Consider the following 72089-nt stretch of genomic DNA (forward strand, 5'->3'; position numbering starts at 1 on the left):
CCTAGCCAGGCAGGACTTCCCATGAGGGAAGGTGATGCCAAGGCACCTACAAAACTTTTAACACAAAATTTACCCTGCCTAAAATATATGCAGGGATAAAAATGGTACAGAGACCAAATATGGTTATCCAATGACTTCCCTGGCCTATTATCTACCCAATTCAAGAGAGCTAACCTATGACACTATTAATGATACTTTGCTATGCTTGCAGGCAGGAGGCTAGCATAACTGTCCTCTGAGAGGCTCCACACAGCAGTGGATCAAAGCAGATACTGACAACATCAACTAAACATTATATGAGCTCAAGGGGTCTTATGAAAGGGTGGGAGGAAGAAAAATGGTCCTAGAAAGGACAAGAACTCTTCAAGAAGACAGACATATCCAACTAATCTAGGTCCATAGGGACTTACAGAGGCTGAAACATCAACCAAATAGCGTGGATGGACTAGACGTGTAGGTAACTGATGAGCATCTTGGTCTTCATGTGGGTCCACTAGCAAGTGGAGAACGGTTTGTCTTGGACATAGTCTGTGTCCATAGATTGAGTCACTTTCCCCTAACTGTACTGCCTTGTCTGGCCACAGTAGAAGAGAATGAGCTTAGTGATGAGGCAACTTCATCTGCTGGGATCAGATTGTACAGAGATGGGAGCTCCTCTTTTCTAAAGAGAAGCAGAGGATGTAAAGATGAAGAGGGTGGGAGGGTAGGAGAGCATGAAGAAAAAGGTGGAGGACATCAGAATGTAAAAGTAATAAATTAATTAATTTAATTTTAAAAAGATTCATCTTTAATACTTATGGTGCGCTTGACCACTCTTGGTAAGAACGTTTGTATTAATCAGGATTATTTAGAGCAACAAAACTTATTATAAGTAAATAAATAAATATAATATATAATTATGGAACATATGTGATGCATATATTATATTTACATAATTTTACATACAGAACATATATTTTATACTTTAATGGATTTAATGAATAGCATGGGTTATTATCAGGCTAAAACTGAAATGTGCTAAAATAGGAATGTAATAAGTTTCAAGAATAATGATGTTTTTATTAATTATAAATTATTTATTTACTTCCCCTAAAACATAGCTTTCTTTTCCTCCTACCTTCCCAATCTCACCATTTCATCTCAAACCTTCCCACCACCCTCCTTTTTCCCTCAGAGGAGTCTTCCCATGGATGGCAGCTCAACTTGGCACATTAATATTCAGCAGCACTTGAGGCATCTTCTCATATTGAGGATGGACAAGGCAGCCTAGTTAAAGAAAAGGAAGCCAAATTCAGCCAGTAGCATTAGAGACAGTTCTTGCTCCTAGTGTTAGGGGTCACAAATAAAGACCAAGCTGCACATCCCTTTCATCTGGGTGGGGAGACTGGATCTGTTCAATGCATACTGTGTTGTTTGTGATTCAGTCTCTATGAACCTCTATGTGCCCAGGTTAGCTGATTCTGGTGTTCTGACTGCTGTGGTTCCTTCCATCCTTAATTACCATCTGCCACAGGATTCCCCATCTCTGCCTAATATTTTGTTGTGCCTCTGTACGCTTAGATTTTTCAAAATCTACCTTATTTGGGGTCCTTAAACACTTCAACCTCTCATCTAACCCACCAACCAGAGGAAGGGGAGAAAGAATTTTAAGAAGAAAAAGGGGTTGTCAGTTTTACTCACCAAAGCACTTCTGTAAAACAAGTAGAATTGCACATCTTTACATTACTTTAAAATCTAACTCTCAAATTCTAAACTTATATTTTGACACACAATAGCTGTACTGGCAGTGCAACATCTAAATCTGTATGGATTATTTAATCAGGAACCTCTATACATAATTTACTACAATTAAATCTTCAGAAACTGCAGAAGCAGAAAAATCTAGTTTATATTGATTGGTCAGATAAAGTCACATCCTAATCTTCCAGGACTTTTGTCTGAGAAAAGTACAAAGGAAGATTCCCTTTCATTCCTTGATTATTTCTTAGAAACAGCATCCTAAAGGAAGCACAGGAATCTCAGGAATGCATTAGCAAAATGCTTCAGCACAGAAATAACATTGCTCAGTAACTGAACCACAGGCTTGCTTGATAGTTAAGAACTGTCCGACATTTGAGTTGAATAATATCAACCCCCACCATCTCATACTATAAGCCCAGGAGGATTACTGTCAAACCATATTTGGCATATGGGTCTTACTCATTTTCAAAGTTTGGGGAGGGTATAAAATTTCCATGAGATAGTGCCTACTTATTCGTAGCTTACTTTCACTGTTCTCATATCAGGAGAAGCCATGAAGGATATGGTCAATATTTTACTCATATCCTTTGCTACTTTATTTCCCTGAAAAATATTAAAAACTGACTATGATTCTGCATATACTAAAAAGACATTTTATGAATTTTGCCAACAGTATGCTGTTACCTACATCACAGGCATGTCTTATATCACTTAGCTTCGATCTCTTGTAAAAGACCTCATGGAAAACTTGAAAGTATTTAAAAATAAATGATGGAGAAAGAGAAGTATTACTACTCTACAAAATGATTTATCTTCAATTTGTCATACTCTAATGTTTAAAAAATTAGACAAGAACAGCATACTGCTGCAGATCTTTTTTTTTTTTTTCTCCTTACAAAGTGTCACTGTCACTGTTCTTTGGAGAGATGTTTTGTCAGCTCATTGGAAATGCCCCAATTCAGTAGTTCAGTGGAGCTGAGATTATGTTTGTATTTTTCCTCAGGGTACTGAAAACCGAATTTGTACCTAGAAGACTGACTTGACTTGAAGAAGATGGATGAAGAAAAGCCAATGTTTCTACAGAGGCTGTACCAGAAGAAAAGAAAATTAGTGAGGATGTGCACTAATAATCATAAAAACAGAGTCTCTCTACCAACAATGACTCGGATGAAGAAACTAGTGACTCAGGGGAAAGAATTGGTAAATACCAGGGGAACGGTATAATTGCCGAATTGCTGTTCTGTGTTGTAATGTCTTTTTTGAATATACAAGTTACTACAGTCATAATGTTCAATTTACTCTAGTGAATATAAGAAAAACTGTGGAGTTAAAAAATGAAGTAAAATACATAAAATGTAATATTTGTTTTTTATTAAAGAAGGACAAAATAAATATAACATCATTGGGTACATCATCAACAGCAGCATTTTGTAGGCACAGGAGTGCAGATAACCATGAGTTTTTTCCCACACTTGTCTACTTATGTGGCTTAGACCAAAAAAGATTTCATAATGAAATTCTTTTACTGAAAAGAAAATGACATGAATCTCAAGCATAAAATAAAAATAATGGTTCTACTACAAATAGACTTTGATACACTTAAATGAAGAATTATGAACCCACAGAACCATACCATATTATACCCAAATAAGTGATGTAAAATAGCATGCCACTGGTTTCAACCATTGTACTTAATTTACTAACATTTTTTACCTAAATTTTACATGACTATTCCTCCTTGAATGGGTTTTGTGCCTGATACCAAGACAGCAGTTCTTATCTGGCCTTAACAAAATAATGTAGCAAAATGGGGCAAAAATCAAACCAAGGAGCGCTATACTGGAAGCCAAGATACAAATGACTTCCATAGCCACCATGACCTTCCCCGTGGTGCTATGGCAAACAGGAAGGAATGTGACTCAGGCACAGAAGAACACCCGCATGCTGAATGACAGGAACTTGGCTTCATTGAATGTGTCAGGAAGATTCCTGGACAAGAAGGCCATGATGTAGCTCCCATGTGTCAAGGAGCAGAGGTATCCCAGCACACAGTGGAAGGCAACTGCTGAACCCTTGTTTCACACAATGATGATGTGGCCATGTTCAGCATGAGCATCTGGATCAATGAAGGGTGGAGAGGTGGCCAGCCAGATTCCACAGAGAGCAAGTTGGATCAGTGTGCAGATTGGAATTATGAAATTAGGAGCCCTTGATACCATTAACCATCTGACCATTTTAGCTGGAACAGTGACATTGAATACAATAACCACAGTAATAGCTTTTGCCAACACTGTGGACAGAGCCACAGTGAATACAATTCCAAATGCTCTCTGCTGCAAGATGCAGGTGGCTGTGCTGGGCTGACCAATGAAGAGCAAGGAACTGAGGAAACAGATGATGAGTGTCAGTAGCAGGGTGTAGCTGAGAGCCTGATTACTTGCCCTGACAATGGGCGTGTCTCTGTGCTTCAGGAAGATTATAAGAACCACAGCTGTGAGTACAGAGAAGCACAGTGCAGTGGTGGCAAGAGCCATGCCCAAGGGGTCTTCATAGGCCAAAAAGCTCACAGATTTCTGGAGGCAATTGTTCTTCTCCAAATTTGCATAGTGACTTTCTGGACATTTCACACATTGATCCATATCTGTCGTTCAGAAATAAAGATGACTGGAATCAGTTCTGTGCTGTTCCCTTTCCCATTGGGTTGTTACTCAGCCTAAGCTCATTGAAGTGCTTCCTGAATTACCTTTGTTTATTGCTTCAGAAACAAAGATTAAAGAAGACCCATACTTTTCCTGTGTCTTTGTATGATTTCCCTGAATTTGAGGCTCTATTGCATCTAATATATGTCATAAGATTACAAGATTATATTGTAAAATCCTAGTTTGATTCTTCTACCACCTTATAAAAATCCCTCATTTCACTTAAGTTTTGTGAAATATGGTCAGTTTTTAATTCATTTTTATGCAGTGTTCTCAGGTTTGTTATCCATATTTACTTATTTTCACCAAATCCATTAGGTATTTAAATTTGGCTCAAATTTAAATCTTAAAGATTCTCAAATTCAATATCTTAAAGATTTTGAAATGATAAATAGCACTTCATTCTTAAGCTTAAATCCTTCACAGGTAATATGTTGTTACACATAGCTATAAAAATATTTCTAACATATAGGGACATAACTATTGAAATATATCATGGTATTCAAAAAATTTCTGAATACTCTCATCTTAAACATTTATCATTTTATATATAAATAAATGTGTGCGTGTTTGTGTGTGTGTGTGTGTGTCTGTGTGTGTGTGTGCACTTAGGGTTATAATCCCATATTTTTTTTAATTAATTTATTCTTGTTACATCTCAATGTTTATCCCATCCCTTGTATCCTCCCATTCTTCCCCCCCCCATTTTCCCATTATTCTCCTCCCCTATGACTGTTCCTGAGGGGGATTACACCCCCCCTATATATTCTCATAGGGTATCAAGTCTCTTCTTGGCTACTTGCTGTCCTTCCTCTGAGTGCCACCAGGTCTCCCCCTCCAGGGGACATGGTCAAATGTGAGGCACCAGAGCACGTGAGAAAGTCGTATCACACTCTCCACTCAACTGTGGAGAATATTCTGACCATTGGCTAGATCTGGGAAGGGGTTTAAAGTTTACCTCCTGTATTGTCCTTGGCTGGTGCCTTAGTTTGAGCGGGACCCCTGGGCCCAAATCTGCCTATCATATCGTTCTACTTGTAGATTTCTAGGACCTTCTGTATCCTTTTATTTTGCTGTTCTCCCATGCGTCTCTCATTTAGAGTCCCAATAGGATGCCTTCCCCTCTGTCCCAGTTTCCTGGTAAGTGAAGGCTTTTGTGGGACATGCCCCTTGGGCTAGTATGCAGATATAAGTGAGTATATACCATTTGATTCTTTCTGCTTCTGGGTTAACTCACTCATTATGATCATTTCTAGCTCAATCCATTTATCCACAAATTTCGGGAATTCCTTGTTTTTAATAGCTGAGTAGTATTCCATAGTGTATATGTACCACAGTTTCTTTATCCATTCTTCTACTGATGGACTCTTAGGCTGTTTCCATGTTCTGGCTATTATGAATAAGGCTGCTATGAACATGGTTGAGCAAATTTTCTTGTTGTGTGCTGGAGCATCTTCTGGGTATATTCCAAGGAGTGGAATAGCTGGGTCTTGAGGAAGCCCTATTCCCATTTTTCTGAGATAGCACCAGACAGATTTCCAAAGTGGCTGTACTAGTTTGCATTCCCACCAGCAATGAAGGAGTGTTCCTCTCTCCCCACATCCTCGCCAGCATGTGGTGTCGCTTGAATTTTTGATCTTAGCTATTCTGATGGGTGTAAGATGGAATCTCAGAGTTGTTTGGATTTGCATTTCCCTGATGACTAAGGAGGTTGAGCATTTCTTTAAGTGTTTCTCAGCCATTTGATACTCCTCTGTTGAGAATTCTCTGTTTAGTTCCAAGCCCCATTTCTCAATTGGGTTATTCGGTTTGGTGGTGTTTAATTTCTTGAGTTCTTTATATATTTTGGATATTAGACCTTTGTCAGATGTAGGGTTGGTGAGATTTTTTCCCAGTCTGTAGGCTGTCGCTTTGTTCTCTTGACAGTGTCTCCTGCCTTACAGAAGCTTCTCAGCCTCATGAGGTCCCATTTATTAATGGTTGACATTAAGGCCTGGGCCGTTGGTGTTCTGTTCAGGAAGTTGTCTCCTGTGCCAATATGTTCCAGGCTCTTTCCCACTTTTTCTTCTAAGTGGCTTAGTGTCTCTGGTTTTATGTTGAGGTCTTTAATCCACTTGGATTTGAGTTTTGTGCATGGTGACAAATATGGGTCCAGTTTCATTTTTTTACACATAGACCTCCAGTTAGACCAGCACCATTTGTTGAAGATGCTATCCTTTTTCCATTGAATGGATTTGGCTTCTTTGTCAAAAATCAAGTGACCATGTGTGTGGATTCATATCTGGGTCTTCGATTCGATTCCACTGATCAACCAGCCTGTTGCTGTGCCAGTACCATGCTGTTTTAATTACTATTGCTTTATAGTACAGTTTGAGATCAGGTATGGAGATTCCTCCGGAGCACCTTTATTGTACAAGATTGTTTTAGCTATTCTGGGTTTTTTGTTTTTCCATATGAAGTTCAGAATTGAACTTTCAATGTCTTTAAAAAATTGTGTAGGTATTTTGATAGGGATTGCATTGAATCTGTAGATTGCTTTTGGGAGGATGGCCATTTTTACTATGTTAATTCTCCCGATCCATGAGCAAGGAAGATCATGCCATCTTCTCAGGTCATCTTCAATCTCTTTCTTCAGAGTTTTGAAATTTTTTTCATACAAGTCCTTCACTTGCTTAGTTAGGGTAACTCCTAGATATTTTATATTGCTTGTGGCTAATGTGAAGGGTGTGCTTTTCCTAATTTCTTCCTCTGCAAGCTTGTCATTTGTGTATAGGAAGGCTACAGACTTTTTGAGTTAATTTTGTATCCAGCCAATTTGCTGAAGGTGTTTATCAGCTTTAGGAGTTCTCTGGTGGAGTTTTGAGGGTCACTTATGTACACTATCATATCATCTGCAAAGAGGGATAATTTGACTTCCTCCTTTCCCATTTGGATACCCTTGATCTCCTTTTGTTGTCTTATTGCTCTGGCTAGAACTTCGAGTACTATATTGAAGAGATATGGAGAGAGTGGGCAGCCTTGCCTTGTTCCCGATTTTAGAGGAATTTCCTTGAGTATCTCACCATTTACTTTGATTTTGGCTATTGGCTTGCTGTATATAGCCTTTATTATGTTGAGGAAAGTGCCTTGTATCCCCGATCTCTCTAAACTTTAAACATGAATGGGTGTTGAATTTATCAAATGCTTTCTCTGCATCCAAGGAGATGATCATGTGGTTTTTTATTTTCAGTTTGTTTATATGGTGGATTACATTGATGGATTTCCGTATATTAAACCATCCCTGCATGCCTGGAATGAAGCCTACTTGGTCATGATGAATGATATCTTTGATGTGCTCCTGTATGCGTTTTGCAAGTATTTTATTTAGTATTTTTGCATCTATGTTCATAAGAGAAATTGGTCTGAAATTCTCTTTCTTTGTTGAGTCTTTGTGAGGTTTAGGTATCAATGAGACTATGGCCTCATAGAATGAATTTGGTAATTTTCCATCCATTTCTATCTTTTGGAGTAGCTTGAAAAGTATCGGTATTAGCTCGCCCTTAAAGGTCTGGTAGAATTCTGCACTGAAACCATCTGGCCCTGGGCTTTTTTTGGTTGGGAGACCATCGATGATTGCTTCTATTTCTGTAGGGGAAATGGGACTATTTAGCTTGTTTATCTGTTCTTCATTCAACTTTGGCAAGTGAAATTGTTCAAGAAAATCGTCCATTTCCCTTAGATTTTAAAAATTTGTGGCGTATATGCCTTCAAAGTAGGATCTTATGATTCTTTGAATTTCTTCAGTGTCTGTTGTTATGTCTCCCTTTTCATTTCTGATTTTGTTGATTTCAATACTGTCTCTCTGCCTTTTAGTTAGTTTGCCTAATGGTCTGTCTATCTTGTTGATTTTCTCAAAGAACCAGCTTTTGGTTTTGTTGATTCTTTGGACTGTTTTCTTAGTTTCTAATTTGTTAATTCAGCCTGAGTTTGATTATTTCCAGGCGTCTACTCCTCTTGGGTGTTTCTGCTTCTTTTTTTTCTAGGGCTTCCAGTTGTGTTGTTAAGATGCTTATGTGCGATGTTTCCAATTTCTTTTTAAAGGCACTTAGTGCTATGAATTTTCCTCTTAGCACTGCTTTCAATGTATCCCACAAATTTGGGTATGTTGTTTCTTCATTTTCATTGAATTTCAGAAACTCCTTGATTTCTTTCTTTATTTCTTCCTTGACCCAGGTGTCATTTAGCAGAGAGTTGTTTAGTTTCCACGTACGTGTAGGCTTTTTGTTATTTCTGTTGTTGTTGAATTGCAGCCTAAGAGCATGGTGATCTGATAGGATACAAGGTATTATTTCAATCCTCTTGTATCTATTGAGGCTTGCTTTGTGACCTACGATGTGATCAATTTTGGAGAAGGTTCCATGGGGTGCAGAGAAGAAGGTGTATTCTTTCTTGTTTGGGTGAAAGGTTCTATAGATATCTGTTAGATCCATTTGACCCATGGCATTGGTTAATGATGTTATTTCTCAGCTTAGTTTCTGTTTCAATGACTTATCCTTCAGTGAGAGTGGGGTGTTGAAGTCTCCCACTATTATTGTGTGGGGACCGATGTGTGGTTTAAGCTTTTTTAGGAGATCTTTTACAAATGTGGGTGCCCTTGTATTGGGAGCATAGATGTTCAGAATTGTGATGTCATCTTGGTTGACTTTACCTTTGATGAGTATGAAGTGTCCTTCCTCATCCCTTTTGATTAATTTTGGTTGAAAGTCTATTTTGTTCGATACTAAAATGGCTACACCTGCTTGCTTCTTGTGACCATTTGCTTGGAATATTTTTTTCCAACCTTTTACCCTGAGATAATGCCTTTCATTATGGGTGAGATGTGTTTCTTGAATGCAGAAGAATGTTGGATCTTGTTTATGTACCCATTCAGTTAGTCTGTGTCTTTTTATTGGAGAATTGAGGCCATTGATGTTGAGAGATATTAATGACCAGTGACTGTTAAGAATCTTAATTTTGATGTTGTTTCCAGTCGAGCGTTTGTGTAGTTGTGTTTTTGCCCTGGGGTAGTTATCTATTTCCTGGGTAGTTTTGGTTGTAGCTTGACCCTTTGGGATGGAGTTTTCCTTCTAGTACCTTCTGTAAAGCTGGGTTTGTGGATAGGTACTGTTTGAATTTGTTTTTGTCATGGAATATTTTGTTTTCTCCATCAATGGTTATTGATAATTTTGCTGGGTAAAAGTAGTCTGGCCTGGCATCTGTGTTCTCTTAGGGTTTGCAGGATCTCTGTCCAGGCCCTTCTGGCTTTTATGGTCTCTGCTGAGAAGTCGGGTGTAATTCTGATAGGTTTACCATTAAATGTTATTGGCCCTTTTCCCTTGCAGCTTTTAATATTTTTTCTTTGTTCTGCATGTTTTGTGTTTTGATTATTATGTGGCGGGCAGTTTTTCTTTTCTGGTCAATTCTATTTGGTGTTCTGTAGGCCTCTTGTATGTTTATAGGCATCTCTTTCTTTAGATTGGGGAAATTTTCTTCTATGATTTTGTTGAGAATAGTTTCTGGGCCCTGGAGTCTGATGTCTTCTCTTTCTTCAATGCCTATTATCCGCAGATTTCTTCTTTGCATGGTGTCCCTTAATTTCTTGGATGTTTTGTGTCAGGAGTTTTCCAGATTTGGCATTTTCTTTAATGGTTGATTCAATATCTGTGATTGTATCTTCTAGCCCTGAGATTCGTTCTTCCATCTCTTGGATTCTGTTAGAAAAGCTCACCTCTGTGTGCTCGCCTTCTTCTCTGAGGTCTCACGTTCTCGTTTTTCTTCTGTCTGTGTATTTATCATTGAATCCATTTTCATTTTCAGATCTTGAACTGATTTTTTGATTTCTTTCATCTGATTTTTTGTATATTCCTGAGTTTTCTTCCATTGCCTCTTTATAGGTCTTCAGAGCTTGAACCGTTTTCTTTATTTCTTTCATCTGGTTGTTTGCATTTTCCCTGCAGTTTTTCCAGTTCCACTCTATGTGCTTCTTTATGTCTCTCACCTGTTTGTCTGCGTCTTCCTGCATTTGATTACGAATTTTATTTGTTTCCTCCATTATCATCCTCATTACTAAGGATTTGAGGTCATTTTCTTGTATTTCCGTTGTAATTTGAGTTCTCTGGGTTGTTTTCTTTTGGGATAGCTGGAAACTGGAGACGCCATGTTGTTTTGGGGTTTTTTGCGTATGCTTTTTCGTTGTCCTTTAGACATCTTGCCGTCTTGTTTTGTTGGGTAGCTTCCAGAGTTGAATGGAGGGTGTCTGACGATAGATTCACTTGTTTTCCTCACGATTTCCCTAGGCTGCGAGCTCAAAGCTTCACTGGTGTGGATGTTAGGAGGTTAGCCCTGTTGTTCTGGTCTCTCACAGCCAGTGATCCTCAGCCCCCCTCTGCTGTGGATCCTGCAATTGTTCTGGGTCTCTGAATGAGCGTTGGGTCAGGCCAAGGTATCCACAGCCTCTGTGTTCCCTGCCAAGTCCAGCCAGGAGCACTGGGACTGAACCACGGGCAGAACTCAGCGAGATTCTCAGGGCCTGAACTGTCTGCCAAGCTCAGCTAGGGATTTTGGGCCCAAAATGCACACAGGGTCCAGCCAGAATTTTTGGACTGGGACTACGCACCAAGCTCCGCTAGGGCCTTTTGGCCCAAAGTGCGTGCTGTGGTCAGTTATTGACTCAGGGCCCGAAATGACCACCAATCTCAGCCAGGAATTCTGGATTCAAACTGCACACTGTGTCCAACCAGAGTCTTAGAGCTGGTGGAACCGAGAGCTCTGTCCAGCCTGCGCCACAGCTGGAGAACTGCGGCTGCTCTGAGTTAGCGCCAGTGGTGGAACAAGTGCTCCGCCCAGACTGTGTCACCGCAGGGGAGCTGCCGCTGAGCTGAGGTGGTGCCTAGGATGGAACTGAGCACGTCACCAAGCCTGCGCCACAGCAGGAGAACTGCAGCTGCTCTGAGTTAGCGCCTGTGGTGAAACCAAGTGCTCCTCCCAGCCTGTGTCACCGCAGGGGAGCTGCCGCTGATAATCCCATATTTTTATTACATTAACAATTAGGTTTTTCTGAAACACATCACCTCACTAATGGGATTTCTCTGTTTCATACATTGAGATAAACATGAATTTATTGACAGGAAAAATCAATTCTTGCTTTTGATATCTTTTTTTTTTTTCTTTTGCCTTAGTTATTATGGAACTGTAATGAATTTGTTCTCAAGAGATTTTTTTCAACTTATTTTTCAATAGCTACAACTTATACCTTTGTTCCTATTATGAGCATTTGCTGTTGCTTTTCCATTGTATAACATATGCTTTACGTATAACATTTGGTCTCTGCCTTAAATTGTTTACATGATACACGTTTCATTAACTAATTATATAAGGATAACACTTCTTTTTTAAAAATAGGTTTTTTCTTACTCGACAAGACTGATTCAGTGATGTTTTGGAATTTTAATTTTGAACATGAATGTGTTCATCCTAATTTAAATCATATATGGGTTCAAAATATAGTCACTAACAGAATATTGTGTAAGATCTTGTATTAATGCATGAAGTACTTTTACTCTGTGGATCCTGAATATTTATGTGGACCTACCTACTCAAAAAATGCATGGAACATGTATTTTTGAAAGAGTGTTTCATACTTGCAGGTATGAAACCACATTAAATGTCAAAAGATATGGAAAAAGATACTACACACTCATAAAAATAGTACCCACCAGGTGAAATTTGGATTGAGAACAGCTATGATCCAAACACAAGAACACCACATTTGTAAAAGGACAGCTTAAATCAAATATTGGCACTCACAAACTGATACTGGGATGTCACAATACCCCACTCACCATTGAACAGGTCACCCAGACAAAAGCTAAACAAAGGAATACTGGTGCTAACAGATGTTTTAAACAAAAGGACCTAACATAGTAAATGGATCACTTCACAGAAACACAAAAGAATATACCTTCTTCATAACATCTCATAAGATTTTTTACAAAACTGAAAACATACTTAGGCACAAAACAAGACTCAACAGATAAAATGATATTGAAATAATCCCCTCCATATTATAAGGCTAGTATTCATTAAAGTTGGATATCAACTAAGCTTTCTGTACCAAAATATTTAAGTCTTTGAAGAAAGAAATTTAAAAAGGTATGAGAAGATTGAAAATTCCTCTGTGTTCATGGACTGATGGGATTAACAAAGTAAAATCAGTCATCCTACCAAAAGGTCATACAGATTCAATGAAATCCCCTTTAAAATTCTAACACATGTCTTTACAGAACTTAAAAAGATTCTTAAACTTCATATGGAAAAATGAAACTCAGGATACCCAAAACAATCCTGAACAATAAAAAAAAAAACTGCTGGAGGTATCAACATCCATGATTGCAAGTTGTAACACTGAGACTAACAAAAACAGTATGCTAGCGACATAAAATAGAAAGTTGGTCAATGGAATTGAATTGCAATCCCAGATATAAATCCAAACACATATGATAAAGAGTCCAAAAATATATACTGGAAAAAGAACGACATCGTCATCAAATGGTGGTGGCAACTGAATGTATGTGTGGAGAAATATGTACGAATTTCTATGCTCATCACCTTACACAAAACTCAACTCCCAATATATAAAAGACCTCAGTATTAAAGAAGATACATTAGCAGGGTTGGTGTTTCAATCCCTCTATTAGAAGTCTTGCCTGGTTACAGGAGATGACCCATTCAGGCTTGATATCCTCCATTGCTAGGAGTTTAAGCTAAGGACACCCTCACAGATGCAAGCAACAAAAGAAAACACCTGCCAGAAAATATTCAATATAATAAATATGACAAAAACATAGAAGAAATAAAGAATACCATGAAAAGAGGAATGCTAAGAATAATAGGAACAAAAGAAAGAGAATATTCCTGGGTTCTAGGACCAGAGAATTTCAACAAAATTATGGAAGAAAATTCCCCTTGTAAAAAAAAAAGACATGCCTATAAGCGTACAAGCAGCCTACAGAAAACCAAATAGATTGGACCAGAAATCAAATTCTTCTTACCGTGTAATAATCAAAACACTAAATGTACAGAACAGTGAAGAATATTAAAAGCTACAAGGGGAAAAGGCCAAGTAACATATAATGGCAAACCAATCAGAATCACTCCTGAGCTCTCAGCAAAGAACATAAAAGACAGAAGGGCATAGGAAGGCATCTTGCAAACCCAAGAGACCACAGATCTAGGAAAACTTTCAATCACCATAGATGGGGAAAACAAGATATTCCACAACAGAAAAAATTTGAACAATATACATGCATAAACTCAGCCCTACAGAAGATACTAGAAGAAAAACTCCGACCCAAGAAGGTTAACTACACACAATAAAACACAGGATATAAATAAATTAACTTAAAGAAAACAAGAGCACAAACTCCACAACAAGCAACATAAAAAGAAACTGATAATCACTGGCTATTATTATCTCTCAACACCAATGTACTCAACTCTCTAGGAAACGACACAGACTAAGAGACTGGTTACATGAAGAGGACCATCTTGCTAATGCAAGAAACAACCCTCAGCACAATATAAACATATCTGAGAGTAAACGGCTATTAAAATGTTTATAACCAAAGAGACACAAGAAAAAACCTTTAGCAGACATTTTAACAGGTAATAAAACAGACTTTTGACCAAATTTACTCAAAAGAGATGAATGACACTTCATACTCATCAAACAGAAACATTCACCATGAGGGCATCTCAATTCTTTGCCCCAAATTAAAGAGCAAACATATTCATGGAAAAAAATTGGTAAAGCTAACAACACATTGGCCCCACACATTAATAGTTGGGGACTCTAAGACTCAAATCTTGAAAAAAACCAGTTGAATAAAAGAGAAATTAACAGAGAAATAATACACTAACAGATGTCAAAACTCAAATAGACCTATCAGATGTCTACAAAACCATTCATTCAAACAAAAAAGAATATACCTTCTTCAGAGCACCTCATTGAACCTTCTCCAAAACTGATGATATATTTAGGCACAAAGAAGGTTGAAATGATCCCTGTATCTTATAGACCACCATGCGCTAAAGCTGGACCTCAACAACAACAGAAATAACAAAAGCCTACATATACATTGAAATGGAACAAATATCTACTGAAAACAACTGGGTCATGGAAGAAATAAAGAAACAAAGTAAAGACTTCCTAACGTTCAACAAAAATGAAAGCACAACATACCCAAAATTATGACTCACAATGAAATTTGTGCTAAGACAAAGTTTATACCACTAAGTGCCTTCATAAAGATATTGGAGGCATCTCAGAAGACCAACTTATCAGCACACCTGGAGGACATAGAATAAAATGAATCAGATACAACCAAGAGGAGTAGAAGGCTGGAAATAGTCAAACTTGGGATGAAAGCAGAAAGTTAGAAACAAAGAGAACAATTTAAAAAAATCAATGAAGCTAAGAGCCATTTCATTGAGGAAACCAACAAGATAGACAAACCCTTATCCAAAATAAGGAAAAAGCATAAAGACACTATCCAACTCAACAAAATCTGAAGAAAAAGTGGGACATAACAACAGAAACAGAGGAAATCCAAAGAATAGGTCTCACTTCAAAGGCCTATGTGCCTCAAAATTTGAAAATATTAATGAAATGGACAATTTTCATGATATATTCCACTTACCAAAGATTAAAGACATCTTTAAATGACATATTCTGTAGTCGTCTGAGGTTTTTGAAGACCTTATCTAAGTATTTTACCTTATCTACCTATAGAATTCTATTTATCTTTTAAACGTAGGATGTATATTCTTGTGATAGAATTACACCATGGTTTTGTCAACTAACAATTAACTTGTATCATTTAATTATCCTAAGCAGTCTACATAGCACTTTCAAAGCATTAGGAGTAAGACTTCTATTATACTTGAGATGTTTGGGCGCATACTTAATATTAGAGTAGAAATATGCATGTATATATATATACATATATATGTATATATATAAATATATATGTAGTGTGTGATGAAAATCTTAAATCTTAATTCTATACCGATGAATCAAAATTAAACTTATTTTGCATGCAGGGTTCTATACCAGTTAATTAAAAAATAACCTTGTGACTAACAATTAAGGCATTCATTTGAGGACTAGATTCAATAATCTACTTCCTGTTCTACTGCCCCAATATATTTCTATATTCCCCATTTTTGTGTTTAGCCCCAATCTCCTAACCTAGGAAAGAAAGATAGGGGAAGAGAGAGATACCCCTGAGTCTAACCTTGATTTCGCTCTAAAGGAACAAAATAAAAAAAAAAGAAATTAGACGTTTCCTAGAATTCACTGAAATTGAAGGCACAAAATACGAAAACTTATGGAACACAACGAAAGCAGTGCTAAGAGGAAAGTTCATAGCACTGAGTGTCTTTACAAAGAAATTGGAGAGATCTCATACCAGCAACCTAACAGCATACCTGAGAGCTCTAGAACAAAAAGCCACTGACACACCCAAGAGGAGTAAATGCCTGGAAATCATCAAACCTAGGTTTGAAATAAATAAATTACAAAGACAGCAATTCAAATAATCAATATAACCAAGAGCTAGTTCTTTGAAAAAAATCAACAAGAGATACAAAACCTTAGCCAAACTAACTAAAAGACAAAGAGATAGTATTCAAATCAACAAAAATCAGAAATGAAAATGGATATATAGTGCCACATTTTGAGGAAATCCAATGAAACATTAGGTTGTACTTCAAAAGACTATATGCCACAAAATTTGTAAATGTAAATGAAGTAAACAGTTTTCGTGATATGGACCCATTGGCATCCTGCACAAACTCCTGTTCCAACCAAGGACAACATATGCAGTAAATTTCGATCCCCACTATTCAGATCTACCCAATGGATAGCCCAATCTCCATAGTTGTAGGGAGAATGAGACTGACCTTCACAGGAACTCAGGTGTGCCCTATTTGACCACTTCCCCCTGTTGTGAAGGCCTGTGGCACTCAGAGGAAGGGGAGCCAGGCTGATCTGGATGAGACTTGATAGGCTGTGATCATATGGTGAGGGAAGGAGTACCCTTCTGTCACATGTCTAGGGGAGGAGAATAGGGCAAAAGAAGGAGGGAGGGAGAATGGGAAGTTACATGGGAGGGGATAACAATTTAGATATAAAGTGAATAAATTATTTTTTAATATTCAAGTGGAAAAAAGAAACTATAAAAAGGAATATATAATATGAATCAAAACTACTTTGAGTTTCCATCTGTCACCTGTCAGAATGCTTACAAATAGTAATACAGTGATAGTCATGCTAGCAAGAACATGGAGAAGTGAGAACATTCTTCCATTGCTAATGATTAATACAGCCACTGTAGATATCAGGATGCCAAATTTTCATAAACTTAAAAATCAATTTCCCTCAAGATCCAGCTTTGTTACTCTTTAAAATATACTTCTTCTTACCACAAGAATACATGACTAAATATGTTCATCACTGCTCTATTCACAAAATCCTAACACTTGAAATAACATAAGAATGAATAATCAAATATGATAAATTTAAATGATGGAGTATTATTTCTTGGTAATTAAAAATGACATCAAAATTGCAGACAATGGATAAAAGTAGAAAAAAAATTATCCTGAGTGAGGTAAGCCAGACCCAGAGAGATAAATATAATATGCATTTGATTATATCTGTATATTAGCTGTTAAATATACAATAGGAAAGCTACAATCTAAAGACCCAGAGGGATTTGGAATGGAGAAAGACACTAGGGAGGTTATATGGATATCCAAAGGAGAAAATAATAGAACAGAATTTATGGGTGAACTGGAGAGAGAGGGAATGAAAGTGGGAAGAACAGGGAGGAAGAGTGAGGTGAAAAAGAATTGAGGGAGAAAATGTGGACAAAGACAGCTAGAAAGGAAGGGGATTTTAGGGGCAATATGAACACAGAGTGATCATAATGAAACCTCTAAATAATGATGGAGATAGAGACCCAATAGCCATTTCTTGTCAAGAAATGAAACTTTGAATAACAGGACTGAGTTTCATGTATTTGGGATGTTAGCTGCAATGGTATCATTAAAATCCCCAAATAATACAGGCTGTTTACAAAACAACTGGATGTCCTTCACAGACACAAGGCGCACTTCTGAGACAACACAACACCACAACTTGTTTACATGGAGATGCCAAGTTCATGCTACAAGAACCTTCAACCCCATGTTTCACATCTATGCTAAAGAAAGATACTCTGTAGCCTGTGATAAAAAAGAGTAAGCACCCAGTCAACCACATAAGTTTTGAACTACATTTAGTCCTGCCCACAAAATATGCTAGGGTAATGGTGATACAAACATTTTTGGAGGAACCGACTAATTTCTGATTTGACTCAAAGCCCACTCAACGAGGGAGTAATCATTCCTGATATTACTTGATCAACCAATACTCAGAGAGTAGATACCTAAAAGATGTGAGGTAACACCTATACTATTGGTCTCATAAAATGGCTCCTGATTATATTCTGCTATACACATAGATCAGTGCCTTATCCAGTCATCATTAGAGAGAATTCCTTGTTTACTCTTATAACTGAAGAAAATAAATACAGCGACCCAGGTCTAGACATTACACACACACACACACACACAGAGAGAGAGAGAGAGAGAGAGAGAGAGAGAGAGAGAGAGAGAGAGAGAGAGAGAGAGAGAGAGAGAGAGAGAGAAGGGAGGGAAAGAGGGAGAGTGGAAAACAGATCTAAGTGAGATGTTTCCATCTATACACTCACTCAGAGCATAGGGAGCCCCATAGGAGATGGGAAAGAGTGAGGAGGGGACCAAGGCAACAGATATCAGAAAAACAAGGATCTAATTAACAACCAAGTAATGCTTATATGAATACATAGAAAGGATTCACTGGGCCTACATAGGTCTGACCTAGATCATCTGCACACACCATAGCTTTCAGTTTTGTACATTTTTGAGACTCTTGAATCATAAACAAGTGAGTCTCCAATTCTTGTGCACTCTCTTGAGGTTTTATTTTTCTGTTGCCTTGTCTTTTCCAAAATGATGGTCTTTGTTTTATTTTATCACATGTTATTTTATTGAGCTTTGTTGGTGTCTCTTAGAGCCTTTTTATGAGATAGAGATAAGGAGTGGATATCTCATGATAGAAGGACTGGAGAATTGGGAGAAGTAGAGGGAAGGGAAAATGTATTCACTGTGTGGGGAAAAATCTGTTTAATAAAGGGGAGACAATTATATAAATAAGAAGAACCTATGGTATGAAACAATCTATTTACAGTAAAACAAAATAAGCTTAGTTTTATGAAGATAAAATATATGTCCTTGGGACATCAAACCCATCTCTTCATTTACCTGCTAGGTAGAAAAAAAAAAAAAAAAAATAAAAAAAAAATAAAAACAAATACAAATACAATAAATCCTGAACTAATTATAATCATAAAGAACTTGTTATGTTAGAGATCCAAGCTTGAAGTGAATCCTACTTACGTGCTCAGAAAAATAAAAACAAATACAAATACAATAAATCCTGAACTAATTATAATCATAAAGAACTTGTTATGTTAGAGATCCAAGCTTGAAGTGAATCCTACATGTAAGTGAGCGTGGATTTGTGCTCAAAACACTGTGTTCATGATAAAATGAAATGGAGTGTTAATTTATGGGCAAGGTGAGTCTCTTAGGGGACAGTGCTTGCAATGGAACAACAATGTAAACCAAGAATGATATAATTTTCTAGAATGTGTCCTTTCAAACAGATATAAAAATATCAGAAATCCTTCAATTTCTAATTAAGGAAGAAAATGTATCTTTACTTCTCTTCACTTCTTCTTCATTTGTTTATTATGTACTGCAGACTCCTGTGGACAAAATGGAAGTTCTCTGTAAACCAGTACTTACCTGTCTCGTTGGAAATCTCATTGTCTGCACAAGGAATGCAGTCATAGCAGCAGACAGCCTTGCCCTGCCGGGTGGCTTTCCTGAATCCAGGCCTACAGCGCTCACTGCACAAAGACTGAGGAATCTGAAATAAATGAAAGTGATTAGCAAATGCTTGGACTTTAGTGAGAAGTCCTAATAAATACAGAGTTTATGAGTATCATTGAACAGTTTATTTTCAAATGCTTTCACTTAACCAATTCTGGCAGCTTTTGGGCTACACAGCCCATGTATTTAAATACATGAAGATTATCTTAAGAGTAAGTCATTAAAGTAGTGTTCTAAAAAGTCATATATGATTTTAGATTCAACCTATCTCTATTCTTTTTTATTAATTTATTTAGAATACATCTCAATTGTTGTCCCCTCTCTTGTATCCTCCCATTCCTCACTCCCTCCATCTTTCATCCTATTTCCCTCCCCTATATCTGGGACAGAAGTTTATCTCCTCCCCCACAATATGGTCACAGCCTATCAAGTCTCATGCTGGTAGCCTCCTTATCCTTTCTCTGAGTGCCATCAGGCCTCCCTACCAAGGGGAGGTGGTCAAATATGGAGCACCAGAGTTCATGTCTGAGTTAGTCCCCACTCTCCGCACCACTGTGGAAAATATCCTGACCATTGGGTAGATCTGAATATGGGTTCAATGTTTACTTCATGTGTTGTACTTGGTTGTGCTACAGGTTGAGCAGAACCCCCAGGTCCAGATCCGCCCATCATGATGGTTTTCTTATGGGTTTCTAGAACCCTCTGGATCCTTCTATTTCCCCCATTTTCCCATATTTCCTTCATCTAGAGTCCCATTAGGAAGTCCCTGCATTTATCCAGATATCCTGGTAAGTAAAGACTTTCATGGGACATCACATTTGGTCTAGTGCCCAATTATAAGTGAGTATATAGCACATGAGTCTTTCTAGGTCTGGGTTAACTCACTCAGGATGATCATTTCTAGTTCTATCTATTTGCCCATAATTTTCAGCATTTCCTTGTTTTTAATAGCTGCATAGTATTCCATAGTATAAATGTCCCACAGTTTCTTTATCCATACTTTGACTGAGGGATGTTTAGATTGTTTCCAGGTTCTGGCTATTACGAATAAGGCTGCTATGAACATGGTTGAACACATGTCCTTGTTATGTGGTGGAGCATCTTCTGGGTATATTCCAAAGAGTAGAATAGCTGGGTCTCGAGGTAGCCCTATTCCCAGTTTTCTGAGAAAGCACCATATTGATTTCCAAAGTGGTTGTACAAGTTTGCACTCCCACCAGCAAGGAACGAGTATTCCCCTTTCTCCACATCCTCACCAGCATTTACTCTCATTTGAGTTTTTGATCTTAGTCATTCTGATGGGTGTAAGTGGAACCTCAGAGTTATTTTGATTTGCATTTTTCTGATAACTGACTAAGGATGTTGAGCATTTCTTTAAGTGTTCTCAACCATTAGATATTCCTCTGTTGAGAATTCTGTTTAATTCTGAGCCCCATTTTTTGAAAATATCTAAATCCATAAATATAATTCACAGTATTAAAATACATAATTTTTTGCATTTTATTAAATGTGTGTATAATAATTGTTATAGTAGTCAACAGTTTAACATCAATTAACTTGGTGATCAAACATAATATATGAAACATAAATTAACTTTATATTTACAATGCTAGCTATTTTACTCTCATTAACTTCTACACAAAAATCGCATCATATTGTAATACTGTGCCCCATTTCTTAATTCGGTTATTTGTTCTGGTGGAGTTTAATTTCTAGCGCTCTTCATATATTTTGGATATTACACCTTTGTCAGATGTATGGTTGGTGAAGATCTTTTCCTAGTCTGTAGAATGTCACCTTGTTCTCCTGAAAGTGTCTCCTGACTTAAAGAAGCTTCTCAGCCTCATGAGGTCCCACTTATTAATTGTTGGTCTTAGAGCCTGGGCTGTTGGAGTTCTGCTCAGGAAGTTGTCTCCTGTACCAATGAGTTACATAAGTGACCCCCGAAATTCTACCAGAGAACTCCTGGAGCTGATAAACACCTTCAGCAAAGTGGCTGGATACAAATTTAACTCAAAACATCAGTAGTCTTCCTGTAAACAAATGATGAATGTGCTGAGAAAGAAATTAGGGAAACTACACCCTTCACGATAGCCACAAGCAATATAAGATATCTAGGAATAACTTTAACGAAGCCAGTGAAAGACTTGTTTGAGCCTATCTCTATTCTTACTGGCAATTACTTTTATATTTAATGTGATTGTCAATGTTGATTGACAACTCAACAGAGCTTGGATTAATTATGGAAACAAATCTTTGGGCAATTCTGTGAGGAGTTTTTTTTCTAATCTATTTTAATTTATCCAGATTACATTCCAATTGTTATCCCCTAGCTTGTATCTTCCCATTCTACCCTCCCTTCCTCTTCCACTCTATTCCTGTCCTCTAGACCTCTGACAGAAGGGGACATCCTCCCCCACCGTATGACCACAGTCTATCAGGTCGCATCTGGACAGCCTGCTTCCCCTTCCTCTGTTGGTCCGATGTATTTTGATGCTAATTAATAAAAGGTCTTCACACCACCTGGGCAGGGGAAATGAAATAGGCATGGCTATGGTTCCTGGCCTTGGGGAGAAAGAAAGAATCTTGGGAAGAAGAGAGACCTGAAGAGAAGAGAGGATAAGTCTGCCATGGGTTAGATGGAAGAGAATCACATGACTGACATGGATGGAGATTTGGCCCAAATAAAGAACATTAGCAAGTATGTGGGATTATGGAAGGGGGTAGCTTAATAGAAGTTATTAGAAGCAGATGGCATGGGATTGCGTTAGGTATCCCATACTTGCTCCACTATGAGAAGTAGTTTAGGGGATAAATATCTGCCCTGCTCCAGGTCAACTAAGGCTGTTTTAAAATAGAACAAGTGGCTGTGTCTTGATTGATTGATAGCTAGTTATGCTGATGTAATAATAATTATAGGCCTGACAATAAGCATTATTAGGCCATACTGATAAATTAACAACAACAGTCTTCTGTGTGTCCCATAGGATTCCCCACCAAGAGGAAATACTGAAATTGGGGACATCAAAGTTCATATAAGAGGCAGTCCCTTTTCTCGGCTGTCAGGAGATTTATAGAGAGGTTATTTTAGCTGGAAAGAGTAACCACAAAATGAGGTCGATATTTCATTGACTAGTGTCATAGACAGAAAGAATAGGAAATATATAAGGAGAACCAAATTCTTTGATGTGTGATTCTAGTCTGTGAATGTGATGTCATCACCTCCTTTCTTTTCCCACCGTAATATACTGCATTCTTACAATATCAAATGTCAGTCAAAACAAACCTGCCCTTCCTTAAGTTGGTTTTGTTGACTATATAAAATAGCAAGTCAAAGATTGTACATGCTCATGTACACACACACACACACACACACACACACACACACACACACACACACACACACACACACACCTGTCATGCTAGTCTACCCTTTCAGAGTCTGAAAAAACATAACTGTCACCTTAACTTTTACTGAAATTTCCAAGTTTGGGTGACAAAATAAACCTTGTAGCCATATTTTGAGGAACTGAGAGAAATCTAACAGACACTCAGATCTTAAGAAATGTGTGGGCATAATCAACTAAAAAAACTATTACACTGATCAGACACAAGGAATGATAAAATAGTCTATGCTTGCTATATTTATGGGAAGTTTCTTATTGGTATATGACTACTGATTAAATCCCAGGATCACCATATCCTGAGAATTATTTTTGATTTTTTGAAAGATCACATAAGAGGCATAAGACACAACTCACCTTTGTGAACCTTGTAGGCCATTGTATCATCTGTTCAGATAAAGAAAGCTGTTGACCCTGGGGAGCATTTGGAGAAAAACTTCCTACTTTCACCTTTAATTCAAGACCCTTTGGAAAATTCCAAAAATTGTGAATGTCATACCCAGAATCTAAGTGTCTTCTCCCATCCATTACTGTGTGGCCTCTCAGATGATTTCTCAGAAGACTATTCTTCAGGAAAGGAAGGAGCTAAAACAGATTCAGAGCCATAGGTTAAAGTCTATCTGAGATACTAAAAGCATTTACCTAAAAACATAGTACAAAGAACGTATGAGATTTAACACCTCATGATTAAAAAAGCATATGTAAAGGGGTAAAAAAAAAGTATAGCCAAGTAAATGAAAGATTCTTTGACCAAAATGCATTAATTTGTGAAAATATTACAATGTTTGAGAGAAGTCATGGAATTAAATACAGCTAAGATTTAAAGTTGTGTGGATCCACCTTATTCAAACTTCTTTGAAAAGATAGCCACACCTATTAACTTTTGGAATATATTCAGAGCTTCTATCCTTAAAATGAGGCCCCTGAAATTAAGCGTGCACTTTAAAGTGGCCTTTAATTTCAAACGCCTGTGGCAGTCCTCAGGAGCATTTAAACCTTAAAGATGAACTGCTGTCACTTCTCATCTAAGGAATACATGTGGAAAATTCAATTTTCACAACGAAGATATGATAAAGAAAACTCTGATGCAACATGTTATATGAACTTAATATTGACTTAACGGGTTTTCCTTCTTCCTGGCATGCCATCTATAAAAGGCACTTTCTAACGTGTTAGCATTGACCTCCAGACAGGGAAACAAGTATTTTCTCCCTTGCTTACTGACAGCATATTCCAACCTTATGATGCCAAATTTGAATGCCTTAAGGATTAATAAAAATGTCACATTACAGTTATTATAACACACAGACAGAAATTATACCAGCCAGGGGTAAAATTCCATTTCTTTTCCATCTTCATGGGGTTGTAGTTGTATTTGCTGAAGATTCATCTCATGGAGACTGTAGGCTAGAGCATACACAGCTCGGTATATATTGTAGCCCTCTTCACTCATGGCTGTGTCAAAATACTGCCTGGGCAATAAATCCAAAGAAGCATTGGGTTGACAGTTCTCCAAAAGTTGACAATCAAATTCAGAAAATGAACACTTAAAGAACAAATACCAAAACTTAGGAAGATAATTGTCTTCTGGGTATCTGTAGGGATTAACTGTTCGAAGAAAATTTGTAAAGTCAACCATGTCTTCATGGGGGTGAGAGAAAATGAGACTCCCATGAAATGACTCTATCATGAAATAATCAGAATGGGTGTCAACATCCCAAGGAGAGTTCAAGACCCAGACTTTCCATGTCACTAGGAGTTGTGCAATATGTCTCATCAAACCTTGTAAAGAAACAATGTCCCCATAAATAACTATCACATTTGCTGATGATTCTGGTATCTTTGCCAATTTTTTCCATAATGCATTGGAAAAAGAATTCCAGGTGCCAGGAATCATTTTCACAAAGGCTATACAGATGCTATTGCTCTCCATAATTTCTTTCAAGTCTGACAGAGTCTGAGTACTTCTGTGGTCATCTGGGAGAATCAGACCAACCCAAGACCAGCCAAAATGGACCATCAAAGAGACTATGGCAAGGGACAGAGTTGTGTCTTTGGGGGCCATCTGATAGAGAGAATTAAACTGACTTCGGTCATTCAAGGTTGAATCATATGGCCCAAATGTGAGCTGAAGAGAAAACAAAATTGGAAACAAAAGAAAGAAAATTGGCATCAAGCACAATCTCACTTCTGAATCAACAGGTATAAACAATCAGGAAGAAGGTGTTTTCTTTCATATTTTATAAGGCAAACATACTGCCCAGGTTTCCACAAAAATCACTGACAAGTCTTCATTTTAAATAATATAGCTGGTCTCATCTACCTCTCTTTCTTTCCTGTCTCAAAGACTGGAAATATGGATCAGCAAGTACCTTCATACTTTTCTTTGATGGCTGATTAACTCAAATGCCCCTATTTTACATATTCAGACACATTTATGATATAAAAAAGTTTACTTGACTCTAGTTCCCAAGACTCATGCTTCACCTCTGGTATTTTGTACAGTTGTAGCAGTGTCCCAATGTGGGCAGATGTTGCCCATGACGGTCCTGTGAGTACAGCAGGTGACTTTCTCATCTTTCCACAGTGATAATTAGCAAAGGGGTTGATCATTCTTGTGAGCCAAACAAAGACACCATGGAGGACAATTTTTTCAGTAAATCGAATATTATAGAAATCAAAGCCCAGAGTGGTGTTGGGTAGAAGATGTGGATTTCTGTTGATCTCCTCAATGGCAAATCGCAAGGCCAGAAGAAACTGGTAGTTCTTCAACTTATACCTGCCACAATTTTAACAAATTACAAGAGGAAGACAGACCATACAACCTTCAGATTTAATTGCAATCACATTTACCATTCAAATGTCGATGCTTCTCTGAAATCATTATTTTAACATAGTCTCATATATGACTGAAATTATTGTTGGGATTTAAGTATACAGGATTAGTTAAGATTAACACTCATGGGACATGCCCCTTGGGCTAGTATGCAGATATAAGTGAGTATATACCATTTGAGTCTTTCTGCTTCTGGGTGAACTCACTCATTATGATCATTTCTAGCTCAATCCATTTGTCCACAAATTTCGGGAATTCCTTGTTTTTAATAGCTGACTAGTATTCCATAGGGTATATGTACCACAGTTTCTTTATCCATTCTTCTACTGAGGGACACTTAGGCTGTTTCCATGTTCTGGCTATTATGAATAAGGCTGCTATGAACATGGTTGAGCAAATTTTCTTGTTGTATGCTGGATCATCTTCTGGGTATATTCCATGGGGCATGTCCCATAAAAGCCTTCACTTACCAGGAAACTGGGACAGAGGGGAGGACATCCTATTGGGACTCTAGATGAAAGAAGCATGGGAGAATAGCAAAGTAGAAGGATCCAGAGGGTCTTAGAAACCTACAAGAAGAACATTATGATAGGCAGATTTGGGCCCAGCGGTCCCGCTCAAACTAAGGCACCAGCCAAGGACAATACAGGCAGTAAATTTTAAACCCCTACCCAGATCTAGTCAATGAACAGAACATTCTCCACAGTTGAGTGGAGAGTGGGGTATGACTTCCACACGTACTCTGGTGCCTCACATTTGACCATGTCCCCTGGAGGAGGAGACCGGTGGCACTCAGAGGAAGGACAGCAGGTTACCAAGAAGAGACTTGATACCCTATGAGCATATACAGGGGGAGAAAATCCCCCTCAGGAACAGTCATAGGGGAGGGGAATAAGGGGAAAATGGGAGGGAGGGAAGAATGGGAGGATACAAGGGATGGTATAACCATTGAGATGTACCAAGAATAAATTAATAAAAATTTTTTAAAAAATAAAAATAAAAGATTAACACTCATGATTTATGGTCTGAGTGACTCTATTGTTGTATTGCTTTATCTTTTATGTGTGGAAAATTTTAAGAGACTGCCAATGAATAAGTAAGGAGGTTCTGACAAAACATCAGATCTCTTGCTGCCTATATCTTGGAAATTCAGCCATTTACAATTATGAAAGGTCATTAAATATTGACCCCAAACCCTTACTTTTACGTGGCCTGGAGCATACTATGTAGACCAGATGGGTCTTGAACTCATAGGTATCTTCCTGCCTCTGTATCGTAATTGCTCATTCTAATTCATTTGAATCCACACTCAAATATATTTTACTTTTGTGTGTTTTAATGAGGTGTGTGCATCAATTTTGTGGATGTGAGTCTATGTACAGGTACAGGTTTCTGTATGTTAATAACTAGAATGCAAGACAGAGAAAGGACATCCAAGGTCAATCCACACTGTCCACTTTATTTGACACAGTATCTATTTCTCTATTTATTTATTTGTTTGTTTATTTACTTACTCATTTTACATTCTGTCCAGAGCAACCCCCATCCTTTCTTTCTAGTACCTCTCCACATATATCCTCCCCACATTTCTCTTCTTCCATCCTCCTAAGAGAAAGCTGAGCCCCACCCCCCATGAGTACCAACTCTTCGTAACAAATTTACTCTCTGCAGGACCAGGTGCATTGTCTCATATTGAGGACAGACCAGGCAACCCATTTAGGTGAATGGGATACCAAAGGCAGTCATCAGACACAGATATTACCCACTCCATTTGTTGGGGGACACATATGAAGACCAAACTGTGCATCTGCTACATACATGCAGGTTGCAAAGGACCTTATAAGGTAATTCTTTACCTGTCTTACAACATGGTCATAAAAATTACACTCTTACTGATTCCATAAACTGTGAACAAAAAGAAATAGTAAATCATTTAGTGTCAAGGATTGCTGCACACAAAACAGTTTTCTTAAGATTATATTTAGTAAATTGTTTTTCAGTTAGGTATAGAAACACTTCATCTTAAGACATTTTTAAAAGTTTCATAGAAAAGCAATATTATCTTTTATATTTTGAAGATATATGTATGGATTGAAATTAAATCTACATTAAATATATTTGAAAAGAAAAGAAACAGCATCATTGAATATATATTTTTCATCTGAATTCTGGCCCTCCAGGAACATAAATATTTTGTTTTGGTTGGTTTGGTTTGGTTTTTAGTTCGCTTCAACAAATGTTTGTATCTCTGATTTTTTTATTCCCTACTCCTTTTCCAAAACTTATTTTTTCTTCAGCATAGTTACAGGTATGTCTAATTTATGACATACATGCTGGCTCAAAGAAGATGGTAGTGTTTCTTTGCTCCTCGATACTCCCTTTTTGGGATGCTTCTGAGACTTACAGATTGTGTGTTCTGAGATGTGTTTATTTTCCTTTAACCTAGTGCATTTGTCTAGAAACTTGACATGAAATGAAACAAAAGTTTTTTATATATTATAATTTCAAACTAACAAGTAAGAGTGTAATTGTACTTAGCATAGTGAAATTATGAATACCACAAAATTTAGGAGTAGTGTGACAGAACACAAAGACTAAAGTAGGAATGCAGAGACTAGCAATGAAATAGTGTAATTAAAAATCTACTATAAATGACTCTCAAATGAAAAACAGGAGGCACCAAAATTAATCACACCAGAAGTATTTGCATCTTTGTAAACTTGCAGATAATTAAAACAATCATTCTGAATAATATTAAGAAAGTGAAATATGATACACTTTTCACGTTCATTATCTATAATATATGAATTAAGAAGGTACAAGATTGGATCCTGCAGAACTTGATCATAAGACTCCATTTCTGAAGATACTACATACTTGAATTACAGTATATGCAGAAATCAAGCTGGTACTTACCTGAATGCTTTACTTTTCCTGGCTAGATTAACAGTTCTGGAAGATGCTATGCATGCTACCAAAGTAAATTAATGTAATTATCACTTTCACTCATCTGTGAACCATGGAAGATACAGAAATCCTGGCCTTATATAATGTATCTGCTGGTACAAAAGTGGGTACCCACGTTATATGTGAAACCAGCTTTTGTCTTATTTGATATAAGGTTTCTTTAACTGTATGGAACAAATGCTTGTCCCTATATATATGGCCAAGAGCTTATAACTAGGTAGGTCATAGGCAAGGGCTGAATTTAACATTGCTATTCTGCTACACAGACACAGTGTAAAATTAATTCCTGATTATTTACTGTTGAACCTATTGATTAGCACATCGCACAACCATCATTAGAGATACTTCTTCTTACAACACATGGCAAATAACACAAAAATCAATGACTTATCAGGGCATATTAAGAGACTATAAGTTTCTCAGCCATAAGTATGGGTTACATTATCACACTGACACCAACACTGAGGGATTATAGCTAAAATCATAACTATAGTGTGAAGTGGGAGGATTGTAAGTGCCAGAGGTTGAGGATAATCTCAAGGAAACAATATCTCCACAGCACACTACTCACACATTTGAACTTACAGTGATTATGAGACCATGTTCAAGATCATGTGTGCTTAAACAACACAAAGTCCCAGCGTGTAGAAGGAAATGGGACAAAATCTCACCTCCACCTGAGATGCTACTGTGAGATAGGTTCTTAAACAACACAAAGTCCCAGCGTGTAGAAGGAAATGGCACAAAATCTCACCTCCACCTGAGATGCTATTGTGAGATGGGTTCTTCACTGCTGTGGCTCCTAGGATGTGAACCATCATCAAGGGAATGCCCTAGCTACAATAGCACTTCTAAAACATAAACCGTACTTAAGCGCAAAAAATAAAATAAATACAAAAATTTCTGGTAGGCAGAATAAGGATAGAGAAAGTGGATAGAGTAGGATGTGGTGGTATGGGTGACTATACCAAGGCCTTTTTATAAAAATACTAAGCAATCAATATGTACTTTTAAAAGCCAAAAAAACATAAAAATATGTCTAATGGAAGAACACTTGTCAGAATTACAGATAAACAGAAAAATCAATACAGATATTGCCAATGGATAGAATAGGTTCAAATGCATGCATATATAAATATGATATTTATTTCTGGGTTAACTCACTCATTATGATCATTTCTAGCTCAATCCATTTATCCACAAATTTCAGGAATTCCTTGTTTTTAATAGCTGAATAGTATTCCATAGTGTATATGTACCACAGTTTCTTTATCCACTCTTCTACTGAGGGACACTTAGGCTGTTTCCATGTTCTGGCTATTATGAATAAGGCTGCTATGAGCATGTTTGAGCAAATTTTCTTGTGTGCTGGAGCATCTTCTGGGTATATTCCAAGGAGTGGGATAGCTGGGTCTTGAGGAAGCCCTATTCCCATTTTTCTGAGATAGCACCAGATTAGATTTCCAAAGTGGCTGTACTAAGTTTGCATTCCCACCAGCAATGAAGGAGTGTTCCTCTCTCCCCACATCCTCGTCAGCATGTGGTGTCGCTTGAGTTTTTTATCTTAGCCATTCTGATGAGGTGTAAGATGGAATCTCAGAGTGTTTGGAGTGCATTTCCTGATGACTAAGGAGGCTTGAGCATTTCTTTAAGTGTTTCTCAGCCATTTGATACTCCTCTGTTGAGAATTCTCTGTTTAGTTCCAAGCCCCATTTCTCAATTGGGTTATTCGGTTTGGTGGTGTTTAATTTCTTGAGTTCTTTATATATTTTGGATATTAGACCTTTGTCAGATGTAGGGTTGGTAATGAGTGAGTTAACCCAGAAGCATAAAGAATCAAATGGTATATACTCACTTATATCTGCATACTAGCCCAAGGGGCATGCCCCACGAAAGCCTTTACTTACCAGGAAACTGGGAAGAGAGGGAGGGCATCCTATTGGGACTCTAAATGAGAGAAGCATGGGGAATAGCAAAATAAAAGGATACAGAGGGTCCTAGAAAATCTACAAGTAGAACAATATGATAGGCAGATTTGGGCCCAGGGGTACCGCTACAAACTAAGGCACCAGCCAAGGACATACAGGAGGGTAAACTTTAAACCCCTTCCCAGATCTAGCCAATGGTCAGATATTCTCCACAGTTGAGTGGAGAGAGTGTGATATGACTTCTCACGTACTATGGTGCCTCACATTTGACCATGTCCCCTGGAGGGGGAGACCTGGTGGCACTCAGACGAAGGACAGCAGGTAGCCAAGAAGAGACTTGATAACCCTATGGAGATATACAGGGGGAGTAATCCCCCCCAGGAACAGGCATAGGGGAGGGGGAAATAATGGAGAAAATGGGGGGGAGGAATGGGGAGGACACAAGGGATGGGATAAACATTGAGATGTAACAAGAATAAATTAATAAAAAAAAGAAAAAAGAAATATGATATTTATCACCTTGACAAGTTTATGCATAGAAGCACAGCCTTGCAGACAAAATAAATAATGTACTCACTATTATGTATTTCATGATAAAACAGAAGATTGGCTCCAACACTCCAAACACAAGCAATGATTATGAGATGCTAACTTTATAGGCAAGATTTCATCGCTTTTAGATTCATGTTTTCAGAACAACATGTATCAGAAACATGTACAACTCAGAGATGATAACTAAAGCACTTTAAAATTCCACACAACTGTATTTGTTTCCTTTTCATTCTTTTCATACAAAGATTGGTTAAATAGATTAGTTAAATATTCATCTTGATTAATATATTTAAATTATCTGTATTCTCAAACATATGCAATATCTTTTATAATGAAAGAATTTTTTTTTCATTTTCCTCCTATCTCCCCACCTATCCAAATACATGTCCCCTCTCTCTCTCTCTCTCTCTCTCTCTCTCCTCTGCTCTCGCCTCTCTCTCTCTCTCGCTCTCCGCTCCTCCTGTGTGTGTGTGTGTGTGTGTGTGTGTGTGTCTGGGGGTGTGTCTGGGGGTGTGTGTTGGTGTGTGAGTGTGTCTGTCTGTCTCTCTGTCTTTAGAATATTAACAGGCATGTTACACACCACTAATCTCAGCACTCAGGAAGCACAGGCAAGTGGATCTCTGAATTCTATGCGAGCCTTGCATACATACAGAATTTCATGAGGGCCAGGGCTACACAGGGAAACAAACACACAAAGAGTAAACCATCTAGCTGAGAATAGCAGTGCATGCCTTAAATCCAGCACTTAGCAGGCAAAGGCAGGCAGATCTCTGAATTCTAGGCCACCTTGTTTAAGTAGTAAGTTCCAGGATTTATGGGGCTATTAAAAGTTAATGAGAGCCTGTCTCAAAAAAAAAAAAAAATACAAGTAAAAACAGTGATATAGCACATGAAACACACACATATAAATAAATAAAAAGTATAAAACAACAGGTGCTCAAAATAATCTTAGTGGTTATTTGAAAAATTCTTATGATAATGATAGGAACAGACATGCAGACAAATCAGTAAGAACAATAAGAAATCTGAGAAATTTCTTGTATTATTTTTGAATATCTACTGCATCTGAAAAACTGAACACAATGGGGGATTGAAGCAGATGCTGAGATTCACAGCCAAATCTGAGGTGGAGCACAGGGAGTCTTACAGAAGAGTTTGGGGTAGAAGGACCTAGAGGCAATAGAAGCTCCACAAGGAGACCAGTGTGGTGTTGCTGCACAGACAGATGCACCAACCAAGGACCATGCACAGTGAGGACCTAGACCCTCTGCTCAGATGCAGTAGATGGGCAGGACAGTCGCCTTCTGGGTCCCATAACACGGGGAGTAGGGACTACCTCTGACATGGACTCTTCTGCCCATTCCTTGATCACTTGCCCCTAGTGGGGCAGCCTTTCCAGTCCACATAGGAAGAGGCTGCCACTCCAGAGGAAACTTGATACACTGAGGTCAGAAGATATGGGAGGAGGTCTCCACTTTCTGAAGACCAATGGGTGGTTGAGAAGAGGGAGGGGTGAAACTGGGAGGCAATGAGGGAGAGGCTACAAGTTAAAGGTAAAGTGAACAAATTAAAAAATAATAAAAATTTTGAAATAAAATAAATTTTTTAAAAGCTAAGTTTTACAGGATACTATCTTTTCATTATCATGGCTTATGTAGTGAAAAGTGTAGTCTTTTTGCATATGGGCTTGTTGTTTCATGATATATAAAAAACACATACAGATGTACATTGGTTCCTGAGCTGCTGAATGTAGAGAGCAGTAGAGTAACAAGTCACATTAGTTTGGGTGAAGTAAAATGGGCTCAATCCAGCATCCAATGTACCCAGTCTCCAAGACATAGAAACAAATCTGTGATTTTAGTTGAGATAATACGTGATCCTTAAGAAATCAGCTATACCTTGAATTACTCAATCAAGATATGAATTATTAAATCTAGTTATGAAATCTTGCATCAGTGATATTGTAGTTTCAAACTATGTGTGTCACCACCTCAAATATCTGATGATGATTTACCTCTTAATGTATTTATTCTTCCACTGTCCTTGAATTTTTTACTTACTACATACTAAGCTTTTTATAAATACATAATAATGTCACATTGAACAAAATTCACCTTGGTAACTATATATCATTTTGTGAATTTCTTCCTATTGTCTTCCTATAGATTTTTCTCATGTGTTCAGATATGTGCAAGCTCTATTGTTCTATTCACAGTGCTGTTGAATACTTCTTTAGAGATTTGGGATGTCTGTGTGTGCTAAGAACATTTTATTTCCTCTATAAAAGGACACACTTGCATATTTGTAATTAATTTGTCTAAGTAAATCAAACTTTTCTGATTTAATTCCTAAATTTTGGGCTTTTCAGAAATGCTAACAAGCAGTCTTAAGTGGCCATCCTCACACAACATGTATGTTGGTGAGCACACAACATGTATGTTGGTGAGCACACAACATGTATGTTGGTGAGCACATCCATATATATGACGAAAATCGCTTAAAACGTGTATAGCAAACAGTGAAACATTGAAAATTTAAGATTTTAAAATATTAGCAAAGACACATTAAGATGCAAAAAAATGAGATAGACAAAAACACTGTAGATCAAAGAGTGTTCCCAAATGTAAAGATGACAATCCTATTGTGAAATCCAATGCATGTAACACAGTCAGGATTTGTCACTCTAAGAACATTCCGGGCACTCAGGAGTCTCTGCATTCAAACATCATTTCTTCTCACAGGAAACATCTCCACTTAAAGAGAGCCCAGATATACATGGTGATGCTCAGATTGAATTATCCATAACATGAAATCACATCAATAAAAATATTCAGATCATCTGCCATTGCAAACATGACAATGGAAGATCATGAAGTCCCAATATAATTTGATGAAATCAAAGTGAATAACACCAAAATTATGACTTTTTCTTTGAAATATGAAAAGAAGTCAAAATTTACATGAAGAAATTTGAGAATGGCAGAGTGAGTTTGAGAATCAAACGCATAAAAAAAATCACAAGCATGTTTTAATCCATTTAATACTTTTTTTTTTTTTTTTTTGGCTTTTCGAGACAGGGTTTCTCTGTGTAGCCTTGGCCATCCTGGACTCACTTTGTAGACCAGGCTGGCCTCGAACTCACAGCGATCCACCTGCCTCTGCCTCCCGAGTGCTGGGATTAAAGGTGTGCGCCACCACGCCCGGCTAATCCATTTAATACTTTAAGTCACAAAAATTTGGAACTCTTATAATTAATAATTGTACTTACTGTATGTGAAGGTCCTGGTAATAGTGTGCAATTGTTTTATCAGGATTTCTGTTGCCTGTGTAGTAAATATGAAGAGAAAAAAATGCACCAATGGTCACATCTCCTCCATGGTAAAAACTTTCATTAATTATTGCATAGCACTCATTGTCACTAAAGGCACGCACAAAATTGAGACTATGCAGGATCCCAATGATAAAAACCCAGAACATCGTATTTACACATGTACATGCCCAGCCAGAAGCCTGGTAGAAACAGATCTAACGAAGTCCAGGAGGTATATATTCAGCTCAAGTGTTTGTGAACATTTGTGCCTCTCACTTTGTTAATGAGTGCAGCTGTGACACTAATTACCCCAAGTTCTTCCTGACACCACATCCAGTGCCACTGAGAGTTCTGAAACTCTTCCCCCTTGGGCTATGCATCTGAGGCCCTGTGCTCTGCTTAAAAACAAGTTGGAAAATATGTTTTGTATCTTCTCTAGCCACACGGACGGACCATGATTTCGGCCAAGAAGATAGACAACAACAGCTCAGGGTTCAACTTCTTGACTGGGCTGTTTTGGCCAAGATTGAAGCAAGAAACTTTTCATATGACAACAGGTTGGTTGCTGAAAACATGCTATCAGAGTTCGCTGTGGTGAGTGAATTCATGGAAGGCCTGTAAATATCCATGCCATGCACACACAGGCAAAATAAGTAACCCATGATTTTCTAAACCAATGAAACTAATGTAGTCTACTTTTAAACTATTCTTAGAATATTCAAAATACTCAAAATAGTCTCAGAATATTTCTCTGTGATATGTTTGTATCTGCAGAACAATAAGATGTCTTTGCCCAAAACAAACTCTTCATTTCTGGCTTTGGAAGAGCCAGTGTCTTCCTGCATTCCTCACTTCCAAGTTACCTACTAATGTAAGTGCAAAGCTGAAGTCCCTGTTTACATTCTGAGCTTTGAACTTCTGCACTTTTACTCTTTCTTTTTCATCCTGGCTTAACCATTGAGTAAATGTGTCATTGTCATTCACCCCTAAATGTAGACCAGTGTGTACACCCACTGCTTACCCTGCTCTGAAAACATTAATGTGTGAGAGATAATCCTCAGTTCTATAAAGTATAATACTTTAAAGGAATCAGACTGCATCATTTCACCTATATACTGAGGGAAACTATTTTGTCCAGAGCTCTATTTACCAGCCACCAAGAGTTTAGGGAAACTGATATAGTGTGTATTATGATATGGTAATGAAAGTTTTATCCAAAACACACACAAAATACATTTACACTTCTAAGAAAAGATGAGTAAGTAGAGTAAACAAAAAACCAAATCATCCAACAATACAAAGCACAACAATAAAAAAGTTAACTCTCGCTTGTTGGGAGTTTCTCTTTTTTAGATTAACAATATGCAATGAGCACAAAATAGGCAGAACTTGTCTATTATAAGACTGTAGGCATTGAAGAGGCACAGGGAAATCTGCTGTATAGTAAATCACAGATCAGTACAGTCCTAAGAAATAGAGAAAAACCTGTGTTGCAGTCCATTCAAACAAGCTTCTCCCTTAGACAAAGAGAACTAAATCTGCAGAATAGAAAATTCATTGACAATTTCTTCAACAACTTTCTCTGATGCAGGATAACCATGAGACTTAAACACATGGATTTGAGTGTATCCTGCTAACAATAGTAGGCATTTTTTAATTCTTTTTTTTTCTTGTCATTTTCTTAAAAAAATCATTCCTACATGTCTGTAGTAAGTCTGAAATTGAAACCTCTTCATTGTTGAGACAGACATCATAGTCCAAGGACAATATAATATACATCAAAGTACATTCTTACAAGTATCTAAGGGAAAACACTGAAGGAAAGTTGAGAGATATTAGTGACCAGTGGTTGTTAGTTCCTTTTATTGTGGAGTTGGTGCTGATAGGGTGACTGTGTTTGTTTTCTTTGGGTTTTGCTATTGTAAAATTATCTATATATTGTGTTTTCTATATCTATATACTGTTTTATCTATATTCTTGATTTCTTGGATGTTTTGTGTCACAATTTTTTCTGTTTTATTATTTTCTTCACTTGTATCTTCAGCATCTTAAATTCTCTCCTCCATCGCTTGTATTCTGTTGTTGATAGTTACCTCTATGATTCTATATCTTGTCTCCAAGTTTTCCATTTCCATGGTTATCTTGGTTTGTGTTTTCTTAATAATTCTAATTCTGGTTCGAAGATGGCAGCACCAAAGATACGTGGTGTCTGACCTGCAGAGAGGAGACTGGGCATGCTACTGGGAGCCACGGACCATGAGATCTGGGGAAAAGTGGGTGAAAGAGGTTTGCAAGTCTGGCTTTTGGTCATCCAGTGACCCAAGGAGGATGGGAGCCCAGTCCCCAGAGTCTGGACTGGAGACCACCTGCGAGCTACAAGCTATGACCTTGCTCTGCAGCACAAACTCAGTATATGGGACTGAACTCCTGGAAGTGAGGCATCAAAGCTCTTGGCCTAGGGAAATCTCAGAGAAATATGTGGATCTGTCCTCAGACACCCCCTCCAACCCACACCAGTCCACAGAAATCCCAGGTGCCACACGGAGGCCCAGATGGCTGTATACACTTTGTCTAGCCACAGTGGCATGGTCTGAGTGGGGCAGTTTGAGTGGGGCTGGGCAGGAGCCGAGCTGTCACCCTCAGAGGACTGTCTTGGCACAACTGGTCACAACAGACCCAGTCTAGCCAGGCTCCACTGCCTGGCAGGGTCTTTCATGCTCTTGGGAAAGGCTAGGCAGGCCTGACAGGAAAGGGCAGGAAGCTATTCAGCTGGCCCAACACAATGGGATGGAACCCCCTCCTGTGCATGGTCTGAATGAAACTTGCAGGAGCCTAGCTACTGGCAGGAGCCACAGCAGACTGACACAACTGGTCAGAACAGACCCAGCCTAGCCGTAGCCAGGCTCCACAACCTGGTAGGGTCTCCCACGCTCTTAAAAGAGAATGGACAGGCCTGATAGGAAATGGCAACAAACTATTCAGCTGGCCCAATGTAGTGAGAAAGAAGCAGCACAGGTGGTCAGAAAGATCTGGGCAGAAACTTAGCTACCAGCCCCAGAAGAACATCCCTGCACAACTGGCCAGAATGGACCCAGCCTATCCCCAGGGCCCAATGGCAGAGTATTCAAAGCCCAGCCAAAGACAGGATAACTGGCTCTACATATACTATCTCAAACTGATCCTGAAGCTGCACAGCATCAGCACCTACCTCTGCTGACCCAGTAGGGAGCCCAGGGTGTGGAGCAAAGTCCCCAGGAGGCAAAACCAGGTCACCTACCTGTCCCAGGGAAGAGTTCCCTGATCCCCACAGGCAAAGGTCCTCAATATATACTCACTCACCAACAAACTGCTCTCAACAACCAGTGAAGGATACCAGAAGCTACCTCCCATGAAAATGACCTCAAATCCTTAGTAATGAAGATTATAATGGAGGAAATGAATAAAATCCATAATCAAATGCAATAAGATGCAGCAAAACAGGTTGAAGATATAAAAGAGGCCTATAGAGGCACTGGAAGAAATTCAGGAAAAGACAATCAGATGAAGGAAATCGATAAAACAGTTCAAGATCTGAAGGCCTATATAGAGGCACTGGAAGAAACTCAGAAAACTCGGGATTGTTTGTATAAACAATCAGATGAAGGAAATGAATAAAACAGTTCAAGATCTAAAGATGAAAATGGAAACAATGATAAAGGCACAGACAGAAAAAAAGTGGGAATAAGAGAGCTTAGAGAAGAAATCAAACATCACAGAGGCGGCCTTCTCTAATAGAATCCAAGAGATGGAAGAACAAATCTTGGGACTAGAAGATATAATCCTAGATCTTGAAGCAACTATAAAAGAAAATGCTAAATCTGAAAAATTGCTGACACAAAACATCCAAGAAATCAAGGACACCATGAAAAGACAAAACCTGAGGAAAATAGGCATTGAGGAAAGATAATACGCCTGGCTCCAAGGCCCAGAAAATATTTTCAACAAAATCATAGGAGAAAATTGCTCCAATTTAAAGGAGATGGTTATAAACATACAAGAGGCCTACAGAACACCAAATGTACAGACCAGAAAAGAACACCTTCCCACCACATAATAATCAAAACACAAGACATACAGAACAAAGAAAAATATTAAAAGTGGCAAGGGAAAGGGGATAAGTAACATAAGGGCAAACTATCAGAATTATACCTGACTTCTCAGAAGAGACCATAAAAGCCAGAAGGGCCTGGACAGAGATCCTGCAAACCCTAAAAGACCACAGATCCCAGGACAGAATACATACCCAGCGAAACTATCAATAACCATTGATGGAAAAAACAAGATATTCTATGACAAAAACAAATCCAAACAGTACCTATCCACAAATCTAGTCTTACAGAAGTTACTAGGAGGAAAGCTCCACCCCAAAGGGACAAGCTACAACCAAAACTACATGGCAAACATATAACTACACCATTGTAAAAAACATAAACACACAAACCCTCTACTGAAACCAACATCAAAATCAAGGAGCATAACAGTCACTGGTCATTAATATCTCTCAATATAAATGGTCTCAGTTCTCCAATAAAAAGACACAGACAAACTGAGTGGGTGTATAAACAAGATCCAACATTCTTCTGAATTCAAGAAACACATGTCACCCACAACGATAGACATTACCTCAGGGTAAAAGGCTAGAAAAAGGTATTTCAAGCATCGGACACAAGAAGAAAGCTGATGTAGCCATTTTAATATCCAATAAAATAGACTTTCAACCAAAATTAATCAAAAGAGATGAGGAAGGACACTTCATACTCATTAAAGGTAAAGTCAAGCAAGATGAGATCACAATTCTGAACATCCATGCTCCCAATATAATGTCAACCACATTTGTAAAAGAACTATTAACAAAGCTTAAACCACATATTGATACCCACACACTAATAGTGGGATACCTCAACACCTCACTTTCACCAAAGGATAGGTCATCAAAACAGAAACTAAACTGAGAAATAATGACAATAACCAATGTCATGAATCAAATGAATCTAACAGATAGCTACACAACTTTTCATCCAACACAAAGGATTATACCTTCTTCTCACACCCCACAGAACCTTCGCCAAAACTGATCATATAGTAGGTCACAAAACAAGCCTCAACAGATAAAAGAAGATTGAAATAATACCTTGTATCCTATTAGATTACCATGGTCTAAAGCTGGACTTCAACAACATCAGAAATATAAAAAAGCCTACACACACATGGAAACTAAACAACTCTCTACTTAATGATACCAGGGCCAGGGAAGAAATAAAGAAAAAAATTAACAACTTCCTGAAATTCAATGAAAAAGAACAAACAACATACCCAAATTTGTGGGACACATTGAAACTGGTGCTAAGAGGAAAATTCATAGTATTAAGTGCCTTTATAAAGAAATTGGAAACATCCCATATAAGCAACTTAACAACACATCTGAAAGCCCTAGAAAAAAATAAGCAGAAACACCCAAGAGGACTAGACGTTTGGAAATAATCAAACTCAGGGCTGAAATCAGTAAATTAGAAACAAAGAGAACCATTCAAAGAATCAACAAAACCAAAAGCTGGTTCTTTCAAAAAATCAACAAATAGACAAACCATTACCAAACTAACTAAAAGGCAGAGAGACACTATCCAAATCAACAAAATCAGAAATTAAGAGGGAGACATAACAACAAACACTGAAGAAATACAAAGAATCATAAGATCATGCTTCAAAGGAATATGTGCCACAAAATTTGAAAATGTAAGGGAAAGGGACAATTTTCTTGATCGATTCCACTTGCCAAAATTCTACAACTGATAAACACCTTCAGCAAAATGGTGGAATAAAAATTAACTCAAATAAGTCAGTAGCCTTCTTATATACAGATAACAATCATACAGAGGAAGAAATTAGGGGAACTACACCCTTCACAATAGCCAGAAGCAATATAAAATATCTAGGAGTAACTCTAACCAATCAGTGAAAGACTTGTTTGAAAAAACTTCAAATCTCTGAAGAAGGATATTGAAGATGACACAGAGAATGAAAAGATCTCCCTTGTTCATGGATAGGGAGAATTAACATAGTAAAAATGGCCATCTTACTAAAAGCAATTTACAGATTGAATGAAATCTCTATCAAAATACCTACACAATTCTTTAAAGACATTGAAAGATCAATTCTCAACTTCATATGGAAAAACAGAAAAGCCAGAATAGACAAAACAATCATCTGCAATAAAAGATCCTCTGGAGGAATCTCCATACCGGTTTTCAAGCTGTACAGTAGAGAAATGGTAATTAAAACAGCATGGACTGGCATATCAATAGGGTGGTTGATAAATGGAATCGAATTGAAGACCCAGACATAAATACACACACATATGGACACTTGATTTTTGACAAAGAAGTCAAACCTATTCAATGGAAAAAGGATATCACCTTCAACAAATGGTGCTGGTCCAACTGGATGTCTACATGTAGAAATATGCAAGTAGACCCACATTTATCATCATGCATGAAACTCAAGTCCAAGTGGATTAAAGACCTCAACATAAAACCAGAGACACTCAATATGTTAGAAGAAATATTAGGGAAGATCCTGGGACTCATTGGCACATAAAGAACTTCCTGAACAGAACTGCAACAGCCCAGGCCTTAAGGTCAACAATTAATAAATGGGACTTCATGAGGCTGAGAAGCTTCTGTAAGGCAGGAGACACTGTCAACAGAACAAAGCGACACCCTATAGACTGGGAAAAGATCTTCACCAACCCTACATCTGACAAAGGTCTAATATCCAAACTATATAAAGAGCTCAAGAAATTAAACACCACCTAACCAAATAACCCAATTAAGAAATGGGGCTCAGAATTAAACACAGAATTCTCAACAGAGGAATATCAAATGGCTGAGAAACACTTAAAGAAATGCTCAATGTCCTTAATCGTAAAAGAAATGCAAATCAAAACAACTCTGAGATTCCACCTTACACCCATCAGAATGGCTAAGATCAAAAACTCAAGTGACATCATATACTGGTGACGTTGTGGAGAAAGGGGAACACTCCTTCATTGCTGATAGAAGTGCTAACTTGTATAACCATTTTGGAAATCTATCTGGTGCTTTCTCAGAAAACTGGAATAGGGCTTCCTCAAGACGCAGCTATTCCACTCCTTGGAATATACCCAGAAGATGCTCCACCACACAAGAAGGACATGTTCATAGTAGCCTTATTCTTAATAGCCAGAACCTGGAAACAACCTAAATTCCCTCAGTTGAAGAATAGATAAAGAAACTGTGGTATATTTACACTATGAAATACTACTCAGCTATTAAAAACAAGGAAATCCTGAAGTTTGCGGGGCAAATGGATGGAACGAGAAATCACCATACTGAGTGAGTTAACCCAGACTCAGAAAGACTCACATGGTACATATTCACTTATAATCAAACACTAGCCCAAAAGGGATGCCCCATGAAAGTCTCCACTTACCAGGAGATTGGGATAGATGAGGGGACCTCCTATTGGGACTCTATGTGAGAGAATTACAGGAGAATAGGGAAATAGAAGGATCCAGAGGGTCCTAGAAACCTACAAGAAGAACATCATGAGGGGTGAATCTGGACACAGGGGGGTCTGCTCAAACTACTGCACCAACCAAGGACAATACATGCAGTAAACACTGAACCCCTAATCAGATCTAGCCAAGGGACAGGACATTCTCTCAAGTTGTGTGGAGAGTGGAGACTAACTCTGACATGAACTCTGGTTCCCCATATTTGACCACTCCCTGTTGTGAGGAGACCTGGTGGCATGCAGAGAAAGGATAAGCAGGCTGCCAGGATCAAACTTGATAGGCTGTGACCATAGGGTTGTGAGGAGGTCCCCTTCTGTCACAGTCCCACAGGGGAGGGGAATAGGGTGAAAAGGGGAGGGAGGGAGGAATGAGAGGAGACAAGTAAAGGGATAACAATTGAGATGTAATCTGAATAAATTAATAATAAAAATTTAAAAATAAAAAATTCTAATTCCATTTTCATGTCTTGAACAGTTTTAATCATTTCCTTTGCCTAGTTGATTGTGGTTTCCTGTTTTTCCTCAATGGCCTCTATTCCTTTTTTTGTATTTTCCTGTACTCATTGGAAGGATCTATTCATTTCCTCTTTATATTTCTCAACTAACTGCACAATCATAGCTTTAAGGTCATTTTCCTGAGATTCAGCTGCATTGTTTTGGGGGGTTTCTGGTGAAGCCATGCTGACCTGGTTTTTGTTGATTGTGTTCTTACCCCCTTCCTTTAGCCATCTGCTGGGGGAGGCTTGTGTTTCTTAAGCTGACAGGTGAGGGGGTGAGCCCCTCTGGAACGTGGCTGCTTGGATTACAGGCCTAACAGACACTATCCTGGAACTTATTCCTCTGAGCTCTGGCACCTGGGATCTGGGATTCAACAGAGTTCCGCTGAATACTTCATCTCCTCAGGGGGATCATCAGCAAAGTAAAATAGTAGCTTGGAGGCCATAACACTATATCTGGGATCCAGGTGCTGTTCTTAAGGGTCCCTTTTGTGAAGAGACCAGGGCATGACTGCAAACTCCCAATTTGTCCCCTTCTGCCTGAGAAGCACCAAATTCAGTATTTTAGACCCAGCATCCCATTCACTCATCAGTTTCATTACATCAGACCCTCTGCTCCCCACCCCAAGTGGTGCCTGCACTCAAGTACTGGAAGAGAGAAGGTTGCTAGCAGTACCTGATTCCGGAGTCCAGGCTCTGATGTCTGGCTGCAGGAGGGGATATGCACAAGAGAGGGAGAGGCTGGTTCTGATCCTCCCTAACTCCTAGGATGTACTGTCAGAATAAGAATCCCCCAAGTCAATGTTTTGCATCCAGCAGCTAGTTCAATCACCACTTTCAATACGCAAAAATATAGAACACTTCACGAATTTGTCATCCTTGCACAGGGCCCATGCTAATCTTCTCTGTATCATTCCAATTTTAGTATATGTGCTGCTGATATGAGCACAGAAACAAATTTCAAAAATATTGCCCACTTTTGGTGCCTTATTGCTCTGGCTAGAACTTCAAGAACTATATTGAAGATCATCTTCATGGCCCGTTTATTCAGACTGTATATTAGAACTTGGTGTAGTCATCAATTGCTGTACAAATGCTATTATTAACTTTTTCTGTCTCTGAGTATCTTTGCAGGAGATAGTTTATCACAGAAAATGAAAATAATGCCTCCATTCATTCTCAGCCCATACTGAGGCAGAACTAAGGGTGAACGTACCCTTGACTATTGCGAGTTCCTTAAGGCAATGCATGTGTCTTCTGGAAACATGCAATTTGCAGTCCTCATCTTATAGTCACTGCCTTCACTTCCATTATATTCCTTTAATATTGGAGTGGGTGGTTTAAAAGGTCTTGTTTATGGATGGGGATTAGAGCATAACCATTTTTCAGGATTTTTCCACAGTTGTATTTCTTGGATTCATCACAGATCAATATGAGGAATGGCTTCTTTGAATAAGAATGAGCGTGTTACTTCTCTGTGTGCATAAAGATGTATTTTGATGGTTACTTGACAATAAGTAAATTCAGAAAATATCTTGAGAAGAAATTTATTAGAGTTCCATGATGACTAAAGAAAAAGAAAACAAAATAGTAAAAGAGAGATTTGGGGGCTGGAGAGATGGATCAGTGGTTAAGAGCATTGCCTGATCTTCCAAAGGACCTGGGTTCAATGCCCATATGGCAGCTCCCATGTGTCTGTAACTCCAAGATCTGACACCCCACACCAATGTACATATATTAAAATTAAATAAAATATTTAAAAAATAAAAAATAAATAAAAGGGAGATTTGATTTCCTGACAATAGACTTCATAAATGCTTAGCTTAAAATATAAAACGGGAAATCTATTGATGGCATGATGATTTTCAGAAAAACACAGTTTAATGTAATAAAAAAATGACACTAGCAGATCGAAGATGGTGTTGCTGATCATGCTCTGTATCTAAACAGCAGGACAGCAGTGATTGAAAAACAACCAACAGACCATACTGTGGACCACAAAATGCTACTTTTGTGTTTCCTAGGTGAGAGGAGAGCCCACAGTGAGGGAAAACATTTGGGTCCAACCTCAGGTCACTGAACTAGTCTCAGGAAAGGTTTCCAGACTACGACCATCACACGGTCTCTGCTTCTGGTACCCTGCCTACTCTCACCTTCCCATGGATACCTTCCAGGTACAGGGTCTTGCAGCTCCAACCTTGGGCCTCCTGATGCTCAAGACTCATGTAAACAGCCCCAGCCACTGCTCCAAAGCTCAAAATGTAAGGAGATCAGTCAGACCTCTGAGCTCACAGGTTTACCAAAATAGGTGTACCCAGAGAGCACAGTGTCTGAGAACAATGTCTGGGCAGTCTGAGCTCATTAATCATGGAGCAAGTAAGCCAGTAGGAGGACCTATGACCCCCGGACTTCCCCTAGTGAGAGGATGGTGCCCAGGCTCCTGATGATTCCAGTCAGTCCTCAAGACCATATGTCTGAGGTGAGCCACAGGAAATTCCCTGAGAAGCACCCATCAGTCTTAGACCATAACCACCAATACATGGAGAGATCCTCCAAGAATTTTTAGCTTCCTATCCATGGCTATCCCAGCACACCTGAGGGGGCACAAGGAGCTACCAGCCAATGCCAGAGACAACTGGAAAGCTAAAGGCTAGCATAGAAAACACAATCAGCAAAAGCCAGAGCAACATGGCATCTCCAGAACCTTATTATCCAATGACAAGTAGCTCTGCATCCCCTAATACAAATGAAACACAAGAAAATGACCTGAAATCTGTGCCTATGAAGATGATAACAGAGCAAATGAATAAAATCCTTAAAGAAAAACAGGCAGATATACCCAAACAGATTGAAAGTTTTAGAGAACAAATGAATAAATCACTCAAAGAAACACATGAAAATACAAACAAATAGGTGGAGGGGTTGAACATATCATTTAAAGAAATGTAGGAAAAAAAAACAGGTGAAGGATGGCACAACATACCCAAACCTAGGGGACACAATGAAAGCAATGCTAAGAGGAAAATTCATAGCACTATGTGCCTTCATATGGAAATTTGATCATAAAAGCAACTTACTGACACACCTGAAATCCCTAGAAAAAAAAAAAAGGCAAGACATACCCAAGAGGAGTAGATGGCTGGAAATAATCAAACTCAACTCAAGGCTGAAATCATTAAATTAGAAACAACGAGAATAATTCAAAGAATCAACAAAACCAAGAGCTGGATCTTTGAGAAAATCAACAAGATAGGCAAACCCTTAGCCAAACCAAATAAACAGAAGAGACTAGAAATGAAAAGGTGGACATAACAACAGATATTGGGGAAATCTAAAGAATCACTGTGTCTTATTTCAAAACCCTGACTGCCACAAAACTTGAAAATATAAATTATATAGGCAATTTGCTTGATAGACTCCATGTACCAAATTTGAATCAAGAATTGTTAAATAAATTAAGTCATCTTACACCTCCTAAGGAAATAGAAGCAGTCATCAAAAGTCTCCAAACAAAAAACAAACAAACAAAAAAAAGTCCATGGCCACATGGTTTCAGAGCAGAATTCTAACAAACCTTTAAAGAAGTGCTAATACCAACATTCATCAAACTATTCCACAAAACGGAAACTGAAGGAACATTACCAAAATCATTCGATGAGGCTGTAGTCACCTTCATAACTAAACTACACAAAGACCCAACAAAGAAAGAGAATTTCAGACCAATTTCCCTTATGAACATTGATGCAAAAATACTCAATAAAATACTCCCAAACTGAATCCATATAAAAATATCATCCACAAAAACCAAGAAGGCTTCATCCCAGGCATGCAGGGGTGGTTCAATATACATTAATCCATCAATGCAATCCACCATATAAACAAGGTGAAAGAAAAAAAAACATGTTATCCTCTTCTTAGATGCCTAACAATTTGATAAAATCTAACAACTGTTCATTTTAAAAAGTCATAGGGATAGCAGGGATCCCAGGTACATATTTAAATATAGTAAAGGCAAGCCTATAGCAAACCTCAAACTCAACTGACAGAAACTTAAATCAATTACCCAGAAAAAAGGGACAAGACAAGGCTGCCCACTCTCTCTATATCTCTTCAAGATACTTGAAGTCCTAGCTAGAGCAATAAGACAGCTAACGGAGATCAAAGAGATACAAATTGAAAAGGAATAAAGTATCATTTTTTATGATAGTATACATAAGTGACCCCAGAAATTCTACCAAGGAACTCCTACAGCTGGTAATCACCTTCAGCAAACTGGCTGGATACAAAATTAACTGAAAAGTATCAGTAGCCCTCCAGTATATTAAATACAAATGGGCTGAGAAAGAAAGTAGGGAAACTGCATTCTTCACAATAGTCACAAACAAACCTCAAGACCCAGCTATACCACTCCTAGACATATACCCAAAAGATGCTACGCCAAACAAGGACATTCATCCATAGCAGCTTTATTCAAAATAGCCACAAACTGGAAACAACACAGATGTGCCTCAACCAAAGAATGGATAAAGAAACTGTGGTACATCTACACAATGTAATACTATTCAGCTATTAAAACCAAGGAAATAGGGCTGGAGAGATGCTTCCAGAGGTCTTGGTTCAATTCCCAGCAACCACATGGTAGCTCCCAACCATCTGTAATGAGATCTGGTGCCCTCTTCTGGAGTGCAAGCATGAGTACAGACAGAACACTGTATACATAATAAATAAACAAATCTTTAAAAAGAAACAAGGAAATAAAGAAAAAAGGAAATCATGAAATTCGCAGGCAAATGGATGGATATGAAAAATATCATCCTGAGTGAGGTAACCCAGACCCAGCAAGACACACATGGTATATACTCACTTAAAAGCAGATATCAGCTATACAGTACGGGTTACCTATACTGCAATCCACAGACCTAAAGAACCTAAGTAGCAATGAGGACCCCATTGTTGGATGCTTCATTCTCATTCAGAATGGCAAACAGAATAGACACTGGAAGCAATTGAAGAGAGGGAACAGGACAGGAGCCGACCACAGATGTCCTCTGAAAGACTCCACCTAGCATAAGGATTAAAGCAGATGCTGAGACTCACAGGAAACTTTGGGCAGCTCACAGGGAGTGTTATGGAAGAGTAGGGGGATAGAAGGACCCAGAGGAGCTTGACAAGAAGACAAACAGAGCCAACAAATGTGGGCCCAGGGGAGCCTGAAGAGATGGATGCACCAACCAAGAGCCATGCATGGAGAAGAACTAACCCCCCTGTTCATATGTAGGGGGTAGGCAGCTCAGTCTCCATTTGGGTCCTCTAGTGAGGGGAGCAGGGGCTGGCTCTGACATGAACTCTGCTGCCTGCTCTTTAACCACTTCCCCCTGGCAGGGTACCTTACCAGGCCATAGAGGATGAGACTTGAAAAGCTGGGGTCAGTTGGTAGGGGAGGATGGCTCCCTCTTTCTGAGGACTGTGGGAGGGGATAGGAAGAAGAGGGATAGAGGGTGGGACCGGGAGGAGACGAAGGAGGGGGACACGATTGGGACATAAGTAATGACAAAAGGATAAGCAATTAAAAAAAAAAAAAGAATTCCCGAAATTTATGGACAAATGGATTGAACTAGAAATTATCGTAATGAGTGAGTTAACCCAGAAGCATAAAGACTCAAATGGTATATACTCACTTATAAATAGACACTAGCCCAAGGGACATGTGCCATGAAAGTCTTCACCTACCAGGAAAGTGGGATAGATGTGAGGACATCCTATTGTGACTCTAGATAAGAGGAGTATAGGAGAATGGGGAAATAGAAGGATCCAGAGGGTCCTAGAAACCTACAAGTAGAACATTATGATGGGCAGATCTGGGCCCAGGGGTTCTCCACAAACTTTGGCACCAAACAAGGACAATACATGCAGTAAACTTTGAACCCCTACCCAGATCTAGCCAAGGGACAGGATATTCTCCACAGATGAGTGAAGAGTGGGGATTGACTTTCACATGAACTCTGGTGCCCCATATTTGATCACATACCCTTGATAGGGAGGCCTGGTGGCATTCAGGGGAAGGATAGCAGGCTACCAAGAAGAGACTTGATACCCTATGATCATATACAGGGGGAGGAGGTCCCCCTCAGTCACAGTCATAGGGGAGGGGAATAGAGTTAAAGTGGGAAGGAGGGAGGGAGGGAGGGAGGGAGGAATGGGAGGATACAAGGGATGGGATAACAATTGAGATGTAATATGAATGAATTAATAAATAAATTAAAAATAAATAAATAAATAAATCTTTTTTTAAGTGACAGGAGATGGGGCCAGCGCTGAATGCATTTCCAGAACTGGCCGCAAGGTGGCGCGGAGTGGGCGTTTATACACGCTCTGCAAGCAGGCCAAGCCGAGGAACCTGGATAGCCTGGTATATCAAAAGGCTTCAGACTTAAACACTGTGAACTGTTAGGATAGGTTATGAACACGACACATGTTAAATGGAATTGAAGGCTAAGGTCAGGATTGCAGGCAAGTGACAGCACTCAGAATCTGAAACTGGGAGATTACCGTTAATATATCAGGCAGTAGGGCAGGGTTATGAGTAAAGGAGGCACAACTCCCCAATGTCACCCTTAGCAGCCTGAGGAACTCCACTAGAGTTTTAGGAACCTCAGTTTAGGCCAAACCAGTGTCTGTGGTTTGCACAGTGGAAGAATTCATAACTAGCCTTTTAGGGAGTGAAACTGAGATTTTATCAAAGATACTTCAATAGTATTCACTCTTAATCCCAGCTCTCAGTCGATTTCTGTGAGTTCTAGGCCAGCCTGCTCTACATAGCAAGTTCCAGAACAGCCAGGGCTACATAGTGAGATGTTGTCTCACCAAAACTAGTAAGGTTGGAAGGAAAAGATGTGCTCAGAAAGCAAGATACACTGGAGGCCACAGTGTAGGCTCACACAGCTCACTGTTCCTACAATTGCCTGTGTAAAAGATCGTAGTGGAATTTGAAGTTACTGTCTTAGTAGTGGGTGGTTCTTTTTCTTTTTTCTTTCTTTCTTTCTTTTTTTTTTTTTTTTTACATGTATATAGGTGTTTTGCTTGCATGTATGTCTGCACGCCATTCGCATACTGTAGCCATCAGTCCAGAAGAGGTAGTCAGATCCCCTGGAACTGGAATTACAGATGGTTGTGAACCACGAGGGGGGTGCTGAGACTAGAACGTGGGTCCTCTGGGAAAGCAACAAGTGGGACTAAGCCATATCTCCAGCCCCGAGTGTGTGGTTCTTAAAGATCACACTTGATGATGTAGAAGTCTAATACAAGGTGATACTGGGAGCAGAAATATCTTTAACGGTTTTGGGTTGTGTGAGCTATAATTCCTAGAAAGAACCTGCGTCTACAGAAACTGATCAGGAGTGTGCAGAGATTGGAATGGTGCAGGTCCAGAGGCTAATCCTCTTATCTTGGGCAGTTCTAGCCCTCTGAAACAGGCATTCGAAGCCCACCTCTGTGGCAAAACCAACATCTTGTGACTAATAGGTAAAATCCTTCTAGAAGCTATTAACCTGCTGGGCATGGGAGCACTCACTTTTATTTCCACTTCTCAGGAGGAAGAGGCAAGTGGATCTGGGAGAGTCCAAGGGTAGCCTGATCTACATAGAGAGTACCAGGACAGCATAGGGAGACATTGTCTCAAAAAGGGAGCTATTAAAACATAGCAGACCACTAGCTGCCACCAACCTAGAAGCTAACGATGTCATTCGATAGCATCTTGAGCCTAAAACAACTTCCTCCATCTCACTGTACCTGCCTCTCTGATGTACTCACCAATGAATTTTAAACTTGCCTTGTTTTGTGACTTTTTCCTGTAAAACTATAAAACTCCATGAAACCATTTTCCACATTGGAAGATGGAATCTGGGGTAATCTAAGCCTGGGTTCCCCAGACCATAGTCACAATGTTACCAAAATAAACTCTTAATTCCCTTTTAAAATGAGAGCTGTGATTTTTTTTATTCTAAAGTTGTTTTTGGTTGGTTAGTTGATTGGTTGATTGGTTGGTTGCTTGCTTTCTAAGACAGCTTCTTACTGTGTAGTCCTGGGTAGCCCTGGGTAAAACTCACTTTATACACTAACCTGGCCTTGAACGCACAGAGATCCACCTGCCTCTGCCTTCAGAGTGCTGGGATTAATGGAGTTCATGTCTTGCCTTTACTGTGCAGTTTCACCTGAGACTTTTAAGGCAATTTCTTAGGAAAAGAACAAGGCTATATTGTGGGAAAGAGTGTAAGCTTTGTCACAGGTGAAAGCAGTCTTGGCCAGCTTTGCCCTTGGACACACCATGGATACTCCCTGAGATTAACCTTGAGATGGACTGGGTGGAGCCATCCAGGGCCTGGAATTCAGGAAGCGGGCCTGAGGACTCCACCTCGACTATTATTTTTAATCAACCCTCAATGGGAGAGGGAGACCACCCCTTGCACATGAGAGAGGAGCAGCAGGGTCAGACCGGGCTTGGGATCGAGAAGAGGTTCAGCGAACAGGCTGGACCAGCACACAGGCCAGAGACACCTAGGGACCAGTCCCGTGGAATGGACACCGAAAGGTTCACTCTTTTTTCCCTTTTGTGTAAGCTAGTTGGGTTGTTAAAAAAAAAAAATCAGAGCCAACACCATACACATTCAAGCCTTAAGCATAGGGCATTCACATGTTAGCAAAAGTATCTATGCTGCCGCCTGCTTAACCTGCTTAAATTCTACAGCCCCTCTGTTGAGACCTACTTTAGTTCATAGCACGAAAGTAGCTCCTCTGTTAACACTTGCTACTGTCTTTAGGATATCAGAAGCCATTTTTCCCCCAAGTCTCCACTTTGATTATTAGGTTTACAGTCCCTACCTGCCTAAGACCAGAATATAATTCAATAGTTCAATACTTGTGACTTAGAATAAAACAATACATGATAAATGCATGTCTTGCTTGAGTTACAGATGAATGTATGTTCTATTAGAGTTAAGACTGCAACATCCTACTATGTTCCCTTCTCCTGGAACAGTGGGGAACTGGAAAGTCCCCAAACATATATCCTAGTCACTCATCTTAAAATGCTTTGTCTAACTACCTAAACATAATACACTTGGATGATGTTTAGCTTATCAAAATGACATAATGCTTCCCCTACCCCTCGCTTCCTACACCTGGATACCTGGTGGTTACCTGGTTATGGTTTTTCATATTAGAAAGGTTGCAATAGAAACTGAACAGTATCACAGTTTGGGTTCCAAATCTAGGCTGTGTCCCTGACTGGTCAGTTTTGTTTAGTGTTCAATAAACTTCCATCAATTGGAGTCTGGTGTTCAAGTGGCCAATGTGCTGCTATTCCTAAGCCTATATCATCAATATATGAAAGGAACATTACTTCTGGTGGAAAGTCTCTACATCAAATGCTAATGCCAGAATTCTTGCTTGCCAGCTCTCTGAGGTTTCCATCAGACTCTTGGATAGGGGGCTCCTTTCCCTCTTCTGTCCTCCAAACTTCCTTGATTTTTGTCCTGATTCAAGTTCAGGGCAGGCAGACTAAGTTTCATAGTCAGTATAAGGCCAGTTTGGGATGCATAGCAAAATATGAAGATGTGTGTGACTCATGATATCAACACCTCAAAACAAGGGATGAAGCTATGCCTCCAGGTCCAAGCTTTCAGCCACAATCTCTCCAGACTCTCCTGCAATGTATATATTGAGAGTTTGCCTTGCTTGAGGCCTCTTAAGAAGGAAGACTGAGGGTAAAAGTACTGGGCTGTGTGCCTCAGGCTTCTGAGTCACCCTCAAGGCTTGCACTCTTGGTGGGGTCAGAGTCTTTGAAACATCATGATGTGTCCTTAATTTGAAACAGGTGTGTGGTACCTCATAGGGAGGTAAGCTCCATATGACAGTATTAGATGCTAAAGGGATTCAGATTCGCAATGATTAGCAATGCTGAGTCAGAACCTAGGAAACAACAGTACTTAACAGAGAATAGTTTGTGTGCACACATGTGTGAACGTGTACATGGTCAAAGGAGACCAAGTGTCCTGTCCTATCACACATCAACATGTCCCCTTGAGGATCTCTCTTGCAGAGCCTGTTGCTAGGCTGGTAACCAACAAGGCAGAGAGATTCCCTGTCTCTGTCCTGACAGTGCTGAGGTTATAGCATGACCACTCTCTTAGTCACAGTTCTATTGCTGTAAAGAGACACCATGACCAAGGCAACTTAGAGGGAAAAAAAGGACTTAATCAGGGGCTTGCTTACAGTTTCAGAGGGTGAGTCTATGATCACTATAGTGGGGAAGTGATGTCAGGAAGGCAGGCATGCTGCTAGAGCAGTAGCTGAGCCATCACATCTTACCTGCAAGTTTCAGTAAGACTGGATTTGGCATGTGACCCGGCCTGCGGGGTCTTCAATGGGTACCTGTGGAGGGGGCAAACAAGTAGGGGTTCAGGAGACACAAAGAAATGAGGGCAAGTCTGGATTCTGATCAAGCCCCGTTTATTGACAATTTTCACAGAGTTTTTATAGGCACGAGGACATGGGTATTTGAGTAAGCAAGGGTTGCTATGGATACCTAACTCTGGAATGCTCCAGCAGGTGTCTACCTTTACAGCTGATATAATCACAGAAGAGGAAGAAATTCCAGAGAGAAAGGGAAGTTGTAAAAGATCTGGTTAGTCAAAAAAAACAGTTCCCGGAACTGCTGCTTGCAGGCAGCTGGCCTTTAATCTGATCTTACCAGTAGTCTTACTGGAAAAGCCAGTTTAAAGCCAGAAAGGAGTAGCTCTTACTATGAGCTCCGAGGTCTTAGAGTGACCGTCCCCGACAATAAACCACAACAGGTGTCTAACTGCCGAACCACGACAGGGTCAGCTGGTTTCTGGTAAATGACAGACAGTTGGAGAAATAGGAACCTAGGCTCTGACAAGATGGAAGAACATTGGCCATATAACCCGTCCCCAACAGGCATGGGCTTTTGAAACCTCAAAGCCCACCGCTAGTGACAGACCTTCAGAATGCCACACCCACTCCAACAAACCCATGCCTCCTAATCCTTTATGAATAGTTTCATTTGTGAAACATTCTTGCCCACTAGAGCCATCTTTCCAACTAATAATTGAATATTTAAACAGATATCAACTTTGTAGACTTCAATTTTTAAAAATTGGTTTATATGTGTGTGTGTTACCTGTAGGTATGTCTATGCACCGTGTGCATACCTGAGGTCCACAGAGGCCAGAAGAAGGTAGTAGATGCCCTGAAACCAGAGTTACAGATAGTTGTGAACCACCATGTTCCTAACCAATGACGCATCTCTCCATTCCCCCACACCTTATGGTTTTTTGGGTGTTTGTTTGTTTTGTGTTTGTTTGTTTGTTTGTTTGTTTTGAGGCAGGGTCCCAGGATAATCTTGAACTCCTGATCCTCCTGCCTCTAGGTCCTTAGTGCTGGGATTATAAATACGTGGCACCATACTTAGTTTCACACAGTGCTGGGAATCAAAGCCAAGGCATCATGTGTGCTAGGCAAGCACTCTGCCAACTGAGCCATATCCTCAGACCACAGAATTGAAGAAACGCTTCATCTCTTCCCTTTAGCTTGCTCTGTATTTTCTGTGGACCTCAGACTGCCTATAGTGTATTACTTAGACTCCCTCTGACTCAACTCAGACTCCTCCTGCTCACTGAAATGAGTGCCTTCATACTCCTGGATTGGGCCACATAGAGATATGGATACTGCCGGTCACTTCTTGATCCCTTGGTTCAGTGAAGAGCTAGGGGTGGGTTACACTTGCTGGGAAGCAAGGAATCTCCCACATCACAGTACGCTCCAAAGACAAGGACATGAACACCATGGTCTCTCTACAAACAAACACCAAAAACCCACCCCAGCATGGGTCACAGCTCACAAAGTTGGAAACCTGGAGCTCACAATTTGCAGGCAGCTCAGCAAGCCGCAGTGAACTTGCCTGGTCCAAGTGTCTCTCAACCATCCTTAATGCTTACATAAGCTGAAGGAGGAAGCGACCTGGTGCATCTGGTGAGTTCCCAGGACTTCCTGGAGACTTTGAATTGTTTACTTACTGTGTGGGTACATGCTCATGAGTGCCAGGGCCAGGAAAGCCAGAATCAATGGATCCCCTGGAGCTGGAGTTAAAGCCAGTTGGAAAACCGAACTTGGATCCTCTCCAGAAGCAGTATCTTCTTTTAGCAGCTGAGCTGTCTCTCCAAATCCTCACTTCCTGAGTTTTAATGAGCTTCCTTGAAGGGTGGAATGCTTCATCTCTCTTTAGTACATCCTGTTTCCTAACCCCTCCAAGACGGAAGTTTTATTTCAGAGGAAACTGCTCCACAACAAACAAGCAGTAAACTCTCTTAACAACTGAGCTATCTCAAAAAGAAAAACAAAAACAAAAACCCTGCTGACCTGGAACTGCGTGCGTGCGTGCGTGCGTGCGTACGTGCGTGCGTGCGTGTAGCTAGCCTTAAATTCACAGACACCCACCTGTCTCTGCTTTCCAGAGTGCTGGAACTACAGGTGTATATGACCATACCAAGCCTAAGAAAAAATTTTAAAAGTCTAGATATTTCCAGATGCATGCAGCCTGTCTTGGGAAAACATTGATGTACACTCTTGTTGTTTTTTATTTGTTTTATTCCACTGTCTTTTGAAACAGTCTCACTATGTAACTATGGTTAGCCTGGAATTCAGCTTGTAGACCAGCTCTGGCCTCAAATTCACAGAGATCTGCCTGCCTCTGCCTCCTAAGCAGTGGGATTAAAAGTGAACAGCACCCTGCTTAGACCACTCTACAAGTTTGACAGTTTCTGTTAATACGTGAAAGAGTAAACAGAAGCCTCGTCCTGAGATCTCCCTTCTCTTTTACAACCCAGGGCTTAAAATCCCAAGGCTCTCAGAGTGGGAATCGCCTTTTTGGTGACCTTTTTCGGCTGCTCTTCTACCCCTTCCCTGGGGAGCTTCAAGACCTCCTGTCCTCCTTTCCTGAGCAGCCTTCTGTTTCCTTTTATTCTTTTGACTCCCCTGCTACACAGAAGGCATGAGACTTAGAATGCATATTAAAGTTTATTTCTTTGCTTTTTGGCTGCCTTATTTTGGCTTGTGATTTTGGCACTTGCCAAGCTTCAGAGGCACAGCAGGGGTTTCCGAGGCTCAGCGGGGGTTGCTGAGGCACAGCAGGGGTTGCTGAGGCACAGCAGGGGTTTCCGAGGCTCAGCGGGGGTTGCTGAGGCACAGCAGGGGTTGCCTTCACAGAGAGGCTTGAGAACCTGGGTACTCTCTTCCTGAGGGAGCTCAAGGATTTTCCTGCACACTCTCTTCAGGACAGATGCCACCATCACGCCTTGTTATAGTTTCTCTGCATAAGGCATGCTGCTCAGCTGGCGCTGATTTCCCTGAGCTCTGCCTAGCAAGCTGCCCTAGAGCTTGGAGAAGCGGAGAAATAAGGCCGACAAACGCGCCCCGGGGAGCAGAGGGACAGAGCAGGAGGACATCAAGGATGACATAACTTGGCAAAATACAGGCTTGGAAAACAGAACTCCACAATAGCAAATGGAAGTCATGGAATATACTCGAATCAGAGATTTTCCTTCCTCTGCCTCCAAAGTACTGGGATTAAGAGTATGGGCCACTTCATTTAACCCAGATTTTATTTTATTTCTTTTTTTTTGCTTGTTTGCCTTTTGTTTTTCGGGACACGGTTTCACTATGTAGACCTGTTTAGGGCCTCAGAGTGTCTCTATGTCCAGACCACCACCACCACTACCATCTCTCTCTCTCTCTCTCTCTCTCTCTCTCTCTCTCTCTCTCACACACACACACACACACACACACACACACACACCACACACACGAGTTTGTCTCCCCGTCTCCTAGGCGCCCCCATGTGCTGGGAGCCTGCACTAACCTCTTCCTGGTCTAGCCCTGGTGGAGCTCCTATTCCAGGGCCTTCCTGCACTCATCACTCAGTCTGGCTCAGCTATCACAATGCAACCCTTCACCTGCTGGAAGCCCCCTATCCTGGGGCACTTTCCAGGCCTGGCGCACTTCCCACACACTCGCCTGCACTATCACAAGCCTTGGCATACCACCTCCCTTCCTGCATGCTCTGCTCTGCTCTCTCAAAGGCTGGTCTACAGCCTCTGTTCCCATGCTCCTCTGCTATCAGAAACGCAAACTTGGGCACACATACCTGGTCTCGTGTGGTCTCATGAGTCCCCCCTGCCTGCTAGACTCAGGGGTCATCTGAGTCTATCCCTGGAAGCCCAATTGGGAGACAGAGTCCAGAGTCAATGCAAAAGCAAAAGAATTTATTAAGCCGATGTGCCAGGGTCCACCAAACTCCGTCGAGATGGAATACCCTGTCCCGCAAAACCTCAGGGTTTAAATATGTTTTACAGAAACAGAACTTAGTGACAATGGTTAGTTAAAGAGTGCTAGGCTAACAACAGGGATCTAAGGTAGTAAATTCTAAGCAGGGTTGAGATAAGAGCAGTAAATTCCAGGGGCAGGGTCGAGATGGAGACTAGTGAATTTTTAACTCGCTCCTCTCAGTTTGCTGTTACTTTGTTCGCTCTCATTATCAGCCTGCAATTTTTAACTTGCTTGCTTGGCTGACTACTTTATTGTCATGGTGACTGAATTCAGGCCACCTCGAGTCTTATATTTCCTTAGCTAATAAAACCCCATTTCCTTAGCTACACTATTTCCTTAGCTAATAATGTCACTGCTGAGTTCAGGCCATGTAGAAACTTACTCAACATCTACTCAGAGATTTTCACTTTGAAAGAAGCCTGTTCTGTCGCCTTGATGCTACAGTCAGCTTCCTAGTCTGGCTGTAGTCCTAACCAGCTAGAAGCTTCCTCCCAGAGTAAAGTTGCCTTCCGGTTTACTTTGACTTTCATGGTGTTCTGTCATCATTGGTTGTGCAACCCTCAGACCCAACACCCCGGTTGTCCTCGAACTTGATCTGTGGACCAGGCTGGCCTCAAACTCAAGTGTGTGTGTGTGTGTGTGTGTGTGTGTGAGAGAGAGAGAGAGAGAGAGAGAGAGAGAGAGAGAGAGAGAGAGCGAGAAGAGGAGGGAGGGAGGGAGGGAGGGAGGGAGGGAGGGAGAGAGAGAGAGAGAGAGAGAGAGAGAGAGAGAGAGAGAGAGTGTGTACTGGGGGGCTGCTGATAGACAGACAATCTGATTCTCTGGAACTAGTGTTACAGGTGACTGTGAGCCATCTAATGTAGGTGTTGGGAACCTAACTTAAATCCTCAGTAAGACTAAGGTATCCACTTAGCCTCTGAGCTGTCTCTTCAGGCCCCATAGCAGTTACTCACCCACTGTTAGCGCCCCTAACATTTTGGGCTGAGTGGGAGAAGCTATCTTATGAAAAGTGAAGTGTTCACCAGTATCTCTAGCTTCTTCCTACCTGTTATCAGTAGCAACCGCTGTCCCTAAGTCAACCACCAATGGCTTAGGCTAGTATGATATGGTTCATTGGATACAGGTGCTTGCTGCTAATCCTGACAACTACAGTGTGGTCCCAAACGCCATATGACAAAAGAAAAGAACCAACCCTATCCTCTAATCTCCATGCATGTGCCCCAAAACACACATACATAACAAAAAAAGTAAATAAATAGAGCTAGAGAGACAGCACACACGTGCATAGCACACGTATGCAAGTGCCTGTGGAAGACAGAAGAGGATGTCAGATCCCTTGGAAATTGAGTTGTGGGGGTAATAAGCCAACTTACCTGGTAACTAAACTTTGGTCACAAGCAAAAGTAGTGTTTTCTGGGTAGATCTGAATGAATGTCCACTCACCCAAGACAGGAAACTAACCACCAAAGTCCAATTTGGTGAACCATTAATTCACCAGGGTTGCTTACAGGAAAATGGAAGAGGTTAGTCATTAGAACAGAAATGACTCCAAGGGAGCCACGTCACCTCAGCCCACCTCCGCATGGTGGCAGACAGCTCACAAAAGCTAGGAACTTGTAGCTCTCTATATAATTCACAGAAAGCTTACCTGGTCTCTGCTTCTTTCAGGCAGCTAGGCTTGTCTGAGAGCATCTTGTATTCATGAGGAGGTAGAGGCCTGGAGCATCCGGTCAGATGCTGGTACTTCTTGAAGCTACTGAGTTTACTTCCTGAGCTCTTTTCTCTAAGATTTATCTTCTTTCTTTTGTTTTCATTTTTTATTATGTTTCTTTTTTAACATATACATTTATATTATTACACGTGAATGAAATAAACAACATACAGCAGGAAGAACCATGAGACAATCATAAGTTATATAAATGTTACATTCATAGTGATTTGGTTATTTGTATTTGTTAAACTTGAAGTAAACATCTTTCTTGTGTCTAAATTTCTGGATGAAAATCACTACCTATCAAATCTCATCTCTATTAACTAAAATCATCGATCTTGATCTAAAAACATCTTATCCCCTAACCAACTAAGCTTAATTGTAAGACTAAACTATCTGGTCTTCAACCCCATCAGAGACTTGAGAAGGAATAAAACTTAAATACTTGAGTGAGCCCAAAGTGGAGGTTAGCAGCTTCCAAAATGAAACAATGACTGAGACAGTTTGCTGCCTGAACAGTCACCCAACAGTCTCTATAATGTTGGAGCATCATCTTCAGCCTCCTAGCCGAAAATCTCTGCCAGACATATTTTCTCTTAAAATTATGTGTGTGGGGAGTGCAGAATCACTGAATCCCAACCACCTAGAATTACACCCAGTCAGCTAGAGTTGACTGACATGCCTGCTAGGACCAAAACTTGGGTCCTCTGCCAAAAGCAGTACCTTCTCTTAAGGGCTAAGGGCTAAGCCATCTCTGTAGTGTTAACTTCTTGAATTTTAATGAACATCCCTATAGGATAAAATGTGTCCCCTCTCTTTAGCACATCCTTGTCTTAATGAGCTTCCCTCCAAGATGGAATGTTTTCTCTCAAAGGAACTGCTCTACAAATAGCACTCGTAATTGCTGAGACACTACCCCACCACTTACCACCAATGGCTTTAAAAACAGGGTCATTAAACATGAAACATTACCAAATGCATCCCGGGAAACAAAAATCCCTGCTCTACAGCAGCCTTTTAAAGAGGAGTCATCCTACGGCTGCCTGACTCAGCCAGATCCAGAAAGACCTTCAAGATTTAACCTTGACCACTGTTGTGACATTCTCCCTTCCCACCAAGGGCCTTCCACACTTCTGTTCCTTCACTGAGAACCATCTTTCCTGCCAACTTCTTCCTCCAGGTCCCTGGTCAAATGTTACCTCCCATTGTCCACTCTGGCATCAAAGAAACAAAGAAAGAGAAAAGAAAAAGCATTCTATTAAGCCTCCCTCTGTTCCATTTCCCTTTTTTATTTGTAGATCTTTAGCCCTTTCCTGGAACGACCTAATGACCTACTTCTTGTCTATTAGGGTTTTCCAAAGAAACATAACTGGCAGGATGTATACATATTACAGAGAGATTTACTCAAATGTGGTGAACAGGGCCTGGGTACTTCTAACAGCAGCAGGCCCAGTCCACGTAGCAGCTGCTCAGTCCACAGAAGTGGATATCTCCCCCCCCCCCTTTAAAATAATTTATTCACATTACATCTTGATTGTTATCACCCCTTCGATTGCACCTTCCCTTTTCCACCCTTCCTACCTCTCATCTGCCCATATTCCCCTCCCTTAGTCCTCTGACTGCAGGGAGGGGGGGGCTCCTCCCACAACCATCTGACCACAGCCTGTCAGGTCTCATCAGGATAGCCTGCCCCCACGCCCTCCCAACCCCCGCCATACCCTGGTCCAGATTAGCAGAGATTGATGGTCTCCTTGTGGAGCTCCTGACCCCTCTGGAGTCCTTTCTTCCCCCTCCCCCCCTCCACCCACTCTTTCATACAACACTCAGTGCTCCGCCCAGAATCCAGCTGTGAGTCCCAGCATCCATCACAATCCCCTGCTAGGGAGGACAACTATGTTGGGCTAATATCCACTTATAAGTGGGTATGTACCATATGTGTCTTTCTGGGTCACTCAGGATGCTCTTTTCTAGTTCCACCCATTTTCTGTCTAGGGCCATTTTTCTGCACCATATTTACCAACTGAGAATAGTTTCCCAACGCATCCTGAAGCCAAGACCATGACATTACTGTGTTGTGCTTAATTCTTAGAACGATCAAAGACTGTACCAGGTAGCTTTGGGGAACATGGGAGCTGGGGAGTGTTTTTCTTTCTTTTTCTTTCTTTCTTTCTTTCTTTCTTTCTTTCTTTCTTTATTTTAATCAAATCAGATGACATTCTTCATTTACTATGGTGTTCACTGCACATAACAGAAAAGGTTGTGGGATATAGGAAGCACAACACTTGAGCTGAGATTAGCAACAGACAACAGGGTTCAAATCTAGGCTTTTTTCATAATTGTAATAGGAGCTGTTCCTTCCAGATTCCTCAGTCTATGACCAAACACAAAAAAACCAAATGGCTGGATTCCTTCTGGGGGAAACAAATGGTTGTAGCGGGGGTGGGGGGAGGAGAACAAGAGATCAAGAGAGAGATAAGCATAGAGGCTTGGAGGAAGAGAACAAAGGAGTTACCCTACAATGCCCTGAGGTTGAACTACCTAGAAGATGCAGCTTCTGCAAGAGAACGCGCTTGCCAACTGGTGTTTGGGGAGGGCCATATAAGAAATAAGCATCCGAGTGAACATTAGGTCAGGTGTACACCCCAGATGATAACTGGGGACAGACAAAGCCAAGGACTCTGCAGTCCTGTGGATGTCCACTGTCCACTGTGAACTCAGGGTGAGATGCGGCCTGTCCACAGACCTCCCTCAATGTTCTCTGAAACTGCACCACAACATAAACACATACAAGAATTCTTTACATACAAGCACAAATGAAAGTAATTCTATTCAAACAAAGTAATATTTATTTCATGGGTTTTCTTCTTGCCCTGTGTGATTGTGCATACGTACTCACATGTACACATGTGTGTGGAGGCCACAGGCCAACAATGGTGTCTTCCTTATTCATTCTACAATTTATCTTTCAAAGATTTTTTTCTTAGTATTACATATGTTTATTGTGTGCTTCTGTGTGGAATATATGCTACACTGTGCAGGTGCTTGTGAAGACTGGAGGACATCACACACCTTGGAACTGGAGTTGTAGATGGTTGTGAGCCACCTGACATTGATGCTGGGAACTGAACTCAGATCCTTTGGAAAAGAGCAAGCATACCTAACTGCTGAGCCAGCTCTCCAGCCTAGCTTTTTAAATAAATGTTCTCACTGAACCTGGAATAAACCAATCTCACGAGGCAGGTTCTGTGAATCCTACCTCAAGCATTGAGAAATAACAGGCACACAAGCACTTTCCTCAGCTTTTTAGCTGTGTGTTAGGAATACAAACAGGTCTTGTGCTTGGAAAACTGAACCATGTCTCTAGCTCCAAACCTTACTTTAAAAAAAAAAAATCATAGGCTACATTTATGCAATAGCCATGAATTGTTGACTCCTGGTTATGTATCCTGCATGAGCATACATGATAATAGCTCAGTGGGGAAAGCTTGAAATACATGCTTTAAAGCCAAATTTAATCCCCCACACTCAGATGCAGTGGTGCACATCTGTATTTAAAGCGCTCCTATGGCAAGATGGATAGATGGTAGAGAAAGGAAAATATCTCCTAGAAGATCACAAAATAGCTGGCTGAATCATGCAATGCAGTGTCAGAAATCAGAGATTTTGCATCTGGAGAGCTGTTTTATGACTTTCACATGTGTGCCATGTCTCAAAAATACCAGCACCAGCACTTATACACATAACTTTTAAAAATATGAAGAAATAGAGACTGAATGGCTGGTCCCAGTATCAGCACACATGCTACAGAGACAGAGACAAAGAGCCAATTCCAAAAGAGAAAAGCAATGCGAACAATGAATGCCCTAGATCTCATTTATTCAACGTACATCCATATAATAAAAAAAGAATTAATTATTGATGGTGCAAGCTCAAGACAGAAACTGTTTAAAAAATATCTATAGGGCAAGCAAGATGGCTCAGTGGGTAAAAGTGGCTGTCACCAAGCCTGGTAATCCAAGTTCAAGCCCCAGGATCCATATGGTACAAGATCTCTGACTCTCGCTAATTCATTGATCTGGCAGACTAATTCACTGATCATACATCTAGCAGCAGGTGTACATACATATATACAAAATAAATGAACATAATTTTAATAATAAGCTACCCTTTTCTATTTTGCAATTAATTATATAGAAAACTCCATGAAATTGCAGAAATACATACAAATCCATACAGGCACTGACTAAACACAGGCACATGTGTACATACACTGAATACATATGTACATATATAGTCTATGCATACATATGCCCATTTACAAAAACACCCTACTGTTCCAATGGCTGGCACTTTAGGGCTTTACTGGATTCCCACAACAAATGAGAATATCAGTGACTTAATTTCCCTTTTCTAATAGTTTGGTAAAATGTATCTTTTATCACAAAAACACTACAAAAACACTTCTGAAATTAGTCAAAGTCAACCTGAAATGAAATTTATAATGTTTAACAAGACAAATATAAATATGTGTTGTTCTTATTGTTAATTTGTGACTAACTTTCCTCGTGCATGTTTGCTGTCTAAACAACAAATGATTAGATTTGTTTTTTGTAATATAACCAGGTAATGTGCCATTAGATCTTAGAATAAAATGAACTTCAAGGAAAGAAATTTCATTTTGGAATATGCTGTTAAGCGAGGAACTCATTTCTCGGGAAACACTGTTAGGCAAAACTGCACTTGTAAAAAAAACTGTGGTAAGAGTCATGTACTGTATATGCTGAATTCTGACCTGTTGAGGACCTTGCTTCATTCAGAGCACATAGGGCGCCCCTACCCATGAGCTGACGATGGGGCTGATCTGTTATCCAGGGATGACTCATTCCCACACCATGACATTGCAAAGCCTTCTCTTCAGTGAGTTCCTCCCCAGGATGCCAGATCCGACCCACGCTGAGACGCGTGAGGTCTGAGTTCACCTGCTACTGAAGACTCTTCCACATTCAGAGCACAAACACTGCCTTTCTCCTGGGAGAATTCATCTGTTCATGCTTTCCCACAGCTGCTGCATTTGAGAGGGCCCCTCACCGTGTGAACTCAGTGGTGCCCCTGTGATGTATCTGACTAAAGCATTCTTCAGTCCTGACACTCCTACAGTTTGTCTTCAATGTGAGTTTGCAGATGCGCCGTCAGCTCTGCCTTCTGTAAGAACACTTTCCCACATCTCTCACAGACAAACGGTGCTTCCTTCCTATGAATCAACTTATGTTTAGAGAACACTGACCGGCTTCGAAAGTCCTTTCCACAGTGAGCGCACACATAAGGCCTCTCCCCTGTGTGGATCCGCTCATGCTCCTGCAGCTGGACTTTAGTACAAAAGGCTTTCCAACAGTTGCCGCATTTGTACGGTCTCTCCCCGGTGTGAATGAGAAGATGCACCTTCAGCTCAGACGGGGAGCAAAATGACTTCCCACAGAAACTGCATTTGTAAGGTTTCTCCACCAGGTGAATCTTTTCATGTCTGCTCAGGGTTGACAACTGTTTGAAGGCCTTCCCACACACAGAGCACACATAAGGCCTCTCCCCTGTGTGTATTCGGGAATGTGCCTTCAGCTGAGATGTTTTACTGAACGATTTCCCACAGTCTGGACATTTACAAGGCTTCTCCCCCGTGTGGATTTGATAATGGGACTTCAGTTGGGATGGATAATTAAACAACTTCCCGCAGTCAGGGCATTTGTAAGGCTTCTCCCCAATATGAAGCTGCTGAAGGGGTGCCAAAGCAGACTCCTGTAGGCCTGATTCACATTTCTGAGGGACAAAAGGTCTCTCTTTAGTGTGAATTAACTGATGTTTACGAAAAGATGACCGGCTACTGAAGGCTTTCCCACACTCAGTGCACACAAAGGGCCGCTCTCCTGTGTGGATTCGCTCATGCTCCTGGACTTGCTCCTTAGTGGAGAAGGCTTTTCCACAGTGGCTGCAGTTATAAGGTTTCTCCCCTGTGTGAACTCGGTAATGTGCCTTCAGTTGGGACATTTTACTGAACAGTTTCCAACATTCTCGGCATTTGTAAGGCTTCTGTCCCGTGTGATTCTGATAATGTACCTTCAGTTCGCATGGGAAATTAAATGACTTCCCGCACTCATGGCACTTGTAAGGCTTCTCCCCGGTGTGACTGTGGCAGTGCACCTTCAGCTGGGATGGATAATTAAATGACTTCCCACAGTCGTTGCATTTGTAAGGCTTCTCCCCAGGGTGAAGTTTTTCGTGCCGGTCTAGTATTGATTTCTGATTGAAGGCCTTTCCACACTGAGAACACACGTAAGGTTTCTCCCCCGTGTGAATCCGTTGATGCACCTTGAGTTTAGCGGTTTTGCTGAATGACTTTCCACATTCGCGGCATGCATAAGGCTTCTCGCCTGTGTGAATCTGACGATGCACCTTCAGTTGGGATGGAAACTTAAACGATTTCCCACAGTCATTGCATTTGTAAGGCTTCTCTCCGTTGTGGCTTTGTTTATGGGATGTCAACTCTGACTTACGTAAGAAGGCCTTCCCACATTTGTCACAGATAAAAGGAGTGTGATTCTTGTGAATCAGTTCATGTTCATAGAACGCTGACCTGTCGCTGAGGGCTTTCCCACACAGAGTACACACGTAAGGCTTCTCCTCTCTGTGCGCTTGCTCGTGCTCTAGGAGTGCAGCCTTAGCACAGAAGGACTTCTCACAGCGGCTGCATCTGTAAAGCTGCCCCCCACAGTGACCCACACGATCCACCTTCAGCTGGCATGGATAACTCAACGAATCCGACACATAAAGAAAGGCCTTCCCACCACTGTAGGAAACAACCGGTCTGTCCACAGTGAGAGTGATGGCAGGTTTCCGCAAAGATATGGCGTAGAGTACCTCCCCACCCTGAGAACCTTCGTCTGCTTTCTCCTGAGAATGGTTTCCATGAGTCAGTGCTTGGTTGTGGCTGAGAACTTTTCCATTCCCAGCGCCTCTGCATGACTCTACTCCGCCTTGAGTTACCACACAGTTAGTGCTACAAGAGCCTTGTATGAGGAGCTGACCGGATGCGACAATGCTGATAAGCTGCTCTGTGACTCTACTTTCATTCTGACCATCTGCTCCTGGGTTTAGCTCCAAACTTTTTGGAAGGGAGCAGTACCGTGGAAGACTGCCCTGTGTAGAAATGAGGTAGGGTCGTCCTACGGGAATGGTTTCCCCAGACTTTTGATGCTCGTGATCACTATCTGTGCTCAGAGTGTTCTTGAGGAGAGCACGAGGAGGGAAGGGCAGAACCTGGTTTTGCTGATCTCTTTTTGTGATGTCAGCATCCTGCCACAGTTCTTGTAAAAAGGGACACCATGAGCCATCTCTTGTGACTTCACTTGTCATATTGCTAAGAACTGATGCTTTCTCAGACACTTTCTGTGGTGAGGTATCAATTCCTGATTTTTCTACAAACACAAAGAGATGAAGGAATAAGCAACATGAATAAGATGGAGGATGAATCATACAGAGGGACTGAGACTGAACATAAATGCCTAAACCAGGCACTGATGATGCTGGTGATGCTAACAATTAGCAGAAACAAGCTAACCAATGACCATATACAACGGGAACCACCTGTGTAGCAGACATTAATCTAATCACTAGATCAGAAGATGAGTCATATAAACTACTCAGCTGTATTTTTAAGTTGGAAACATAAAAACATGACAAAAACATCAGAAAGTTTCCGAATCCTATACAATAGCAAATAACTGCATGTTTGCATCAAAATTTATCAAAAAGAAAAACAGCAACATTTGCTGCAATAAAACCCACCAGTAGCATCTTAATTATCACATGTCTTAAGTAAAATCCATAAATCACATAACGAAAACTTAACCTAAATAGGAAAAACCCTGGTATGGTGGCACGGGCCTTTAATTCCAGTACTTGGGAGGCAGAGGTGGTTCTCCATGAGTCCAAAACAACCTAATTTACAAAGTGAGTTCTAGAACAGCCAGGGCTAGAGAGACTTGAGTGAAAAATAACAACAATAACAAAATAAATAAAATACAACAGAAATAACAAAAGGAGAAAAGAGATGGCTTGAACTCATGCCAATGGGGTTAAGAAAATAACTTGTATATTCAAAAAGAAAAATGAGTAGGAATTCTAAAATAATCAAATAAATTAAAGCACCAAGAGAAAATAGTTCAGAAGCCCAGAAGAGAAAAAATGATTAGCCAGACAAAAAGACCTTCTGATTTGAATGAGGAGGATCCCGATTTCTGATCTCTAAAAATGAAGGAAGGGACCCATCTTAGAGGAACTGTCCTCACACATCTAACAGGCAGGAGAGCCTGTAAGGTCAGGGACTAGGAAATCCACAGTATACAACAGTGAGAACTGCATGTTGAGAATGAACAGAGTCTTTACGGCAAACCTGCCGCACAGTGAGAAGAGGAACACACAGAAGAGAAAGCCTAAGGCGCCCCAACTAAGGGGCAAGATGAGCCAGCCAAGGAAAGGAATCAGTGAGTTCAGAGATAAACAGGGAAAGCAAAACACAGACACAGCACAAATGACAGTAAGAACTCAAAGATAATATACTAATTCAACAGTCAGTTATTAGAAACACATTACTTAAGCAAAATATTAATCAACTTGGCTAATGTCAGGTACTCACAAACAAGCTGTGAAAACAAAAACTCATGTGCACTTACACATGTGAGTGTGACTATCATCATAAGAAGAAAATGGCTGAGTTAGTCCACTTACGGCTACTCAACTCCATGGCCAGACAAGCTCATGCCACAAACTCACCTTCAGGAAGTATCACACTGCCTCACATCTACAATTCATGTGTTGCAGATTAACCATAAAAACTCCAAGAAGTTTTTCTAAAAGTGACCACCACTGGGCACTTGGTGAGACAGATGACTGACAAAGGCTTCATGAAATCTACACAACCTGCGAAGCAATGGCTCACCTTGACACCGCTGGCCTGGGAATTCAGCCTTTCCTGCCTGTGCCTCCTTTCCTTTTTCCATCCTAAATATGATTCCGGGGCTGGGAATGGGATATCCTGTCAATGAGAAGGATAGAGTTTTTTGCCTTTAAGGATGATCCAATGAAGCTTTGCACTGCCTCACTGGGAAAACCAAGTCAACGTTCTATTTTGTATAATAAATACTAGTAGGTGCACAAAAGAAATGAAGCATCAGGAAAAACTAACAGAGAGAGACAGACAGACAGACAGACAGACAGAGACAGAGAGAGACAGAGAGACCGAGAGAGAGACAGACAGACAGAGACAGAGAGAGAGAGGGAGAGACAGAGAGACCAAGAGAGACAGGCAGACAGAGAGAGAGAAAGAGAGAGAGAGAGACAGAGAGAGACAGACAGACAGAGACAGAGAGAGAGATGGGGAGACAGAGAGAGACAGAGAGTGACAGAGAGAGAGAGAGAGAGAAACTTCTGATACCCCATCATGCTTTGTTACAAGAAGGAAGAAAATCTCAATGAGGCCCATCCTGGATCCGCAGGCCAGCTGTGCTCACCCACTGCCAACAGGTGGCCGTAGATCTCCAGCATGACCTCCTGGTACAGGCGTCTCTGGGCGGGGCCCAGGTGCTGCCACTCCTCCTGGCTGAAGTCCACAGTCACATCCTCAAAGGACACCAGTCTCTGTAACAATACCCACAGTTTACTGTGAATGACTCAACACCAGCAAATGGAAAAGTTATACATATGGTTACATGTGCAATGATATTTCACTACATTTCTCACAAAATATCTACTTTCCGTTAATTTTGGGAGGTAGAGAATACTTATAAAGCAATCAATCCCACCATCCACAATCACATTTTTAAGTTCATTAGAAAAGGATTATTTTTACCACTCTAGGAAAGAGGACACAGCACAGCACTGATTAAGCAACAATATTCCAGGTTAGAGTTATGCTGGATCCACTGGATTACACTGGCTTTGAGAAGCTGCTTTGCTAAAAGTATGGACTCCTTACTTGGGAACTAAATGCCAGACAAAAGCCTGGCATCTCTGACTTCATTCTGCGTCCATCTCTTTGACTTTGGGTCACCCACTCACCTCTGCAGATACTACTCAAATAGCACCAATCTAAACTCTCCCGGCCCCTCTGAGGATGAGGGCACAGAGACTGGTTATGGTCCTTGTCCTTAATTTTTCCTCTTAGGTCTGTACACTGAAACAGAACTATTTACCCCCAAGAACCCCCTCTTGCAGTACGGAAGCCTAAGTTTTACATGTGACTGCTTACTGATCAGCTACGAAAAGAGGCCCTACACCTCCTGATCCCTAGTACAAAAACCAACACTCCCTCTCTCCCTCTTCCTCTCTTCAATCTGAGCCTCATTCTGTGGCCCAATGGCCCAGAACTTGCTGGCTACAACCGTGGTTATCCTCCTGGCTCTGTAGAGCATTTCTCAAGGTGTGTCTATTAACCATTTGTCCAGGTGAGGAGAAGAGTAAGAAATACACCTGTGTTTTATCTGATTAGTACTCCTTTCTCTCTGTACACCTTAGACAAAGAAGGTCATAAAACTCTAAATGCCACCTAGGTAAAAGAGAATCCTCACATTAAAATAAATACAGAAACCTTAGACATAGATTACATCATTTGAACAAGACAATTTCAAAGGCCACAAAATCTTACATATATCTAGTACTGATAATGTCAGCCTGACTCCCTCCTCCAAAGCTCCAATAGGCTCTGGGTGTCTCTGTGGCTCTTGGCTTCAGAAACTCCAGCTTCGGTTTGCATGGACACCTCCTGAAACCATTTCCCACAGGTCAACTCAGGATCCTCGGTCCACTTGAGTAGAGCTTGTGATGGTCACTGTTCATTGTTAACTTAATTAACGTAGGAAGACATGTCCTATTTACAGACAAGACCATTTGGGGGGCATGAGTTCCTGGACCATGTAAGGTAGAGGTGCACAGGACAGGGCTGGAGATATGACCCAGGAGTTTAGGACACTTGTTCTTGCAGAGAACTTGGGTTCAATTCCCAGCACCTATATGGTGACTCACAACCATCTATAACTCTAGTTCCAGGGGATCGGATGCTCTCTTCTGGCCTCCAAAAGTACCAGACAAACACACTGTATAGACACATACAGGCAAAAACATTTATTATACTTATAAAATTAAATAACCCTTTGATATGGATGCTTCAAATTACATAGCCCCAATGTTGCTCTGAGTCTCCCTTAGCAATGACAGCTACATGTCATGTGTCACCATCATACCAGACAGCACATGTTTAGATTTAGATACCAGCTTAGCAGAAATATAAGGAAGGGAGTCCATGTTAAGTGACTCGAAAAGCACCAGTGCCAAATCTAAAATGTGTCCTAATCAGAGAATGATTAACACAGGGGAAAGAAATTAAGCGATTAAAAGAGACAAAAATACTTTTTAGTTAGGCTTGATGTGTGGGCACTGGCTGGACCGTAGAGGAAGAATCTACAAGTGACAGTATGAGCAGGAACAGACAGATGATGTTAAGAGCAGCTTACGGCTATATAAAAAGGTGTCACATCACAGATAAAACCAACACGCAGGGAAAGTGTAGCCTCTAGTATTTGGTTGCAAATAACCAGCAATGGAAAGGGAACAAACAGGATGGGATCTATGATAATTACTCAAAGAAAGGGTTGAGGAACAAAATTCATTCTACTTTTACTTATGCATAAAAATCTTACTAAAACAACACTGACAACCTTCAGGCTCCCCTATGAGTAACTGAGTGTTGGGAACTCTTAGACTTGGGGCCCCCCGGGGCCATGCCTGGTCGGTATGCAATTGTTATTCTGTCCTGGCAACTTCCTGTTGTGAACATTGTGCCTCACTGAGCTGACAACAGGTTCCTGTTTTGCACCCTGGTTACCTTGGTTACATGGTTCCTCTTGTCCTGGGGACTTCCCATCTACATCATCCTGTATTTTTCCACCTGCCTCTGTACTATATAAAAGGCCTTGGCCCCTCCTCATTAAACAGCATTCTCTTAGAAGGGATGACCCACTGTCTGGAGTGATTCTTCAACCCGCAGTCCCTCCCTCGATACGTCGGAGTAATTGCAGCGCGGGCGCTGCAACTGAGCACATGGCTATTTCTCTCTGGAGTTGCAAGTACTCTCAATAAGTCTTCTAAGCTGATACTAGTGACACCTGCAAATAGGCAAGCACTGGCACTCACACGCTGCTTCTCTGTGTAAAAAATATTTTGTCATAAAGTTCCTTACATTAATATGCCAGATATATTACTGTAACTATAATGGATAATTTCAGAAATATTCCATTGGAATGCCTAATGGAGAAAATATCAATTGATAATATTACTACGAGGTTTCCCTTGGAGGAGTCAACAGTTTTTAGTATATTGCCTCCTGTGGATAGAAAGCATGCAGAGCTGGGCTTTGTGGCTTCTAAGGCAGTTGTCAGGTGGCGCTCTTGAGAGTTTAAGACCAGGTGGGTCTACATAGTGAGTTTTAGGACAGCCAAGGCAACAACCCTGGCCCAAAACCAAAACAAGCTCCCTAGAATGCACGCATCCACAAAATTCACCTTTGATAGTTCATGAGAGTGAAGCCTTCATAAAAGAGACTAGTACCCTTTAATGAATGATGGCACACAAAGAAGATGAACATGAGCTACACAACACAGCCTCACCAGATAACCAACCTGCTAGGACTCTGAAGCCTTACTAACTGAGAGAAACACGGGAAGACCTTGACTCAAAAGACAAAACAAAACAAAAGAGTTTAGCTAGTTTGAGACCAGCCTGGACAACTAAGAAAACCATTTCTTTAAAAAAAAAAAAAAAAAGTTAAAAAAAAAAAAAACTCAGAAGGAACAAAAACATAACTACAAGAAGAAAAATGAAAAGTAAAATAATGTAAACAACAAAAACCCAAGTAAAAAGGTATCTGAAACATAAAGGGAAATCAAGGAGCAAAATTCCTTAAAAATACTAAAATGGAAGCAAACAGCAACAAAAAATAAAGAAGAAAGAAAAAAGACAGGTACGGTGGTATATGCATGTAATCCCAGCCCTTGGAAGATGGAGGCGAGAGGACCTACACGGAGTTTGGGGCTAGCTTAGGCTGTATAAGCCCCTAAGAAGAAACAAAGAAGACTAGGGGTGAGAACAGGAAAAAACAAAAAACAAAAACAAATAAGTAGATGCTCAAAAAGTACAGTGGACACCACAATATAATGTCAGCCACATATTTATAAACAGATTAAAAATTAAATCTGCAAGCAAATGTCCTCCTTTCAATGATGGATTGGCAATGATGAATAGGCTCACTGAACCTGCACAGCCCCAGCAGTGGAAATGCTGGGTGTAGACAACATG

General features: G+C 40.2%; 1 protein-coding gene, 1 non-coding gene and 1 pseudogene across 2 annotated transcripts in view; all 3 read right to left on the bottom strand.

The window, feature by feature from the left end:
• Positions 1–3449: 3449 nt before the first annotated feature.
• LOC127192373 (vomeronasal type-2 receptor 116-like) lies at positions 3450–34660 on the bottom strand (annotated as a pseudogene).
• An 8766-nt stretch (positions 34661–43426) lies between these two features.
• On the bottom strand, positions 43427–43529 carry LOC127192567 (U6 spliceosomal RNA). Its single transcript, XR_007831033.1, has one exon. It is a non-coding gene; the product is annotated as a U6 spliceosomal RNA (small nuclear RNA).
• Positions 43530–63802: 20273 nt separating this feature from the next.
• The window catches only part of Znf175 (zinc finger protein 175), a 10759-nt gene continuing 2472 nt past the window's right edge, over positions 63803–72089 (bottom strand). The window contains exons 2-4 of the mRNA XM_051149663.1: positions 68263–68378; positions 67681–67805; positions 63803–66157 (exon numbers count right to left, since the gene is read on the bottom strand). Of these exons, the coding sequence (XP_051005620.1) occupies positions 63843–66157; positions 67681–67805; positions 68263–68378 (2556 nt within the window). The 3' untranslated portion in view covers positions 63803–63842. The remainder of the gene's footprint in view (positions 66158–67680; positions 67806–68262; positions 68379–72089) is intronic.

This window comes from Acomys russatus, chromosome 7, assembly GCF_903995435.1.
Source record: "Acomys russatus chromosome 7, mAcoRus1.1, whole genome shotgun sequence".
Classification (NCBI taxonomy): Eukaryota; Metazoa; Chordata; class Mammalia; order Rodentia; family Muridae; genus Acomys; species Acomys russatus.